The sequence below is a fragment of the Vigna umbellata genome, chromosome 1, assembly GCF_029865625.1.
Source record: "Vigna umbellata cultivar VRB3 chromosome 1, Vumbellata_1.0, whole genome shotgun sequence".
Taxonomy (NCBI): Eukaryota; Viridiplantae; Streptophyta; class Magnoliopsida; order Fabales; family Fabaceae; genus Vigna; species Vigna umbellata.
Genome location: NC_142165.1, coordinates 77,296,350 through 77,368,438, shown reverse-complemented (window position 1 = coordinate 77,368,438; position 72,089 = coordinate 77,296,350). Strand labels below are relative to the sequence as shown.

General features: G+C 33.9%; 2 protein-coding genes across 2 annotated transcripts; both read right to left on the bottom strand.

Moving 5' to 3' along the window:
- Window positions 1–33,860: 33,860 nt before the first annotated feature.
- On the bottom strand, window positions 33,861–35,914 carry LOC148206442 (uncharacterized). The gene is made up of 3 exons (XM_088107857.1): window positions 35,731–35,914; window positions 34,774–35,493; window positions 33,861–34,678 (listed from the first exon to the last, which is right to left on the bottom strand). Exons 1-3 carry the CDS (start codon window positions 35,912–35,914, stop codon window positions 33,861–33,863), a joined length of 1,722 nt encoding a protein of 573 aa, XP_087963983.1.
- A 6,246-nt stretch (window positions 35,915–42,160) lies between these two features.
- LOC148206441 (ABC transporter B family member 2-like) lies at window positions 42,161–49,754 on the bottom strand. Its single transcript, XM_088104301.1, has 12 exons — window positions 48,967–49,754; window positions 48,716–48,770; window positions 48,430–48,605; window positions 47,120–47,320; window positions 46,528–46,787; window positions 45,545–46,085; window positions 45,049–45,428; window positions 44,465–44,883; window positions 43,861–44,102; window positions 43,531–43,778; window positions 43,016–43,428; window positions 42,161–42,896 (listed from the first exon to the last, which is right to left on the bottom strand). The coding sequence occupies exons 1-12, from the start codon at window positions 49,216–49,218 to the stop codon at window positions 42,346–42,348; spliced, it is 3,738 nt and encodes a 1,245-aa protein (XP_087960427.1). The 5' UTR covers window positions 49,219–49,754; the 3' UTR covers window positions 42,161–42,345.
- Between the last annotated feature and the right edge of the window lie 22,335 nt (window positions 49,755–72,089).

Here is a 72,089-nt window from a genome sequence, read left to right as displayed (position 1 = left end):
GATTTTTCATACTGTTTTTGATGCACAAAGAAGTAGATGAGGATTGATCAGCTTGGTGTATGTAGTCTTTTAGATATTTAGGGGTTCTTTTAACTCTGTTGGACTTCCTTTGATTGTTTCTCTGTTCTTCAGTGAGAGTGGTGTTCTCGGCACTGCTATCATTGTTATCAGCATGTCTTTGGTCTCCCCTTCTATCCTCAACCAAAGCCTCTTCATAGCTGTAGGGTAAATTATCAAGAAAAGATGTGTTGCCTTCACTGTTACTGGAGTCATTCCTATTTCCTTGCTCATTCTTGTAAGGAAAGATGTCTTCATAAAAAATGACATTTCTGCTAATAGAGATTTCCCTGGTGTTGATGTCAAGAACAATGTAACCTTTTACACCACTTTTATATCCTAAAAATATACATTTTCTAGCTCTAGAGTCTAATTTATTTCTGTTACTTTCTAAAGTAGAAGCAAAACACAAGCACCCAAAAACTTTTTAAGTCAAGATAAGTGGGAGGATCATTATGCAGAACAACATAAGGGGTTTTATTATTAATAACAAGGGAAGGCAGTCTATTAATCAGGTATATAGCATGGGATAAAGCATAAGACCAGTAAGCATAAGGAACACTAGATTGAAAAATAAGACTACGGGTGACATTCAATATGTGTTGATGTTTGCGCTCCACAACAGAATTCTGTTGTGGAGTTTCAACACAGCTAGTTTGATGTTCAATTCCATAAGAATTGTACATGTTGGAACAATTGAAATCAGGACCGTTATCAGTCCTAATGGTTTTAATAATTTTATTGAACTGAGTTTTAATTTTCATGACAAAGGATTGTAGAAGCTCTGTAGTGTAACCCTTATTGTGCATAAGAAAAGCCCAGGTATGTCTACTGCAATCATCAATAATAGTAAGGAAGTATTTATGCCCATGTATAGAGGGAATAGAGATAGGACCCCATATGTCACAATGTATAATATCAAAACAATTTTCTGACAAAGAATTAGTTTTAGGAAAAGGTAATCTATGTTGCTTTGCATAATGGCAGATGTCACAAACACTATCAAAAATAGTTTGAATATAAGGAAAAGTCTTGCACATTCTTTCAACAACTTTATGTCTAGGATGGCCCAGCCTATAATGCCATAGATTTATATTTACATGCTTATAAGAAAAGACAAAATTAGGTGCCAGATCTCTTCCAACAGCCTGTAGGTAGTAAAGCCCTCTATACACCTTAGCACATCCAATCATCTTCAATGTAGAGTTGTCCTGGATCTGACACATCTTAGAGGAAAAGGTTAGTGTGCAGTCTATATCTATGGTTAAACTTTGAACAGATATAAGGTTGAAACTAAAATCTGGTATGTATAAAACATTGAAAATTGTGAAATCTTTTGAAAACTGTACAGTTCCTGCATAGTGGGCTGTAACAATGGAGTTATTAGGCAACTTAATAGATATGGGTTTGATTTTATTGAATGTCATGAACAAATTTTTGTCATGGGTCACATGATCTGTGGCCCCTATGTCTATAATCCATGAGAACATACCTTGTCTGTCCTCTACAGTGTTTTTGTGCATTTGACTGACAGTATGAGAAGGGTTGTCACTCTTTTCGAGCATCTGCAGTATTTTCTACATTATTTTTGGGGTGAAGAAGCTTTGAGCAATGTTAGTATTATTTTGCTGGTTGGTCTGTGATCTTTCAGCAGAAGTAGTGCAGGCACTTACAGACCCCACTTCACTCTGTCCCATACTGTTTTGGTTGTTGCTGTCACTTTTCTTGTACCACGGTGGGTATCCATGTTTAGAGTAGCATTCATCTACTGTGTGATTCATTTTATGGCAGTGAGAACATTGCTTCCCATAGTTAGGATTTCTTCCTTTCCCTCTTCCTTGTCCACGAGGTGTGAATCCACGTCCAATGACTCTTCCAACCTTGATCATTCTTCCAATGATTCTTATTGAGTTTTGTGTTTTAAAATGTTATTTTAATTCAGATGTATTTTTAAGATAATTAATTGAGTTTGAAATATAAAAATAAGTTTTTAGTTGTATAAATATTTATTCATTTAATTTTATCATAAAATGTAAACACTGTTAAATCTTCATTTGATTTATTTATTTGAGTTTATTTTAATTATTTTTATATTTAATTTTATTTGTTGCTTTTAAGATGCTTTCAAATGATATTGATAAGTCAATTTTATCCACAAGAATTAATTAGAATTCATATTAACTTTTAATTAATAATCTTTTATGTGAGTAAATAGACATCTAATTTGTATATGGTGGAATGAAACAGGTGTTAATTAAATTCTTTACATTTAACAATTGGTGGATAAAATCAAATGGAAGGCACAAAGCTAGAATTATCCGATTGTTGGTAGGGGTTTCATTATGTTGGACTTTAAGCCTAACTCTACTCTAAGAAAATGGTTTGTAAGGTAAGATCTGTACCCACTTTTATATTCTAAAGTGGTCTTATCTTTAGTCGGTGTGAGACTTTCAACACACTTCTCTCATACCAATGTATATACATATCGAGCGTGAAACTATAAACATTAATGAGTGGTCCAATAGCGATTCGATAGCAGATAGAACAATATGTCCAACAAACAACAAATATCGTTGGATATGTTTTAACCTGACTGTGATACCATATTAAGAAGTGAACTTTAAACTTAATTCAACCCACAAAACCGGCTTGGAAAGTGATGTTTGTACCCACTTCTATATTTTAAATTAATTTTATTTCTAATCGATTCAAATGTATCATTTAATGCTTCATGTGCTATCTCATCCTCCTCATCCAAATGGACACCATTTGGTCCTTAGACTTGCATGTTATATAATCTACTTCATTATAGTTGTTTGCTGAGTCATCATTTTCATAGTGCCATCCATATAAATGACCCACTAGACACATCAATTGGTCTACCCGCTCATTTTTTGATCTCTAATAAATACTTGTAAATAAAAAATAGTTTGTAAGTATTTTACAAGTGATATTATGGAAAAAATGAATAGGATATAGTAATTACCTATAGCAACACATATCGTTCTGCTTATCAGACAAATCGTGCCAGGAAATCACTTTATGTAATTTTGTTTTTTCTACTAAGCCCAGTACAAAGTAACAAAAGAAATTTATGAGAACAAATAAATTGGAGTTATGGTGAATATATGTCTAGGAACACTCAACCCAAGCGTGGACCCACGCAGTAATGTGGAACAGTAATAGAATTTGTTTAAAGAAGAATAAAAAATAACATAATTTTTAATAAATATATTTATGTATTACTCATTTTAACTTATAAATTATAATTTATTTAAAAATAGTTATGAAATATTTTTTAACAAAGGTTTGAAATTGTATTTTTACAAGACAGACGTATATTGGGCTTCAGGAGGAATATTTTGGGGTCAATGAAGTAAGAATTGAATGCATAAAATTCATAATAAAAATTTTAGGTTTAACCATTTTTGAGGTTCCTAATGTCGGAACAATCGGTACCGTTATAGAGTCGCGCAGTGGAATAAATTAATAAAGCAGAAAGTGGTTTGGTCAAACTCGTAATAAGATGGTCCATTTTAGAAATTTAATTTTCTTAGAGAAAATTTGTCAAACAATTGATGTGCATAAAACAGTAAAGAGTATAGAGAGTAGAAAAATTGACACAATGGATTTTTTATCCTGGTTCGATTCAAAAGAATCTACGTCCAGTTGATAATCACTATAAAAAGTGAATAACGTTTTCACTAAAATCAGTTTCACAAATTACAATAAGAGTGAATAAAAAATAGATAGATAAAACCTTCCTTTGACGAACGAACTGGAAGATGATAATCGATTATTCCAGAGACTTTGACAGTTCTCATCAGAACTAGTGATAATCGATTATTTGGAGTAATAATCGATTATTCCAGACCAACTAGGTTTTTCAGAAGGGCTCATGATAATCGATTATAGCTTCTAATAATCGATTAAATGCGTAATAGTTCTAGAAATACAAATTTTTCTAAGTATTACATGTTTAAGGCTTTTCCAAATACATTTATAATCTACAAAGTGCTTTTAAAACAATTATAACAGTCTATCGACTTTTAGCATCATCAAAATCATTTATCTTCAAATTTACCAATGCTCCTCATTGGTAACAATCTCCCCCTTTTTGATGATGATCAAAAATCACATTTTAAAAGAAACTTTGGGTTATCTGCAAAAGGTACAAACTGACAGACGACAATAAGAGTTAGTAGTAACTGCACATATTTCTCCCCCTTTTTTATCATAAGCAAAAAGAGTTATAATGCTCCCCCTTAATATGAGCTCCCCCTCAATTAAACAATGTATGTACTAAAACAATAGATCATTTCATTCATGAAAACATTAAAGATTACAAGGGCACATAAAGCAAGACATGAACATGATAAAACATCCTAGGAATTCAAAACAAACAAACATGAAAGCACACTAACATAAAATCCTAAATCTAAAATTCAGGACTTGATGGTCTCTCTGGAGGTTGGAGATTAAAGTGATTTTCAATGTTTCCAATGTGAGTATCAAGGTCATTGAACTGGTCAATCACAAATTCTTCATGATTTTGTTGTCACTCATATATTTGTTCAAAGTGAGTCTGTTGAAAGAGACGCATATCCTCTAGTTGTTTTGACAGGTTTGCAAAATGCTCCTCCATAGTCAGGGATGAAGAGGAAGGCATGTGAGAAGGACCAACATCACCAAGGGTAGCAGCTGGGACTGGATTAGCCATATAGGCGTCCATATCGTCATTGGCATCTTCGTGGTGATCATCATCCTTGTGAATGATCACACGGCCACGAGCAACAAAACCCATTTGGCGAAATGTTGTCTCACCAACTTCAGTGCCAATTGCTTGAATGGCGGTAGTGAGTTCGCCTTCCACACTTACACCTTTGTATTATAAAATTCGAGAGATGAGAAGTGCATATGGAAAATGATAAGAAGTATATTTCTTGGCCTTTACCATGGTGTCGGAGATGAGTGTTGGCCAATCAATGTGGATGTGATTTAAAAGCCCATATAGTAGTAGAAGATCTTGCTCCGAGCATTGAGCATGGTTAGTGGCACGAGGACATAGGATCCACACAATTAAGTAGTAGTGAATCATCCTTTCTTCAACCTTGAATCCATCCATAAGCAGCTGTCGACGATTGATTTGTTGTTCAGGATGGCACAAAAAGGATTGAAAGGCGAGGAGACGATTGAAGTCCGGAACTCCAAGATGGACTTTGACAGCATCATCCCATAGTGTGAGTTGTGCGACATTCGTCCATATGTCATCATCCAGAATTATAGGGACACCTTTCACTTTTGTTGTCATGATGCTGTCACGATAATGCATATTGAAGTAGAAGACACGGATGAGATCAGGGTAGATACACACCTTTTGCTCCACGAGATGAGTAAGTCCTTGAGCATGAAACAAATCTGGAAATTGAAAGCCATAAAAATGATAAAAGTCGAGGCGGATGAACTTTACCGCCATGATTCGTCGTTCTTGCTAGAAATGGACATAGTCACCATGCTTCTCCTCATCTAAAATCCAACCTTCGATGGAAGTAGGACGAACATTTCGGGAACGACAGGAAGAAGCACCAGCAGTCCTCCTTCGGGTTCTTCTTGAATCAGCCATGAGAGAAATGGGCAAAAAGAAACTTTGGAAGGAAAGAAGAAAAATGAAGAGATTGGATTCAGATTTGGGTGCAGCAGTTTTTTGGGTGCAAAAAAGTGAGCAATAATCGATTATAAGGGGCTATTTATAAGAAAAATGGAGAAACTAGCCGTTTATGACCGTTTCCAACCGTTAAAATTCATTGTAACGGCTATAATTTTGATACAGACCACGCAATAATCGATTATTGTAAGTGATAATCGATTATCTGCTCATAAGTCACTTTCCAGAAATTGTGTAATAATCGATTATGTATGAAGATAATCGATTATCTTCTCATGAATGTCCAGTTTTGGGTTTAAATATGAATAATCGATTCTTCTATGGTATAATCGATTATCTGCGTATAGAGGCTTTTGCCAAAGCCAAAAATAATCGATTATTATCCTATGATAATCGATTAAAAGCACTGATCTTACGAGAATTGAGAAAATTTCATAAATCTGGAGTTTATGACATATCTAACACCCCTAACTCTCTTCGAAGCTCATAGAATCTATCTTTAGGTAGTGCTTTGGTGAAGATATCAGCCAATTGATGTAAAGTGTCAATGTATTCAATTTGGCAATCTCCCTTTTGAATGTGGTCTCTCAAGAAATGATGTCTAATTTCAATGTGCTTAGTTCTTGAGTGCATTATGGGGTTCTTAGTTAGGTTGATAGCACTAGTATTATCACATTTCAGAAGAATGTGATCAAGGAAGATATCAAAATCCTCCAGTTGTTGTTTCATCCATAAAATTTGGGCACAACAATTTCCAGCAGCAATGTATTCAGCTTCAATGGTAGACAAGGCTACACAAGCTTGTTTCTTTGAATGCCAAGACACTAAAGAACAGCCCAGAAAATGACACGTTCCGCTAGTACTTTTCCTATCAATTTTACAGCCACCATAATCTGCATCAGAGTAACCTATCAAACTATGTAAAGCATCAGAAGGATACCAAAGTCCAAAAGATGTGGTTCCTTTAAGGTATTTCAAAATCCGTGTGACAACAATTATATGAGATTCTTTAGGATTAGCTTGGTACCTAGCACACACACATACACTTTGCATAATGTTTGATCTACTAGCAGTTAGATACAGTAAGGATCCTATCATTCCTCTAAACATGGTTTCATTGACTCCTTCACCAGATTCATCCTTATCTAACTAGCAAGACGTTGCCATAGGTGTGTTGGCTTCTTTAAAAGTATCCATACCAAACTTCTTAAGCACTTCTCTACAATATTTAGTTTGGGAGACAAAAGTTCCCCCATCTATTTGCTTTGTTTGCAGTCCTAAGAAGAAGTTAAGCTCACCCATCATAGACATTTCAAATTCACCTTCCATTAATTGTGCAAATCCATCACACAATGAATCATTTGTAGACCCAAAAATAATATCATCTACGTACACTTGAACAATCAAGATATGTTTTCCTACTTTCTTAATAAACAAGGTGGAATCAACCTTTCCTCTAGAGAAATCATTTTCAATCAAGAAGATACTAAGTCTTTCATACCAAGACCTAGGTGCCTATTTAAGACCATACAATGCCTTTTTCAACTTATAAACATGATGAGGATATTTAAAATCCTCAAAACCAGGAGGTTGACTAATGTATACCTCTTCTTTAATAAAACCATTCAAAAATGCACTTTTCACATCCATTTGGAACAGTTTAAACTTCATCAAAGAGGCATAAGCAAGTAACAATCTAATTGCTTCTAACCTGGCTACTGGGGCGTAAGTTTCATCATAGTCGATACCTTCTTCTTGATAGTAGCCCTTTGCAACTAACCTGGCTTTGTTCTTTGTGATGTTTCCATCTTCATCAAGCTTGTTTCTAAACACCCACTTTGTTCCAATGATTTGATAATCATCTTGTCTAGGAATGAGTTCCCAAACATCATTCCTTTCAAATTGATTCAGTTCTTCTTGCATAGTAACACATCATTTATCATCTTGAAGAGCTTCCTTTATGTTCTAAGGTTCTACCTGAGACACAAAAGCTACTGTTAAGCAGAAATTATTAAGATTGTGCCTAGTAGTTACCCCTTTTAATATATCTCCGATGATGTTGTCCAGAGAAAGTCCTCTTGGTTGTTGATAGCTTTTAGGATCAACAACTTGATGTTCATTTTGAGTTTCTGGAGGATAGTTTTCATTTAGATACATCTCTTCAAGAGCTTCCCTCAAATAATCTTCATCACCTGTAATTGGTTTATTTGACTCAAGAGGGTTCACTGATGGACCAATTTATGAACACCAAATTATGATGTCACAAACTTGTTTTCAATCGGCAAGTATGACCGAATCGTTCAAGTAATAAAACTTGGTAAGACCAAGTATCGTTCTTCCCAAAGGACTCACGGCCTAGTTTAGTTATGTGATTTCTTACAAAAAGTCAAGTCCAAGCCCATGAAAGTGCCGCTCAGCGGTAAACTACCGCTCAGCGGTGAGTGCGTGACTTGTTTTCTCCCCTCAGCGGCCATTTTGCCCCTCAGCGGACCTCCCGCAAGCTCCTGAGTGCCGCTCAGCGGTAAACTGCCGCTGAGCGGTGACTTCGGCTTCTCCTTTTGCACTTTTTATTGTCTTTTCTGATTTCATCTCTCTCCTTCTTCACTTCTTTCACCAAATTCACCTTAAAACCTGCACAAAAACACTAAAATCAAGCATAAACCTGTCCAGCTCTCTTATTTCTAAAAACATGAGGAAAAACATGATTTCAAGCTAGTTTCTAAGTGTAAAGGTTGCTTTTAGTGTCAATTTTAATCATGAAAATAACAGTTTTTCAACTATTATCACAACCCCAAACTTAAAACTTTGCTTGTCCTCAAGCAAATAAGATGTAACTCCATCTTTAAACCAATTCATATGATGATTCACTGCATTCAAAAATCTTCTTTTCAAGATAAGCAAAAACTTCACTCAAACTTATGACCAAGAGTTCAATCAAGATGTGCACATGCTTTAGTGTTCACAAAGTCATTTAAATTCCAACAAATGCTATTTTCATGAATGATCAATCAATTAAACATGGATGTTCATGTGTTCATGTGATATTTCCTCACTAAGTCAAGTGTTTCACTCACACTCAAGTGTATAAGAGATGATCACTCATTCACTCTATTATCACTATGTTACATGAATTAACTTTGCCTTTCATTTTACCACAATCAAAAACATTCACAAGCATGCATCATCACAAGGACTTTTCTATGGCTTATAATGTGGCTGGGCTAACAAGAAAATTGGTTTTTCTGGATCACAAAATCCTTGAGTTAAGAGAATCATAACAACACAATCATCTTATTCTTTCCCAACTTTCTTTTGCCTTTGCATTGAGCTTTGCTTCTTTTTCTTTTCTTTTCTTTTTCTATGCATATTCTTACTTTTTAGCTCTTAGCTCAATGCTTTTCATGTTTTCCCAACAACCCCAAACTTGAACATTTAACAATACCACACAAGATCTTCTACTTAACTCAAGGTAAAGATTTTTCAATCAAAGGTTTCAGTGTATGTTCAAGGCTAAGGGTTCAAAAGGATTGAACACAAAGTGTTCTCTTTTAGTGGGCTAATTTTTACAAATTTGGCCAATAAAAGGTTTCCAACAAACGGCCTTGATCATATGATGCAAAACAAGCAATTGATTCACTCATAGAAAACCTGGGCAAAATCATTCATGCTTTCACAGTAATAGTATTCAACAATAACAACTCTGGAGCTCAAAACCTCACATATAAGCTCATTCACATTCCACATATAACATCCTGCTTAGAATCATAATCACAATCATAACATCTTGCATTTGTTCACAAAGCTTGTGAATCACCTGTATAAGCATTTTAATGTGCACATCATCTCAACATCAGTTAATCATAAGCATGATTCAGTATTACTTATCACACAATCACAGTTAATAGCAAACCATCACAAGAAACCAGGTTTCAAATAAAGTACATCAAACTCTAATCTAAAAACAGAAAATACCTACAAAACACTGGGTTGCCTCCCAGTGAGCGCTTGTTTAACGTCACGAGCCTGACCCAAACTTTCAAGGATCAACCAACAACATCATTGTCGAAAATTGTTGCACCTCTCCCCCTAGATAAGGTTTGAGACGTTGACCATTCACCACCCAACTTCTTTGTGGATCAGCAGCAACTGGATTAAATATTTCAATTGCTCCATGCGGATGCACTTCTTTTATCACATATGGTCCTGACCATTTTGACTTCAGCTTCCCAGGAAATATCTTCAATCTCGAATTGAACAATAATACCTGTTGTCCTGGATTGAAAACTCTGTTTACCAACTTTCTGTCATGATAAAATTTAATTTTGTCTTTGTAAGCCTTGGATGAATCATATGCATGTAATCGCATTTCTTCAAGCTCCAAAATCTGCCGTCTGCGTGTGCATTTAGTTTCATAAGGATCGAAATTCAAGAATTTCAAAGCCCATAATGCTTTATGCTCCAATTCTACAGGCAAATGGCATGCTTTCCCATAGACTAATTGAAATGGTGATAATCCCATAGACGTCTTCATTGCTGTCCTATAAGCCCAAAGAGCATCATCCAATTTGAGAGACCAATCCTTTCTTGATGAAGTCACTGTTTTTTCCAGGATTTGTTTTATCTCCCTGTTAGATACCTCAGCTTGTCCATTGGTTTGTGGATGATAAGGTGCAGCTACTTTATGTTTTACTCCATAGTGTTTGAGTACTTTCTCTAGCTGATAATTGCAAAAATGAGAACCTCCATCACTGATCAACACTCTTGGAGTGCCAAAACGTGAGAATATCTGCCTCTTCAGGAATTTAATTACCGTGCTAGCATCATTTTTAGGACAAGCTAATGCTTCCACCCATTTACTCACATAATCCACTGCTACCAGAATATATTCATTGTTGAAAGATGGAGGAAAGGGTCCAACAAAGTCAATACCCCAACAATCAAAAACCTCAACCTCTAAAATACCTTGTAAAGGCATCTCATGACGTTTAGTGATTGTCCCTTAAAATTTTGCTTATGTATCATTCGTAAATTACAAAAAGTCAAGTCCAAGCCCATTAAAGTGCCGCTCAGCGGTAAACTACCGCTCAGCGGTGAGTGCGTGACTTGTTTTCTCCCCTCAGCGGCCATTTTGCCCCTCAGCGGATCTCCCGTGACTTCCAGAGTGCCGCTCAGCGGTAAACTACCGCTCAGCGGTGAGTACGTGACTTGTTTTCTCCCCTCAGCGGCCATTTTGCCCCTCAGCGGACCTCCCGCAAGCTCCTGAGTGCCGCTCAGCGGTAAACTGCCGCTGAGCGGTGACTTCGGCTTCTCCTTTTGCACTTTTTATTGTCTTTTCTGATTTCATCTCTCTCCTTCTTCACTTCTTTCACCAAATTCACCTTAAAACCTGCACAAAAACACTGAAATCAAGCATAAACCTGTCCAGCTCTCTTATTTCTAAAAACATGAGGAAAAACATGATTTCAAGCTAGTTTCTAAGTGTAAAGGTTGCTTTTAGTGTCAATTTTAATCATGAAAATAACAGTTTTTCAACTGTTATCACATGTGATAACAATTTCATCAAAGACAACATGTATTGATTCTTCAATTTTCAAGGTTCTTCTATTAAATACCATATATGCTTTGCTAGTTAAAGAATATTCTAAGAAGATTGCCTCATCAGATTTAGCATCAAATTTACCTAGATTATCTTTACCATTATTCAAAGCAAAACATTTACATCCAAAGATTTTCAAATGAGATACATTTGGTTTTCTACCGTTAAACAGTTCATAAGGAGTTAGCTTAAGAATAGGCCTAATTAGCATTATGTTCAACACGTAACAAGCAATACTAACTACATCAGCCCAAAAGTATTTTGGCACATTAGATTCATTTAAAAGAGTCCTAGCTAGTTCTTCTAATGATCTATTTTTCCTTTCAACAACACCATTTTGTTGGGGAGTTCTTGGAGCAGAAAAATTATGAGCAATTCCATGTTCTTCACAAAACTTTTCAAAAGATTCATTTTCAAATTCACCACCGTGATCACTTCTCAAAGTTTTGATTTTCAATTCCTTTTCATTTTGAACACGTTTTGCAAACGATTTGAATGCTTTAAAAACTTCACTTTTCAAGGTTAAGAAAAATGTCCAAGTAAATCTAGTGTAATCATCAACAATCACAAGAGCATAGTAGTTTTCACCAAAACTTTTAATTCTAGATGGACCAAACAAGTCCATATGCAAAAGTTCTGAAGGTTTTGATGTTGAAATCATGGTTTTAGACGAAAATGAGGATTTGGTTTGCTTTCCCTTTTGACATGCAAAGCAGATTTTGACTTTCTCAAATTTTAAATTTGGCAAACCAATCACAAGATCTTTTGAAATCAATTTATTCAAATGTTGCATATGAATATGTGTAGCTCTTTATGCCATAGCCAAGGATTTTCTTCTTTAGCAACTAAACATGTTATATTATGGCTACATGCACTTTCAATATCAATGAAGTAAATGTTATTATGCCTAACACCTTGCAAAGCAATCACAATAGAATTTTTAAAATATACAGTTGATAACAGTTGAAAAACTGTTATTTTCATGCTTAAAATTGGTACTAAAAGCAACCTTTAACACTTAGAAACTAGCTTGAAATCATGCTTTTGTTTATATTTTTGGAAATAAGAGAGTTGGACAGGTTTATGCTGGATTTCAGTGTTTTATGCAGGTTTTAAGGTGAATTTGATGAAAGAAGTGAAGAAGGATAGAGATGGAATCAGAAAAGAACTCAAAAAGTGCAAAAGAAGAGAAGCCGCAAGTACCGCTCAACGCTAGTTTACCGCTGAGCGGCACTAATGAACACCCGTTGGCTCCACTAAGGGGTGAAAGTTGATGGACAAATTTGTAAGCACCAAAATATGATGTCACAAACTTGTTTCACAATCGGCAAGTATGACCGAATCGTTTCAAGTAATAAACTTGGTAAGACCAAGTATCGTTCTCCCAAAGGACTCACGGCCTAGTTTAGTTATGTGATTTGTTGATTAGCTAAGACTTAAGAACACAATAATTGAAGTTTAATATGCAAAGACGAAAATTAAATATGTATGCATGAATTGATCAATGACAAAGACAAAAGATAAACACTTTCAAGGAAATATATGAATGAATATGTTGTTGGGGGTCAATTTCATCTCATCCACTCTCATATATTTTAGGAATTCAACATTCAAATCATCATTGTTAATGCCACTCTCTAATGTACCATTCTAGATGGCTTCTCCCTAATCAAATAGTTCATACAATTCCTAGCATTCCTAATGATTAGTTCATGAGTGCAGGAGCTTAAAGGCAACCAATATAATATTGTCAGTATAATATTGGGAGAAATTCCCCGGATCTAGATTTCCCCGTACGTGTCCGTATCAACAAAACCAATAATCATGCATTAGAATGAGTTAAACAATGCAAGCATTGAGCAAAGAGGAAAAACCCTAACTAATGATGAAAGAAAGCATATGTCTTAATTCAAAGATGTACTCAACAAATCCATATATGAGAGCTTCAAGAGATTACTTTGACTCCCCAACAAACATACAAGGTTTAGTTCACCATATTCATGGTGAACCTAGATGAATTACAATGAAAGTATGAAAGAATAAACCCAATAAAGGTGAAGAGGTAGCCTGAGCATCCAAGATCCTCCTTCAAAGGGGTGAAAGAGAGAGTGTTTGCCTCGTTTCTGCCAAAGATGCCTAACTATAGGACGTGCAAGCCCTTATATACTAATCTAGAGTTACAAAAGATTACAAAAGTCCAAGCCCAAAAAGTGCCGCTCAGCGGTATTTACCGCTCAGCGGTGATTGCGCGTCTTCTTTCTTCCCCTCAGCGGCCATTTTACCCCTCAGCGGTTCCAACGTCACCTCTTGAGTGCCGCTCAGCGGTAGTTTGCCGCTGAGCGGTGCCTTCGACTTCTCCTTTTTGCACTCTTTCTTGTCTTTTCTAATGTCCTCTCTCTTATTCTTCACTTCTTTCACCAAATTCACCTCAAAACCTGCACAAGAACACTTAAATCAAGCATAAACCTGTCCAGCTCTCTTATTTCTGAAAATATAAACAAAAGGCATGATTTCAAGCTAGTTTCTAAGTCTAAAGGTTGCTTTTAGTATCAACTTTAAGCATGAAAATAACAGTTTTTCAACTGTTATCACAACCCCAAACTTAGAACTTTGCTTGTCCTCAAGCAAATAAAATGTAACTCCATCTCCAACCAATTCATATGATGGTTCACTCATTCAAAATCCTCTTTTCAAGATAAGTAATAACTTCACTCAAACTTAAGACCAAGAGTTCAATCAAGATGTGCACATGCTTTAGTGTTCACAAAGTCATTTAAATTCCAACAAATGCTATTTTTCATGAATGATCAATCAATTAAGCATGGATGTTCATGTGCTTATGGAATATTTCCTCACTAGGTAAAGTGTTTCACTCAACACACAAGTGTATAAGAGGTAAAGTGTTTCACTCATTCACTCCACTATCACAATGTCACATGAATCAACTTTGCCTTTCATTTAACCACAATCAAATATATTCACAAGCATGCATCATCACAAGGACTTTTCAATGGCTTATAATGTGGCTGGGCTAACAAGAAAATTGGTTTTTCTGGATCACAAAATCCTTGAGTTAAGAGAATCATAACAACACAATCTTCTTATTCATTCCCAACTTTCTTTTGCCTTTGCTTTTGCATTTGCATTGAGCTTTGCTTCTTTTTCTTTTCTTTTCTTTGCATATTCTTACTTTTTAACTGTTAGCTCAATGTTTTTTTCTTTTTCATGTTTCCCCAATAACCCCAAACTTGAACATTTAACAATACCACACAAGATCTTCTACTTAACTCAAGGTAAAGATTTTCAATCAAGGGTGTTCAGTGTATATTTAAGGCTAAGGGTTCAAAGGATAGAACACAACGTGTTCTCTTTTAGAAGGCTAACTTTATGAATTTGGCCAATAAAAAGGGTTTCAAAAACATGGCCTTTGATCATATGATGCAAAACAAGCAATTGATTCAATCATAGAAAACCTGGGCAAAGTCATTCATGCTTTCAAAGTAACAGCACTCAACAATAACAACTCTGGAGCTCAAAACCTCACATATAAGCTCATTCACATTTGACATGCACATCCTGCTTAATTTCACAATCACAATCATGATATTATGCATTTGTTCACAAAGCTTGTGAATCACCTGTATAAGCATTTTAATGTGCACATCATCTCAACATCAATCAATCAATAAGCATCATCAAGCATTACTTATCACACAATCACAGTTAATAGCAAACCATCATAAGGAACCAGGTGTTCAATAGAGTACATCAAACCCTAATCTAAAAAAAAAAACAAATAAGTTCAGAAAACTTAAACCACAAAAGCATAATCATATGATAGCATTCATCAGTAAATGCTATCTCAGCTCCTCATCAGTCTGAGCTGTCCTCTGTATCTTCCTCTTCTTCCTCATCATCATCATCATCAAACGCATCCTCCTCCTCAGCTTCATCTTCTTCCATATCTCTAGCTGAAGCTTCAGCTGCTCCAGCTCCTTCTCCATGTACTGGTTCTTCTGGCCAAGCTACTACATTATGGAATTCATCCATAGTCCACCTGTGGGCTGGAGGTGTATCATACATCCCCACTATCATCTCAGCAGTGGCCACCTGCCCTCTGTGAATGGACTGCAACTGAGCCCCTATAAGAGACATATACATGTCCCTCATCTGGAATGGCTCTGCTTCATGTGTCTCAGCAGATGTCTGGCTCTGTGCTGGCCCTCTTTCTCTACGAGCACGGCGTGGTGGAACTGGCTGAGCTGCATCCTCACCTCCACAGTACTGTCTATAATAAGCCTCATCAATAGCTTTTCTTGGCCTCTCAAATGGTGGAACAGAAGTATCCACCCCAGCTAGCTTGCAAAGGTGAGTAATCAAGGAGGGATGTCCTAATGGTGCTTTGTTGTTTGAGGTGTTGGCGCACATACTAATTTCATCAGCTATCACCTGCCCAATATTAACATTTAAGCTTCTGATAACACAGTAGATGAATAGTGCCCTGCTGAGAGTAATATCTGACACATGTGAACATGGCTGAATGTTGGCATGAGAAAATGCCATCCAATACTTTGCAAGAGGAGTCAAATCTGTCCTCCTAATGTTAACCACTGAGCCAGATCTATTCCTTTGGAAGTGTCCTCCAGGTATACACAATACTCTCTCCACATCCTCATAATCAGCACCTTCCTCCATGCTAAGAGCAAACTGGCATTGCTCACCAGCCCACACAGTATCCAGAAAGTTATTGATGGAGTCAGGATCATACCTGATAGCATGGCCTCTGACATAGCCCAAATAATTCTCAGCTGGATAATCACCAATCTTCTTTGCATTGGTGTAGAATTCCTTCACCACAGCTATGTTGGCAGGTGCAGGATAGGTGGCTAACTTTCCCCAGTCATTCCCTAACACTTGCTCTCCAAATTGAGGAGCAAGGTTAGGTATCATTCCAACCTTTCTCTCCATCAGAAGTCTCCTGTCCTGAACCACCCTAAAGTGCTTCTCATGTTTCCTAGAGAGGAACCTGCTAGAGTGGGGTTGCTCTGGTTCCTTTTCCTTTCTCTTTGTTGCCATGGTTTTCAATCTCTTTCCTGAAGAGGATGCCATTCCTACATTCAAACACAAATACAAAACCACAGAACATGATGTTAGTCATTAGTAAAACATAGAACATAGTTCCTTTCGAAGCTAAACCACCGCTGAGGGCCAGAATTTCCCCTCAGCGCCACCAGCGCCACATTCCAACATGCAAAAATCAGAAAAAACCAAATCTGGCAGAGTGCCGCTCAGCGGTAATTTACCCCTCAGCGGTAACTCTGCAGATTTTTGAAAAATCAGTTTTAAAGCTTCCCTAACTCCACCCAAATGCAATTTTCAGTTTTCCAGTTCATAATCATGCAGTTTAATCGGTTCAAACATCAAATATATCATCAAATCATGCATAGAAATCAAAACCCCTAAATATTCATGCTTTGACAATCACATTCAAATTCAAGAACCCTAGAATGAACAAAATGCATTTTACTTACTTGGGTGGAGATACTAGATGCAATGAGAATGCCTTCAAACTAGAATGCTCTCTTCCAACCCCAAACTTTGATGGCACACTAGTGAAAAAGTGAATAGAAGAGAGATTTTCTTAAGAGGGAAGAGTGAAAAGATGTGGAAAACCTAGGAGAAGGTGTGTGGAAGTGTTTGTGCAGAGAGAAGTCTGGAAATAAACCCTAAAACGCAGCTTGGGGTATAAAAATACCCTAATGGGCTCGGGTCCCGCTAAGGGGAACTAAAGCCCAGTCTGCGAGAGTACCGCTCAGCGGTAAAATACCGCTCAGCGGCACTTTCGTGATGTGCTCCTCTCCTTCTTTTCTTGACCTACGTGCCTTCCTAGCATACCCCTCATAGGTTCCCTGCAATTCAATGTTAAAAATGCTTATGCAAATCCTAAAAATAAACAAACAAAAACAATCAATCAACTGGGTTGCCTCCCAGGTAGCGCTTGTTTAACGTCACGAGCCTGACCCAAATTCCACCAGCACCCATCAGTAGATGCAAAATTTTCTTACCAACACCCATCAGCAGGTGTTACAAACCTAGCATCCTTCAGTAGATGCTTAACCACCTAGCATCCTTCAGTAGATGCTGGATCCAACAAAAATAATTACAAAATAATATCCACAATTTAAAAGTTACAAAACCAAATCAAAAGTTTTTAAATCCACTGGGTTGCCTCCCAGCAAGCGCTCTTTTAACGTCATTAGCTTGACCCAGTAAAGTTCAAGTTCCATCTTCTGTATAGTTAATGATGTCTTTCCACCAACTTCTCAACTGCTTCCTTTGGACTGTTTTGGTTCTTCTAGAATAAGGAGACTCTATCTCTATCATCTCCTTCTCTTTAAAGCCCTTCACAACCCACAACTTGTTCTTTAGTCTCACATGTGTGCCAAGTTGGGGTCCTCTTTTCTTCCAGTCTCTAGAACTTGCTTCTCCTCTTCCAATATCTTCTTCCTTGGGTACCTGAAACAACAAACAATGGTTACCTGAAACCTCAAGATTTTCTTCTTTACGGCTAGTCATGGGTGCATCTCGAAATGCAGCTTTATAACTAGCTTCTTCCTCCTTTGCTTGCGTCTCATCTTTGAAGACATCTACCACCACTCTCTCCTCTCTGTCCTGGAGCACTACTATACCTTCATTTACATCTATAATAGCCCTGGCCGTTTTCATAAACGGTCTTCCAAGTATGATAGGTATCTTCTCGGTCTCCATCTTCATCACCACAAAGTCTGCCAAGAACTGAAGTTTGCCAACACAAACTATAATGTCCTCTACAATTCCACTTGACTCCTTTGAAGATCCATCGGCCATTACTATTCTAACCTTTGCAGGTTTCATTTTAACCTTGCCAATTTGCTCCAGTAAAGAATAAGGCATCAAGTTAACACTTGAACCTAAATCAAGGAGAGCTTTCTTTACCTTTTTCTTCCCTATAGTACAAGGGATAGAAGAGCTGCCTGGATCAGATGCTTTAGGAGGGAATGGCTCTTTTTTAACAGCTATACACTTCTTTGCTTCCTCATCTCTACGTCTTTTCTTTGTAGAGATGTTCTCATCAGATTTTGTGTAAACTGTGATTTTCTGTAGAATCTGCTCCCAAGGTGCTTCATTATCCAACATATTAAATAATTCTGTGAAATCCATTTGTTTCTCTTGATTTATTGGAAAAGGAAAATTATTTTCACTCTCTATTTCTCTTCTTTCTTCTGTTTCTTCTTCTTCCAACTCAATGATCTCTTCATTTACACTCTTGACCACTTTGCACTCTTCTCTGGGGTTAACCTCAGTATTAGCCCCAAAGTTTCTGTTGGGTCTTTCTTCCAATTGCTTGGTGATCTGACCCATCTGAATCTCCAAATTCTTTATAGCAGCTTCAGTGCTCTTTTGAGAAGATTCAGTTTTCTGGATGAATTGCTGAAGAGTTTCTTCCAACCTTGTTGATCTGTCATTAAGCATAGATAATTGTTGCCACAAGGTTGGTTGCTGCTGCTGCTTATTATACTGATTAGCCTGCCCAGTTTGTCCTTGGCCAATGCTTGGATGTGGTTTCCAACCCTGATTATAATTCCCTTGACGGTATGGAAATTGATTAGCCATGAAGTTAACATCCTCCACGGCCTCCACTGGAAAAGCACACTGGCCATTTATGTGATCACCTCCACATAGTTCGCACAACTGGGTTTGTATCTGGGCAGCAGACTTCAACTCTTTAGGTAATTGAGCCAAAGTTTTTGTCAGAGTCTCTAGCTGTTGAGTTAGAATTTTATTCTGTGCTAGCAGAGCATCATGCGTTTGTAATTGTAGAATCCCTTTCTGTGGCATAGGAGCTCCTCTTTCATTGTGCAGCTCATTATCACTTGTAGCCATATTTTCAATGATTTCAGTTGCTTCCTCTGGAGTCTTCCATTTGATATTGCCTCCAGCTGAGGCATCTAGCATCATCTTGGTTTGTGAACCAAGCCCTCCAAGGAAAGTTAAGACTACTTCTTGATCTTCAAAGCCATGCGTGGGAGTTTTACGTAACAAGCTTTTATACCTATCCCATGCATGTCCAAGTGATTCTTCCATGCCCTGCTTGAATGAAGATATCTCTTGCTTTCCCTTAGTCACTTTAGATTGTGGGAAGTATTTATTCAAAAACTTTGCAACCACTGCTTCCCACTCCGTGAAACTTTCTTCTGGAAAAGAGTTCAACCAAAGCTTAGCATTGCCTCCCAATGAGAAAGGAAACAAGCTAAGTTTGATAGCTTCGTCTGGCACCCCATTAATCTTGACCGTGTTACAGATCTCATTAAATGTTGTAAGGTGCTCATATGGGCTTTCATGTGATAACCCATTAAATTGATTACTCTTTACCAGTTGAATTAATGCTGGTTTGACCTCCATGTTGGCTGCATTGACTCTAGGTCGAGCTATGCTATTGAAGTGCTGAGGTCCAGCAAGATTAGTGTAATCTGCAAGAGTTCTTCTAGCATTATTATTGTTCTCCATATTCCCTGTGCTATGAACAGAACCTTGTGGTGATGATTGTAGGAGAGTTTCAGGAGAAGGGAAAAGTTCTCTGGACGTTCTGATTCTTCTCCTCCTTCTACTCTCGTCTAGCCCTTCAAGTAGTGGTTCTGTTGTTTTCTTACTTCTAGTTCGAATTGCCTCCTGCATGCACAAGAAAACAAAACCCTAGAAACGATTTGTTAGCACAAAAAGATATAGAAGAAAATAAAGATTGAAAAGATATAAGAAGATAAAAGATTTAGAAGATAGAATCAAATAAAATAGAATAAAACTAATCTAAAAAATAAAATCTAATCTAAAAGATAAAATCTAACCTAACCTAAAAGATAGAATAAGAATAAAATAAAATCTAACCTAAAAAGATAAAAAAGATAAAATCTAATAAAATAAAATAAAATCTAATCTAAAAAGATAAAATAAAATCAAATAAAAACCGAAAAATAAAAAACAGAAAATAAAAACAGAAAACAGAAAAACAGAAAACAAAAAATATAAAAATAAAATAAAATAAAATACAAACTGAAAAATATAAACAGAAAAATAAAATAAGATAAAATTCGAAATTTAAATTAAAAATAAAAAAAAATAAGTCAAAGATAATCAATAATCACACAAATTAACCAGTTAAACGAGAGTCCCCGGCAACGGCGCCAAAAACTTGATGGACAAATTTGTAAGCACCAAAATATGATGTCACAAACTTGTTTCACAATCGGCAAGTATGACCGAATCGTTTCAAGTAATAAACTTGGTAAGACCAAGTATCGTTCTTCCAAAGGACTCACGGCCTAGTTTAGTTATGTGATTTGTTGATTAGCTAAGACTTAAGAACACAATAATTGAAGTTTAATATGCAAAGACGAAAATTAAATATGTATGCATGAATTGATCAATGACAAAGACAAAAGATAAACACTTTCAAGGAAATATATGAATGAATATGTTGTTGGGGGTCAATTTCATCTCATCCACTCTCATATATTTTAGGAATTCAACATTCAAATCATCATTGTTAATGCCACTCTCTAATGTACCATTCTAGATGGCTTCTCCCTAATCAAATAGTTCATACAATTCCTAGCATTCCTAATGATTAGTTCATGAGTGCAGGAGCTTAAAGGCAACCAATATAATATTGTCAGTATAATATTGGGAGAAATTCCCCGGATCTAGATTTCCCCGTACGTGTCCGTATCAACAAAACCAATAATCATGCATTAGAATGAGTTAAACAATGCAAGCATTGAGCAAAGAGGAAAAACCCTAACTAATGATGAAAGAAAGCATATGTCTTAATTCAAAGATGTACTCAACAAATCCATATATGAGAGCTTCAAGAGATTACTTTGACTCCCCAACAAACATACAAGGTTTAGTTCACCATATTCATGGTGAACCTAGATGAATTACAATGAAAGTATGAAAGAATAAACCCAATAAAGGTGAAGAGGTAGCCTGAGCATCCAAGATCCTCCTTCAAAGGGGTGAAAGAGATAGTGTTTGCCTCGTTTCTGCCAAAGATGCCTAACTATAGGACGTGCAAGCCCTTATATACTAATCTAGAGTTACAAAAGATTACAAAAGTCCAAGCCCAAAAAGTGCCGCTCAGCGGTATTTACCGCTCAGCGGTGATTGCGCGTCTTCTTTCTTCCCCTCAGCGGCCATTTTACCCCTCAGCGGTTCCAACGTCACCTCTTGAGTGCCGCTCAGCGGTAGTTTGCCGCTGAGCGGTGCCTTCGACTTCTCCTTTTTGCACTCTTTCTTGTCTTTTCTAATGTCCTCTCTCTTATTCTTCACTTCTTTCACCAAATTCACCTCAAAACCTGCACAAGAACACTTAAATCAAGCATAAACCTGTCCAGCTCTCTTATTTCTGAAAATATAAACAAAAGGCATGATTTCAAGCTAGTTTCTAAGTCTAAAGGTTGCTTTTAGTATCAACTTTAAGCATGAAAATAACAGTTTTTCAACTGTTATCAAAAGTGCAGTTGAGGGGAAGAATCAACACACGCACTTACCGCTAAGCGGCATTATTTTGGGCTTAGGCCCACTTTTCTGTAATATTTCGAATAGTATATAAGCTTTAGGACTTCCTAGGGTTTGTATCTTTGGAGAGTACGAAGCAAACACACACCTTTCCACCCCTTGGAGGAAGATCTTGGATGCTAAGGCTACCTACTCAACTTTCTAGGGTTCTATCTTTCACTCTTTCATTGTATTTCATCTAGTTTCACCATGAATATGGTGAACTAAACTCTTCTTGTTGTTGGGGAATCAATGTAATCTTTTGAAGCTCTCATATATGGAATTTGTGTTTAAACATCTTATTTGAGATACATGATGTCTTTCATTAATAGTTAGGGTTTTTCCTCTTTTCTCAAAGCATGCATTGTTTAACTCATTCGATGTCATGATTATTGGTTTTGTCGATATGGACACATACGGGGAAATCTAGATCTGGGGAAATTCTCCCAATAGCATATTTCCTAGACATAGGGATATGAGGGTTGGTTGCCTTTAAGCTTGTGTGCTTCAGAATTAATTATTAGGGATGCTAGGAATTGTATGAACTCGTAATTACGGATAGGCTTTCTTCGCCGAGACATCGGGTTTAAGGTATTTTAGAAAGTGGCATTAACATTGATGAAAAGAATGATTAATTCCTAAAATATATGAGAGTGGATAAGATGTAATTGATTACCCCAACAACATACTCATCCATCTAATTCGTTCAGTGTTTGTGTTCTTCTTTCCCATTGATCATCACATGCATACATGTTTACTTTTTGTCTTTTGCATTTGAAACTTATAACAATTTGTTCACAAGTCTTAAATAATCAAGAAATCATATAACTAACTAGGTCATGAGTCCTTTGGGAGAACGATACTTCGTCTACCGAGTTTATTACTTAATACGATTCGGTCACACTTGCCGAGGGTTAAACAAGTTTTTGGCGCCGTTTTTCGGTGTTCATAAATTTGTCATCAACAGTGCATTTATCACTTTCAAAGGTTACCTTGAGACCCTTGTCGCATAGTTGGCTTATGCCTAGGAGATTGTGTTTGAGACCTTCAACACATAACACGTCCTTTATTATCAATGTGTTTCCTCCTCCAATGTCTCCAGTTCCAATGATTCTACCTTTGTTGTTATCCCCATAGGTCACAAATCCCTGCTTCTTCTTCTCAAAAGATATGAACTTTTTCTTGTCACCGGTCATGTGTCTTAAACAACCACTGTCAAGATACCACAATGACTTCTTTGACTTAGTAGGTTCCTACAAAACAAAATTGAGCAAGAATTTAGGTCCCCAATCTTATTATGGGTCCTTGGGGTTAGTTTATGCAGACGCACATCCTTTCACAATTTTAACCCATACATATTTACCATTTGGAACACCAAAATGTTTAATGTTGCACTTTTTTGAGGTGTGACCATATTTCATGCAGTAAAAACAACAAGCCTCACACACTTTAGTTTTCACAAAAGTCCCTTTTTTCTACCCAAACTCTATGAGTTCTTTTTACTTTAGACTTTTTGTGTTGATGCATGTTTCTATTTCCAGCATTGCTTCTTGTAAAGTTTGTTTTGACTTGTGAATTAGACTTGGTTGCCTTTGCAAGTAAATTCTCAAGAATTTCAATATCAAACATATGACTCTTACACGATAGACATTCAACAGGTTGTCTAACAGCATCAGATTTAGATAATTTAGTTTCTAGATTACTAAATTTGTTTCTCAAAACAACTTCGTCATCTAGTACTTTTTCATACCTCAATTTCAATTCATTATGCTCTTTCTTTAGCTTTTTATGAGAAACATCAAGTTTTTCAGATTCATTTAACAAATCAAGAAATGCCTTTTGTAAATCAAACTCATCACTTGACTCTAAGCTAGAATCACTTACTTGGCTTCCTGCATCTTCTAAGTCTGCCATTAAGCACAAATTTGCTTCTTCATCTGAATCGCTTGAGCTTGAAGAACTAGAAGCATTCTCTTCCCAAGCTATATAAGCTTTCTTCTTCTTTGGAAACTTTCTTTCTTTCTTTTCTTCACTTTTCCTATTTTTCGGACAGTCAGTCTTCACATGACCTCTTTCTCCACATCCATAACATTTAATGCTTGATGGAGGTCCTTGATTTTCTTTCCTTTCTCCACGGTATTTGTCTTTTCCCTTTGCTTTCATAAATTTAGCAAACTTCTTAATCATAAGACTCATGTTTTCCTCATCGTCATCAGAATCATCGTTCTCAATTCTCTTATAACTTTTTCCTTTTGAGATTTCAGACTTGAAGGCAAGCTTCTTTCTTTTGCCTTGATCCTCTTCTGTAGTTAATCTTCTCAACTCAAGCTCATGCTCACGAATCTTTCCAAAGAGAATCACCGTTGACATCTGAGTGAGGTTTTGAGACTCACATTCAATTCATCAGTGTCAAGAGTCTAATGATTTCAATATTTTCACATTCAATTCATCAGTGTCAAAAGTCTTACCCAAACCTGTTAGGTGGTTCACAATGTGAGTGAAACGCTTCTGGACATCAAATATTGTTTCTTCAAGTTGCATTCTGAACATCTCATACTCCTGGATGAGTGTGTTCTTCCTTGCACGTTTCACGTCGTCTGTACCCTCATGTGTGACTCTGAGGACCTCCCATATTTCCTGTGTTGTCTTACACACTGAAATTCTATAAAATTCATCAAGTACTACAGCAGATGAAATAATATTACGAGCCTTAATATCAAATTGGGCTCTTCTATTTTCCTCAGGAGTCCAGTTAAAGTATGGTTTTTCTACTTCTACACCATCAACAGTTCTTTTAGGAATATAGGGACCATTTAGCACAGCTTCCCAGATGCCTCTGTCAACAGACCCCATAAAAATTTCCATTCTGACTTTCCAGAAGGCATAGTTATCACCAGTAAAAAGAGGTGGTCTGTTGATGGATGCACCCTCAGCATATACTTGAGTTTGATGACCAGCCATTTTCACAAAAGTTTGAAAAAATATCAAATCAAGCTTTGATACCAATTGTCGGAACAATCAGTACCGTTATAGAGTCGCGTAGCGGAATAAATTAATAAAGCGGAAAGCGTGTTCGGTCAAACTCGTAATAAGATGGTCCGTTTTAGAAATTTAATTTTCTTAGAGAAAATTTATCAAACAGTTGATGTGCATAAAACAGTAAAGAGTATAGAGAGTAGAAAAATTGACACAATGGACTTTTATCCTGGTGCGATTCAAAAGAATCTACGTCCAGTTGTTAATCACTATAAAAAGTTATTAACGTTTTCACTAAAATAAGTTTCACAAATTACAATAAGAGTGAATAAAAAATAGATAGATAAAACCTTCCTTCGACGAACGAACCGGAAGATGACCACCTTGCCAACTCGAAGAGAACCGCTCCGACTATCGACACACGAAACGCGAGCTTCTCCTATTCACGAAACCAGGCAAAGCACTTGAACTAGCTTTTTAGAACTTCCTCAGACAAACTGTATTCTTAAAAAGTTCAGAGTTGTCTTCTAAGAGTTTTGGAACTACCTTATATAGCCAACTGGTCTAAGTTCGCAGAGATGAATTATAACTGCCACAGATAATCGATTATTGTTAGTGATAATCGATTATTTGAGTCCGTTACAGGGTTTTTCAAAAGAGATAATCGATTATCCTGAGGAATAATCGATTATTCCAGAGACTTTGGCAGTTCTCATCAGAACTAGTGATAATCGATTATTTGGAGTAATAATCGATTATTCCAGAGCAACTACGTTTTTCAGAAGGGCTCAGGATAATCGATTATACCTTCTAATAATCGATTAAATGCGTAACAGTTCTAGAAATACGAATTTTTCTAAGTATTACATGTTTAAAGTTTTTCCTAATACATTTATAATCTTCAAAGTGCTTTTAAAACAATTATAACAGTCTATCGTCTTTCAGCATCATCAAAATCATTTATCTTCAAATTTACCAATGCTCCTTATTGGTAAGACCTAATTTTGCTGAGAAGTCTTAATTAGGTTCTCAGTTTTACGAAAAATTAAAGCAATTAGATCCTTGAAGTTAGTTGTGCACTAACACCATTAAAGGAGGTGTCAGTTCCTCGTGTTTTTGAATTTTTTAATTATTTTTATTTTAATTTTTTATTTATTTTTAATTTTTTTATAATTAAAATAAAAAATGTCATGTCTCAAACTGATATTGTGCCATGTGGCAATAATAGTGTGACATGGCACTAATAGTGTCACGTGTCATTGTCAGGTCACATGTTGTTGCATTAGTCTCAGTTTGGTCCTTGTATTTTTATTTTGTCTCAATTTGGTCCTCTATTTTTATTTTGTCTCAATTTAGTCATAATTTTAAAAATTAAACAATTTTGTCCCTCTCCAATTTCAAACAAAATTTAAATTGTATATAAATCTTAACAGATATTTTTATTAAATATTTTGAACAAGATTAAGTTTGTTTATATTTTTATTTAATTAATTATATAAATGTTAATTATGTTATTTAAATATACCTATAAGAGTTAAAAGAAAACAATGACATAACATGGTGGTGTGAATTTTCGAAATGATTTATCTCATTGAACAAATTATTGATGTGAAATTTAACTTATTTTTTAACTAAAAAATTGGAGAAAGTTTTCATGAAAACGGTAATTAAAGGTAGTTTTTTCTTTCATGATCTTCCATGAAAACTTTTTCCACGAAAATTCACACCAGCATGTTATGTCATTCTTCTCTCATGATCTTCCATGGTATATTTAAATAACATAATTAACATTTATATAATTAAGTAAATATAAATATAATTAAACTTAATCTTGTTAAAAATATTTAATAAAAATATTTGTTAAGATTTATATACAATTTAAATTTTATTTGAATTTGAAGAGGGACAAAATTGTTTAATTTTTAAAATTAGGACTAAATTGAAACAAAATAAAAATAGAGGGACCAAATTAAGACAAAATAAAAATACAAGGACCAAACTAAGACTAATGCAATGACATGTGACTTGACAATGACACATGGCACTATCAGTTTGACACGTGGCATTTTTAAATTTTATTTTAAAAAAATAAAAAATAATTAAAAAATAATTAAAAATTCAAAAAAAGCATAAACTAACACGTGTCACTCCTTTAATGGTGTTAGTACAAAACTAACGGCAATGACCTAATTGTTTTAATTTTTTGAAAATAGAGTTTCAATTAAGAAAAAATTAGAATTTTTTGAAAATAGAGTTTCTACTAAGAACCTAATTGAAACTTCTGAGTAAAATTAGAGAACTTGAAAATGATTAAACCTTATAAAATTTTAAATAAAATTCAGAATACAATTTTTAAGTAAAAATCAGAATATTTATTTAAAACCAGATGAGATGATCCGATGCATTTAGAAGAAGAAAAATAGACCCCAGAAAATATGAAAAAATCTCGATGCAATGCAGATTCCCATTTAAAAAATGTATACATTGTCAATTCTTTTTTTAACTTTTTCTTAAAAATATTTGTAAATTTATTGTTATGAATAATAATTTGTAAGAAATTCCTATCAAATTTTTTTAAAAATATTTTGTATAAAAAATTCAGAATTTTTTTAGAAAAATATTTGTAAATTTTATAATTTTGTAGGAAATAATTATCCACGAAATAATTATCTATTAATTAAATTTTTTAAAAAATAGTAAAAAAAAAGATTTTTCTTATCAAGTTTTATAACAAATTTGCAAGAAAAATTGCATGAAATATGAAAATTTATAATAGTGCTTATAGCGTTATAGTAAATTTATGAGTTTTTTTCAAGTATATGTATATATATATATATATATATATATATATATATATATATATATATATATATATATATATATATATATATATATATATATATATTTATATATATATATATATATATATATATATATATATATATTTATATATTTATATATTTATATATATATATATATATATATATATATATATATATATATATTATTAAAGTGTGATGAACAATCTACTTATATTATAAATTAAAGTCACATAAATCTTTAAGTTACTGAATAATCTTTTAATATTGATTTCAATCAACAATTTGTGTATTTCCTTTTGATAATTATATTTTTGGTGTCTTTTTGTTATTTTTCAACAAGTTGAATGATGGATGAAGGAAAAAGATAAAAACTGAAAATGGAGATGAAGAGGAGAATGGAGACAAAAGATTTGCACAAATGTAAATTGCAAGCAAAACTTGTAAACTAAATAAATGAGAGTGATGATCCAAATTGTTGTTACAAACAAAACTGAATACATCATTTCTTCATATTTGCAAAGTTCTCAAACAGTTAAAATTATATCCATAATTTATCACCTTGATTATAATTATATCTATTTATATTTTCCATTTGATAGTTACTTAATATAATAAAATAAAAGAAAATATACATAAATTGAAGTAACTATCATAAACGTGTTAGATGTTATCTTTGATTCCACCATATGTAGCATTATTATTACATATAATCTCTCTTGAGTGTGCTTGAATCCCCATCTCGATTCCACTTCTCTCAATTTAACTTTTTTTTTATGCTTTTTTATTTGGGTCAAGTTTCTTTCTATACCTGATTCCTCTCGTAGATCTTCATTTGTCTTATCACATTTCTTTTTTACTATGATCATTTGTTTATTGATTTTTTCGATTTGATTATGTTCTTAATTATTCTCTCTAGAATTGAACATGTATAAAGATGATAATAAAGTTTGAAGTTAGAATTTCATACAAATTACCTCTATTAAGGGATTTGCCCCTGATTTAAAAATAAAAACCATAATAATAGGTAAATTATAATTTCTTTTAGATAAATAATGAGTGAATTATAAAATTAAAAATATAATTTCTTGTAATAAAAAATATAGATACAGAAAATATTGTAAAGAGAATTTTACATGTTTTATAAATACATAAATGAATAAGTTATAAATATATTAAATATACAATATATATTATAGTAAAGAAATGCATAGGATATGGACAGAATAATAAATATTGGAATATAATTTTCTCCACGGTTTTACACTTTTAAATATTGAATGCGTATTTTATCAAATGCTATTTTAATACAGAAGATTGTATCCTAAATAATTTTTTCACGCTTTAAATGCTGTGTTTTATGCATATTTGCTTTATTCCTTTTACTTTTTTCGTAAATCTTATTAAAATAAATCTCTTTTTCTTTCAATAAAAGCACTCCTTTTAGTCTTATTTTTCTTCCATAACGTAACATTCCAAAAATATAGTCTAAAACTATATAATAGAATAGTCACATTTGATAATATTACAGATCAGTCTTACATTAAAAGAGAAGTACGCTTGTGGCCGAACGGCTGATAACAGTTGAAAAACTGTTATTTTTATGCTTAAAATTGATACTAAAAACAATCTTTAACACTTAGAAACTAGCTTGGAATCATGCTTTTGTTTATATTTTTGGAAATAAGAGAGTTGGACAGGTTTATGCTTGATTTCAATGTTTTATACAGGTTTTAAGGTGAATTTGATGAAAGAAGTGAAGAAGGATAGAGATAAGTGCAAAAGAAGAGAAGTCGCAAGTACCGCTCAGCGCCAGTTTAACGGTGAGCGGCACTAATGAACACCCGTTGGCTCCGCTGAGGGGTGAAAGTGAAGCTGAGGGGAAGAATTCAACACACGCACTTAATTAGCGCTGAGTGGTAGTTTACCGCTAAGCGCCATTATTTTGGGCTTAGGCCCACTTTTCTGTAATATTTTGAATAGTATATAAGCTTTAGGACTTCCTAGGGTTTGTATCTTTGGCAGAGTACGAAGCAAACACACACCTTTCCACCCCTTGGAGGAAGATTTTGGATGCTAAGGCTACCTACTCAACTTTCTAGGGTTCTATCTTTCACTATTTCATTGTATTTCATCTAGTTTCACCATGAATATGGTGAACTAAACTCTTCTTGTTGTTGGGGAATCAATGTAATCTTTTGAAGCTCTCATATATGGAATTTTGTGTTTAAACATCATATTTATGATACATGCATTCTTTCATCATTAGTTAGGGTTTTTCTTCTTTGCTCATAGCATGCATTGTTTAACTCATTCGATGTCATGATTATTGATTTTGTCGATATGGACACATACGGGGAAATCTAGAACTGGGGAAATTCTCCCAAAAGCAGTATTGCCTAGACATAGGAATATGAGGGTTGGTTGCCTTTAAGCTTCTGTGCTTCAGAATTAATTATTAGGGATGCTAGGAATTGTATGAACTCATAATTAAGGATAGGCTTTCTTCGCCGACACATCGAGTTTAAGGTAATTTAGAGAGTGACATTAACATTGATGAAAAGAATGATTAATTCCTAAAATATATGAGAGTGGATAAGATGAAATTGATTACCCCAACAACATACTCATCCATATAATTTGTTCAGTGTTTGTGTTCTTCTTTCCCATTGATCATCACATGCATACATGTTTACTTTTTGTCTTTTGCATTTGAAACTTATAACAATTTGTTCTCAAGTCTTAAATAATCAAGAAATCATATAACTAACTAGGTCGTGAGTCCTTTGGGAGAACGATACTTGGTCTTACCGAGTTTATTACTTGATACTATTCGGTCACACTTGCCAAGGGTTAAACAAGTTTTTGGCGGCGTTTTTCGGTATTCATAAATTTGTCATCAACGACCTTACAGAAAGAACTAAAAACTTAAATTGTACAAGATAAGCAATTCTGACCGAACGGTTTACAAATGTCCACACCGGACGGTCATACAAAAGCAAAGGGAAAAGGTGATCGAATGATCACCTTACTATCAAACTAAACTACTGACCGAACGGTTCTACTGTTCGGTCTTAACTTCTACCTCGACTAAGTTTTCTTCTTCCAGCGCTTCTTCCAGCAGCTCGTCTCCTTCTGCTCACATCCACATGGATGATCATTGCAACAGAAAGACAACCGAACGTACAAAATAGACAAGACAGAAATACATAGGGTAAGCTTATGTAATTTAATTCAGGTACAAACATATATTTCACACAATCAAAACCAAACAAGATAATTCATCACTCGCTCATGCAAAGCCTAATACTAGACTGACTGTCCGGACTGTATGAATTCTGTGTAGCTACGACGTTCGTGCACCCGGGTGATGTAGTAACTGGGATACCCTCAACAGTTGCCACCCGAGGTTAGTCCTATCTGTCCAAATTAACCATAAGGACTAGGACCTCCTGTCGTTCCCGCACATGACTTACCCTTCTCTATGTGAGAACGAGTAATCACAGAACATCAGGATGAACCGCCAGCTTAGCATGCCCACATTCATACTTTACCAAATTCCAATATTCATTCATGAGATATTCCTCCCCGGAATACTCGTCAAAAATCAAATACATTTCATATACATCATATTCCATCATCTTCCATTTTCTAACTTCAAGTTTAACTAAGATCACTTATGATACAAAATACCGAACGTAAAACTTTAATCTTTAACGAGACCGAACACTTGGACTGAGACCGAGAGGTTTTCAGTTCCAGAATAGATCAAAACCGAGAGAGAATTACCATCGGGATTTGAAAGAGACCGAGTTCAATAATATTTCTCAAGATTTAAAAGGATCGAACGTTATTTACAAGGTGAATCAATTTGATGAATTGACCCATGAGCGTTTAAACTGAACAGCTTAAAGCCTAGACCGAGTACTAAGACTCTAGGCCGAAACTAATGGAGACAGACACTACAAGACATTCAAATAATAGTACTTAGAAGACTCATATGAAGAAATCGAACACTTATAAATACTTAGCTTACTTATAAATTTTTCCTCAAGAAAATCGAATATCAGTCAAAGATCGAGCACGGTAGATGGTGAACACCATTGAGTTTGGATGAACGCTATTTTCATCAAGGTAGATTATAGAAAAGAGAATGACCGCTTAGTGTAAGACCCAGCACTAAATAGTACGATCGCTTGGTGAATATAGAATATCATTTGACTAATGTTCAAGAACGAACGAACATACTACTACACATATATACTTAAATTTATAATAAAATACCAAGGAAAGGATATCCTTGGTGGAACGGTTGTACACAAATTGTACTAGACGAAGACACTCGTCCTCAACATAAATTCTTTCCAAATGAAAGAATTCCGTTCTAAACGAGTCCCCTATAAAAACCGAACGGTCAAAGACCATTTAGTAACGAACACACATCAACTTAGGTAAATTTCATACTTAGGAATTATTTATCTTCAAAATCTCATACATCCATATCATATTAAATTTCCATACTTCATACAATCAAAACATAGCAACATACAAATTAAATTAAATAAGCTTCCCTTACCTCTGATGTGATCGAACGTTCACAAATAGGACCACTGATTCACCTCTAAGAATCCGTCTACCCTCAACGCTCAACATTTTCCAAACTAAAACCAAGTAAAACCAATATACTATCAGAACCTCTTATTTCAGAAGAGTTATTAACACAGGAAACCATAACTTGGTTTGCATGTCCAAGAAAACGCACGGCTAAGTGAAAAGAAGAACTTATCAATTCAGAACCCAAAACCGATCGGTTCAAACTGAAGCTCTTGACACCGGAGGAGTAGAAACGATGCCTGAATGGTGATCGGAGGAAGTAAAGGTGAGAATTTCTTAGAGAGAAGATGAAGGAGATGTAATGAGAAGGAGGAGAAAATGAGATTTTTTAGAATCTGAGGAAGAAGGGTGCATGCAGTGAGTGGCGTGGATTTCTGAAAATCAAAGTTTTCCTTCCAACGTCAAAACGAGCGTCCGCTCATCTGCTAACACCTGTCTTCCACCAACTGAGTGTCGAGCCCCCTCTTGACACGTGAAATCCACTAAAGTGAATCCTGAGTGGATTTTTAATGGCTCTGACACACAACTAGATCACTTAATTAGCAAAACAAAGAAACCACCATGGAAATTCTAAAAATCAAGTTTCCATATTATATATAAAAAAGCAAGAATGGATTTTTTTTTAATTGTTAATTTGTAATCATCTTATATGTTTTTGCATGTGAAAAAAATATAATTAATATAATTATTTATATGTGAAAAGTAAGTTATTCTAATTTTTTAAAATTTATAATTATTTGTTGCATATCAAAATGAGTCATTAGATAATTTCTTGTGAATATACTCAGTTGCAACAAGATGAAAATGAACTTCTTTTACTAATTATACATTGAAAAAAAAAGTTGAAAATTTTAGTATAGATTTCATACTAGACTATTTATGTGATGTCTAAGCAAAACAGATTAAGTGTTTATATATTGCTAATGTAATTAACATTTTGAAACATCATATTATAAAGAAGTGTATATATACACACTTTTCTGGTCAACATAGTTGGCTTGACATTTGGGCTTTTTCACCAAAGTAGGCAAAAATGAGCAATTTATTACGGAACTAGGCAAAAATTGACCAAAAGTGAAGTCGTGGGGGGTAAAAACGACTTCAAAAGAAGAAGTCGTGCCCCCCCTGCATGACTTCACACTGTTCATAACTACAGTGTTGAAGTCGTGCACCCTAAAAACGACTTCTGGGGCTTGTAATCGATTACAATTTCATTGTAATCGATTACACAGTGTTGAAATGGAGACCCTGCAGATTTTGAAATGTGTAGACAGAAAACGTACTGGTAATTGATTACGGCATGTGAGTAATTGATTACCAGGTTGGTTTTGTAGGAAGAAGCACTCTGGTAATCGATTACAGGGTTTGTGTAATCGATTACCAATGGGTTTTTGTTTGGTTTATGAAAATGATTTTGTATTTGACATATGTTATGTATTGGTTATGTTATAGGAAAAGAGTAAATAAATATATCTAGGAAATATTTATAGTAATATATGAGTAATGGATTTGATTACAATTTGGTAACATTAAGAAAAAACTATTGGCGAAAAGGACAATTTCCCCTATGATGACCTTCGTTGCGGCAGTAAGAGCATTTTTTTGGCTTATCTGGATTGGATTGATCCATTTCATTATGAAGCCTATTTGTAGATGGTCTTCCGGATGCCTTGCGTCGCATTTTAGGATCTGGTATGAAGTTTGGACCTGTATACAGAGACCAATAGTCTTCATTTTGGATTGGGTGAAATTGTACTTCGTATGCCTTGAAAATGTTGTGAAGACTGTATACTGGATCGATTACTTGGGTTAGGGGGATATGCGAAAATGCACAAACAGCAATGACATGATGACATGGGAGACGAGTAGCTTGGAAGTGTCCACAATCACACCACCATTCATTTAGACTGACCTTGTACGAAAGTGGAACTGGGCGGTAGTGGTGAGGTGTTGAAATTTCTTGAACATCAAATTCAGAATTTTCACGATTGTAGCGATGAACATGACAATATGCGAATTGTTGTTGATTTTTCCTAATGATGTCGGCGATCTGTTCAGGATATTGGTGTCCTGCTTGTATCATAGAGTTGGCCTTTAATCCGCGTTCAACAAACCATGATTGTGTCCTCTCAAATGTTGTTCTGATGAGAGCACATATTGGTAATGAACGTGCTCCCTTTAAAATGGAGTTGGTGCACTCAGCAAGATTAGTCGTCATATGTCCATATCTTCTCCCTCCATCAAAAGCCTGAGACCACTTTTGTAATGGAATTTTATCTATCCATTGAACTTGTTGTGGGTATTGGTTTCTCAAAGCAGCAAGTTTTGCTGTGACAGTTGCTTGCTTCACCTCGTAAGCTGTAATAAGGTAATAAAAAAAATAAATTAAAGAATAATAATGTTAACAAAATTATAAAAGTATATAAGTGTTAGAAGAATTTTTGTATGAGTACCTAAATTGATGAATTGTTTTTTTAGGTCGTGATTTTTGAATTTGGTGTTGAAGTTGGATGCTAGATGACGTATGCAATAAACAGAGTTCAAACCATCTTGTTCCCAACCAACTTCATCTGATCTTAAGGCGGACAATATACCCTTTCCTCTGTCAGTGATGATGCAAATATTTTGTTGATGACAAATATGTTCTCGAAGTAGTTGAAAGAACCATATCATGGCCTCCTTTGTCTCACCTTCTACAATGGCAAAGGCCAGGGGAAAAATATTTCTATTGCCATCTTGACCTATGGCGGTTAGCAAAGTTCCATGATATTTACCCGTGAGAAATGTGCCATCAACTTGAAGAATGGGTTTACAGTACTTGAATCCTTCTATGCAAGGACCGAAAGACCAGAAAACTCTTTCCATAATATAGCAATTATCGTCGGTATCTCCATCAATATTGACAGGAGAACCAGTGCATTGTAAAATTGTACCTGGGTTTGCTTCCTTGACGGCATGCAACCACCTGGGCATGTGGTTATAAGAGTCCTCCCAGTCTCCAAACTCCATAGCAAGAGCCTTCTGTTTAGCGATCCAAGCTTTTCTGTACGACACAGAATATCCGAATCGACCCTTAATATCGGCAATCAAACTCTTGACATGAATGGATGGGTTTGTCCGGATTGAATTGGATATGATCGTGGCAATGTGAGTACTATCAAGATTCGTATGATCTTGAGATAGTATTGTTGAGAAACACGAATGTTGTCCGTCTATATTTTTGATTTCCCAATATTTACGGACTTTGCTATAAGCTGCCCTAAGACGCCATTGACAACCGTTGTGATATTCCAGACAACGAATAACATAAATGTTGGGTTTGGACTCAACGACGATGTATTAGTAACCGTTTGTTATGTGATAATGTTTGATTGCAAGAATAGTTTCCTCCTTTAAGTGGAACTGCATACCTTGAATCAACTCTGGAATTACTTGTGCAGATGATTGTGCTATGTGGCCGTCGTCGTTGTTGTCATCTTCGATTATGTTGTCTAATTCATCATCCGTGCTGAAGTCATCAACGTTGTCCAATATTAAAGGTTCTTCATCAATGAGCTGCGATGATGAAGATGATGGCAAGTTCCATGATGCCATTTTTTAGGAAATATTCGGAAGACTTTGGTTGGCAAGCTCTAGTGGAAGAGGTTTTGGGCATGGAGAGTGAATGTGAAGATAGACTTCTTATATAGCGTATAATACATTCACAAGCATCAGTGTGTGTTATGATGTAAAATTCAAAGTAGTCAACAATATTTGCTGGACTGTGAATATAGCACTGGTTTGATGGTGTTAGAAGGTACCAATAGTATAACATCTATTCGTTTCCTGTAAAGTGATATGAATCACCTCCATCCGTAAAGCACTGTCACTTTGATAGCTTCCCTACACCGTCATTCATAAAATACTTTATAAATACATTAAATTATTTGAATAAAATAGTTTGTAAATTAATTAAATTATAAATACACATAATGGATGTTTTTAAAAAAGGGAATCTAAAAAAATTAGAAAAAGGAATAAAAAAAATTACAAAAGGTTAAAAATCAAAAAAAAATTCAAAAAGGGGAAGTTGGGGGGGGGGGGGGGGGGGGGGGGGGTGGCACGACTTCAATAGGTGAAGTCGTGCACCCCCTACACGACTTCAATTGTTGAAGTCTTGTAGGGGGTACACGACTTCACCTATTGAAGTCGTGCCCACCCCCTCCAACTTCCCTTTTTTTTGTTTTTTTTATTTTTAAATCCCATTCCCATTGCTTTTACAGTTTGCAAAAATTATTTTTTGGGTTCCATATTGTTTTTCCAATTCATGAAAATTTATTATATGAATTTAGTAATTACTTTTCATTATAAATATGTAAATTATATTTATGGATGCATTGGGCTACGGGGGACAAGAAAGGGTACACATGCATGCTTCACATTTTTCTCTGAACACCAATAATAGTATTCAACTATGCTTACCAACTTTCCTATTCATTTGCATGCGTACATTTATAATTGTATTTGTACTTTTTCACATGCATGTCTTCTTTTTTTGCAGGTTGAAGAATCTCTGAGGGCACTTATTATCAATTATCATTTCTTTCCTTTCTCTATCTCCCGTGACTTTGAATATTGTTGGGAATCAATTCCTCTACTTAAATTGGTAGAGGGTGCATTTCATTTCTCCCAACGTCCTCTCAGTTTCAATACCCAAACCCCTTAAGCATGGTCTTTGCTTCCATATCCCTGTAGTCTACGAATACCAAATCTGAGTTCCAATACCAAATAGACTTCTCCTTTGTCAAAGCTTGAGTAACCTACTCTCACCCACAAAATTTAAATGGCTTCTGCTCGTCAACTTCCTGTTGATATGTCCCTTTTACGTCTACAAGATAAACACATCGTCAAGTCTATTTGGGAAAGCAATGAAAGAGTCATTTGCCCTCGAAGACATGCAATTTGGTTAGCAAAGCATGTCCACAAAATTGATGAAAGAATAAAGAATATTTTACATGGAGCAGGTTTTATCCATATTTTACAAGCTTCAAGTATGGAGATAAGTCACAACCTTGTTACTGCTTTGGTTGAAAGGTGGAGAGTGGAAACTCATACTTTCCACTTCCCTCATGGTGAAACTACAATTACATTGGAAGACGTTGCATTACAACTGGGGCTTACTATTGAAGGACAGGTGGTCACTGGCATAAGTTTTGGTCCCCTAACGGTATTTTGTCATCAACTACTAGGACATGTTCCACCTGAGAATTGTGTAAGGGGAAACAGAATGAAGTTGTCATGGTTGAATAACACTTTCCGCCAAGTGCCTCATCATGCAACGGAACAGGTTATTGAACAATACGCTAGGGCGTATATGTTGATAATAATTGGCAGTGTGATGATGCCAGATACATCTGCAAGCATGGTGCATTTGATGTATCTTCCCCTATTGGCCGACCTGCAAAACGTTTCACAGTATAGCTGGAGATCAGCCACGCTCTCCTGCTTGTATCGTGCCCTTGATCACGGGACTAGGGCTGACCAAGACAATATCGGAGGGTGCATGATCTTGTTACAGTGCTGGGCATGGGAAAGAATAACATGTCTTTCACCAGAATTACTTGAAGTCACAGAACACGAGATTTCTTCTGGTGCAGTTTTTCCACTTGCGAAAAGATGGTGTCGCACAACACAGTCTGCTTGCCAGGACATGACAACTGTTAAACAATTTCGCCAGAAAATAGACGACGTATCACCTCGACAGGTATTTTTGAAATACAAAACAAATTTTTATGATATAAATTTCTTGTACAATTGATGGCTTAATTAGTATACCCTAAACCAAGAACTTCTTATGATGCAGTTTCTATGGACACCGTACAGACGTGCTGAAATTTCACATCTCATTCAAGTAGAAGTGCCACCGACATGTCGGGCACTTGTGCCACTTATATGTTTCTCTGTGGTAGAATACCAACAATCCGACCGGGTCATGCGACAGTTTGGTTTTAGACAAAATGTTCCTCATCCACCAATGAATCTAGATGAGGAACATAAATTGGATATGAGAGGACGCGCTGATTGGAATTGGCATGAACACCATCACCAGTGGATTGGATTGTGGAATGACCGACATAATCGTGTCTTCAACGGGATACCTTTTCAGAAAAATGGTCACTTGCGAGATGAATCGGAGTATATGCAGTGGTATATAAGTCATACCATCCGGTACATTGGTTTAATAGAAGATTCAACGGACTCTGAGGTAGTACAATATTTCCTCCAAAAAATTTTATTATACTGTTCATATCTTGTGTTATTAACTAATAGAAATTGTGTTTCGCAGTATGACATGGACCACGAGGAACACTTCCAGCCGCCATCTCAACACCGTGCATCTTCTTCATATCATGATCCACAAAGGTCTGCCTCTGACCATGGCAACTATCAACATCCAGCTGTAAATTCAAGGTTTCAACAAAACATTCCACCGACACCAACATATCCTGCGGTTGAGAGTGGTTATTTCGCCTTTCCACCATCCACACCGTTCAGTGGAGGTCCATCCAATTATTTTGGAACCACCACAATGACTCCACCATCTTCATACGTACACCCTTCATCCTCACATAACGTCTATCGACCGACATTTGACTATCAAAGCCGTCAACAGTGCAATGAAAGTGATCCGACGGATGAAGACCAACCAACGCACGATCCCACACCGAAACAACGATCACAAAGGCGAGCCCAACGAATTTGACGACGACCACCGTGTGGAACTGGAGGACATAGATAGAATGGTTGCCTTCTTTATTTATAAATATGTAATTTGTTTACTTCTCTTAAAGTAATTAAAAAACAGTTTTATCATCATAAACTATTATCGTCATATTACCTTATTCAACTGAACTTTATATACAAACCAATTTTAATACATAATGCATTCAATAACTAATTTAACGTAACAGGTCAAAAATTATCTAAATCCACAGACAAGAATGACTGATAATCGATTACAGGTCTTTCGTAATAGATTACTAGTCCACCAGTGTCAGAAGTTGCAGGATTTTTTGAACTATGCATAACAAGCCACACTGGTAATCGATTACATTCTGTCCGTAATCGATTACCACATTTCCATGATAGGACTTCCAGGATTTTCCACAATGGGCCACACCAGACTGACTGGTAATCGATTACCTGGTTTTCGTAATCGATTACCAGAGGGCTCGTGTAATCGATTACATCAAACCTGTAATCGATTACGCGACTAACCCTACTCTATATATTCAACTTTTTCTCTCTCCTCACGCACAACCACCCTATACCACTCCAGCTGCAGCGCCACCAAGGGTTCTTCCACCCTCTCCAACCTCCAAAAATCACCTAATCTTCCACCTTTTTCACTCTAAAACACCATAACTCCACTCCCCTTTCAATTCTCTTCACTTTGCACCGATTGGATTTTCAAATGGCGGAATCTTCGAAAAGGCAAAGAGTAAGGGGATCATCTTCTACAGGTGGGGGACGTCGCCGCCGTCAACCTTCACCGCCACAAAACTCTCCGCCACCCTCACCACCGCCGTCACCCACCGCTGAACACTACAATGTTCAGTTTTCAACTCCTGCACAAGCCCAAAGGTATTTATCACTATACAAAGACCGCCCAATCATTGAGCCAAAATATCTAGATGAGCAGTATTTTGAGAGCCATGATTTTGAATTTTTTCGGATGCTTCAAAATTTGGGATTGGATGAATTTTGCTGCGATTTTAGTGCATATAATCCTCATTTGGTGCGTATATTTTATAGTAACCTAAAATTTGCTGAAAATGGCACAATGAAAAGTGAGGTCAACAATGTCCAAATTATTATCAAACCCAGCATTTTCGCTGCTATAGCCAATCTTCCCTCTGTTGGGTTGCCCTTTGAAGGGAAATTATGTGAGGATTGGGCCAATGATTTTAATATGAACGCAGCCAGACAATTATTTTGTTTGCCACACAATCGCCCCACCACTAGATTTCTAGCCGGGAATATGACAGCTGAGGCTAGAGTCTTACATTATACTATATGTCGTGTTTTGTTTCCTCGTGTTTCTAACTTTGCACAGGCAACCGAGGAAGATATTCTGATTATGTGGGTTATAATGACGGCAAAGCAGATCAACTGGACTCATCTAATCCGACATAGGATGAAGAAGGGTTTGAGGGACGGTGCTCCACTTCCATATCCAACATTGGTCACCCGCATCTTGGAACATTTTCAAGTTCCACTGGAGGATGAAATATCGGTGCCACCAACTAGGCATTGGATGATATCAGGAGTAGTCATACAATCATTTGGACTCATCCAGAATGCTGACAACAGATGGGTGCACAGAAATTCTCCTCCTCCACCTCAACGTCAGCGTGACCCACCTCCTGAACTATACATACCACCACCACCTCCCCGTAGTCGATTTGATGAAGTCATGACGGGGATAAACGATCTCCGAACATTTGTTGGCGACAGCTTCAATACACTTAATGAAACGATGAATGCAAGATTTGAACAATTGGAGCTGAATATGGGTGATCGGTTCGATACTATTGATGCTAGAGTTGAAAATGTGGAGCACGACATCCAGTATCTGCGTCGTCATTTTGGTCCACACGGTGGATCATCTTCCTAGATGTCTTTCAATTTCTACTGTCATTTTCTTTACATTTTAGGTTGTTCTTCTTTATGTAATGCACTTTTCATTCAATAAAATACTTTGTCTTTTCATATTATGATATTCTCTTATTTTTATTAAATCAAATGATATACTCTTCCTATACAAAACAATACATCACAATGTAATTAACAACGATGCGTGCTTACACAACTTCATATCAACACACTTAATAAACTTCAAAATATCCACCACAATTACAATACAAAATTTCATAAATCAACCAAAAACACACTGGTAATCGATTACCACGACCCTGTAATCGCTTACCAGTGTCAATCTTCCACAAAAAACAACCTGGTAATTAATTACACACCTGCCGTAATCGATTACCAGTGAATTTTTCCCATTCAAGTTGAAGTCGTGCTGGGTGACCACGATTTCAACACGTTGTAATCGATTACCAGCACATTGTAATCGATTACAGTCCTCTGAAGTCGTTTTTGGGGTGCACGACTTCAGCACTGTAGTAATCTACAGTGTGAAGTCGTGCAGGGGGGCACGACTTCTTCATTTGAAGTCGTTTGGGCCCCCCACGACTTCCCCATTTACGTAAATTTGTTTGACTTTGCCTATTTTGGTAATATAGTAGGCAAATTTGCCCATTCTCGTGCAAAAACCTGACATTTGGCTTTTCCTATATATGAAAAGAATTACGATATTGTCATACTTTGATAAACAATAGAAAAACTGATTTGCAGATACTTTTGTCATGGCAATATGCCTTTTTTTAATTTAGGAACTAAAAAAGAATATATTCATTAAGTATATCTATTATTTATTGAAACACGTAGATTACAAGAAAATTTACAGAAAAATGTCAACTCAACAGACTAGAGAATTTATCGATCCTTGAATTGATATTTCTGACATCCTGACACAATATATTACATAGTTCGCGTGAAAATCCAGTAACAGCAGTTCTACAGCACAAATCATGTAGTTTCACTAACTGTTTCATTTATGATATTTATATTTATTATTTTGATAATGTTTTGAACAGTGAAAGTGAATAAGCAATGTTAACACTGTTTTTTTGTTAGGTGATAAGCATGCTATAAGCAATGTGCAATCTTTTCTTTGTTTTATGTTATAAGCATGCTATCACCAGAGGTGATAATAAATCAGAATGAAGAACTAAATACATGAAGCCATTTTACATTTTATGGCACTTACATACACATATATTGTATGAAATTATTTGGATCCGACATCAGCTTCCCAATCCACATCATTCTCTATAAATGTGGGGGAAAAACTAAAAAAAAAATACAAAATTACAGTATAAAAAATCCATGTTTTTTTGTTATGTTCTTCTTCCATTATGCTATAATTGATGATGCTGTTGTTGTTGAAGGTTGACTAGTTTAAAGTATGCTCCATTTTTATTTTCTATGAGACTTGAATGAGTCCCTTGCTCAATTATCTTTCCATCCTGTAAAACTGAGATTTGGTCTGCATTTCTTATGGTGGATAGCCTATGTGCCACCATAACTGTTGTTCTGTTCTGCATTAATCTGTCCAATGCTTGCTGCACCACACGCTCTGACTCCACATCAAGTGCACTAGTGGCTTCATCAAGAAGCAAGATTTCAGGGTTCTTTAGAACTGCTCTTGCAATGGCTACCCTTTGTCTTTGCCCACCAGATAGTTGCACTCCTCGTTCTCCTACTTTGGTGGAGTAGCCCTCAGGAAGACCACTGATGAAGTTATGAGCATTGGCAAGCTTAGCTGCTTCAATCACTTCTGAATCAGAGGCACCTTCTTTTCCATAGAGTATGTTTTCATAAATTGATGTGGCAAAAAGAGCTGGCTCTTGTTGCACAAGACCAATGTGTCTCCTTAGAGATTTCAGATTAAGTTTTGTGATGTCTTTGCCTGTAAGAGTTTCATTTATTCTTGTTAAAAGAATGTTACAGGCAAATAGCTTATGCATGCAAATGGGTCAATGACAAATCCTTTGCATTTAATTGGATAAAGTTCTACGAAAAACTTACCATCAACTAACACCCTTCCGGATACTGGATCATAAAATCTGAGGATAAGGGAAATCACAGAGCTTTTACCAGAACCACTTTGCCCCACAAGAGCAACACTCTTGCCTGCGGGAACTCTTAGGTTGAAATCCTTGAAAATAATCACATCTGGCCTTGAAGGGTAGCTGAAATTGATTCTTTTGAGCTCAATTGTTCCCTCAACTGTTTTCAATTCTTCTCCAACATCTCCTGTTATTCCTGACTTTCTATCCATCACTTCGAAAACTGATGCAACCATTTGGTTCCCTTTCAAAAGGTCTGGGGCAAGGGCCAAAGTCTCCCCCATAGCCAGAGCTGTTACTATCAAAACCATAAATGACTTCATAATTGATTTAAAGCTTGCAAGCTCCTTTTCCATCAAAGTAGATCCATACCTGCAAAAGGTTTACACTCTAAGCACAAATGTAACCAGCATTTGGTAAGACATTAATCCTACAAGTAGCCTACTTAAGACAGAATAAAGTTAAAACATCTACCACAGGGCAAGACCATAAGATGAGAAAATAAAGAACTGGGAAACGCCATAGAATATGCCAGCAATTTGGCCTCGTTTAAATGAGCGTTTAGAGGGATCAAGAAGCTCATTAGCATAAAGGTCAAGGACCTTTTCTTCAGAACAAAATGCAGCCACAGTACGTATATTGCTCACAGCCTCCCCAGCAAGCATGTTGGCTTTTAGGTATGCTTTGCTCAAGTTGCCACCATATCCTTTCATAAAAAGTTTCTGAAATGATCCCGGGGAAATATTAAAACGCAGAAAGATATGCTAGTTCTATGATGTTGAAATGTTAAATAAGGAAAATCACCTCACTTATATGACCACTGATGACAAAAGGATATGTAGCTACGACAATAAGTGTTATTCTCCAGTTCAAGATGAAGGCAATAATAAATGAAGCAACAACCAAACCAATGTTCTGTAACAGAATTGTTGAACGATCAACGACTATAGTTCTTAACAATGTAGCATCAGTCTCTAACTGCGATGAAAGCATAGAACTTGTGTTGTTTGTATCATCAAACCATCCAATTTCGTTCTTCAAGATAGCTGCACCCAGATGAGCAAGGGAAGTTAATTGAGAAGCTCCGATAGCTATGTATTTAGTTTTCAGATTTTTTATATACATCAAAAGTAAAAAAGGCAATAATATATTGAATACTGAAAACTCAAATGCACCTTTAAAATATAATTCATCAGAAAATGAATTGATTAATTGTATTACTGATCATGATTCATGAACATACCGAATCCTCAAAATGTGTAACACAAACTACAAAATAATGGATTTTTGCTGATACATTCACATTCAGTGTGAATTGATTGAAGTAAGAAGCTTGAAAGGAAACAAATCATGGCAAGAAAAGTGTACAAGTGATGGGAGCAAGTAATAATCAATTGATAAATATTACCTGAAAACATCATTTCCCTCACACGAAGGGTAAGTCGCTCTCCCATGATTCCAAAAGACAGATGTTCAATGGCATGGACAGTGATTGTTATAACTGCTGCTCCACAGAAGAGAAAAGCTATTTTTTTAACTTCGCGACATGTTGTGTCCCAGTCCATATAGTATGATACAAGTGCATGAGAAATTCCGAGTGCAAAAAGTGGCATCTGTGCTCCAGCAATAAATGCGCATAAGGTCCCAAAAACCCCATAAAACCAGTCAGGACCGACCATAGAATACAGTCTTGCTGCTGAAACGTGCTTTTTCTTGCCTGAATTTTCTGTTTCTTCAGCACAAACCCGGCCAATAGATTCTTTATCTGATCGAAAACTACCACCAAGGCTGGTGGTTGTACGGGATAACTCTCTCGAGTAGGTTATGCTGCAACCAAAAGAAATATATAATCATAAACAGCACGTTAATGGAATTGTTATCCAAGAGGCAAACGTAAAAGACATACAGAAGCATTCAATTAACTTGTGTATTTTTAAAACTTTTATCAAAGCTTTACATTTAAGTGTCCCGATGAAAATGAGAATGAAGTACCTTGGTTGGCGTCCCATGCTAGGACCAACCGAAGGGAGGCGTTGCAGAGAAGTTGCCTCTTGGAGTTGAACAAGAGATGCATATACACTACTTGGGTTAGACATGAGCTCTTCATGGTTACCGGTTTCCACAATCTTCCCTCCCTGTACAACAGCAATCAAATCTGCATTCCTGATGGTTGAAAGTCTGTGTGCCACTACAACAGTTGTTCTCCCAACCATCACACGATCAAGAGCCTCCTGCACACTCTTCTCAGACTCAGCATCCAGAGCACTCGTTGCTTCATCCAACAAAAGAATTGATGGATTTTTCACGATTGCACGAGATATTGCAATCCTTTGTTTTTGCCCTCCTGACAGTTGTATCCCTCTCTCACCAACCTGAAAAGATAAAAAACTGATTTAGTGTCACCACTATCACCTCTCAAGGAAAAGAAAAAGTTCACCATATTTACTTTGTTATGGAAAACCTCTTGAAATACACATAAATATCTTACCTGAGTTTCTAGTCTATCAGGAAGATTGCTAATGAAAGACTGAGCATCTGAAAGCTTCACAGCACGCTTTAGTTCTTCGAGAGTGGCATCATCTTTTCCATAAAGTATATTCTCCTTGATGCTTGTAGCAAAAAGGGCAGGTTCTTGATTTACCAGCCCAATTTGCTGCCTAAGCCATTTGAGATCAAGTTCCCTGATATCATTTCTGTCTAACAGTATCTGTCCAGAAAGTGGTTCGTAAAAGCGTTCGATCAATGATATGACAGTGCTCTTTCCCGAACCACTTCCTCCCACAAGGGCTACAATTTTCCCTGAAGGAATGTCAAGACAAAGGTTGTTGAATATTACTACATCTGGACGAGATGGGTAACTGAAACAGACATTCTCAAACTGGATGTCACCCTCCAATTTGCCCAACTTGCGACCAGTTTTTGAGCTACTTTTGGTCACTGTGTCCCTCTCTATCATCTCAAAGATTGGATATGCTGCTGCCTTTGCTCGAATGAATGCAGTGATATCTGGTGCTGCCTGCCCAAGTGATCTGAGAAACAAAACACGACCTTCACACTTACCTTAATGAAGAAAAAAAATTTAACACAAGAAATACAACCTTAAACTAGATACAATCCATAATGCAATGTCAACTATAGTCTGGTTGTATTAATAATTGGCAAGGAAATGACATTAATAAATATATTGTAGAAGGAAGAAAATATGATTAAGATTAGAATAAATATGTAAGCTCACTGTAACATGTTTTTAATTAATACTATTATTCAACTATATGTAATTCACTCTAGTGAATAACAGCAAAATTTACTATCATTATCAGCCTTATCAGAAAAATGTACTTCACTACATGTGTGTGTATGTGCAAATTTCTGCATGAAAATTGAAACCAAAAATAAGATGCAACTTATTCCACGATACACAATTATTATGAACTGTTCTAGGATGTCATGTAGAAGATAGAAAGGGCTTACAGGCCAGAGATCACAACATTGAGCATGGTAGTGAAAGATTCGCCTCCATTTGCAATATTCTTGTGAACAACAATACTAGTAAACCAAACAAGCAAAGCCCACGATAGAAAAAGGACACAATGCATTGAGCCCAGGCCCAGGCCCTTTGCCAAACCTGCTTTTCTACCGTTTACATAAGTTTTCATGAGAGCAGCTTTATACGACTTTACTGCTCTTTCTTCTCCAGCAAATGCTTGAACCGTTCTAACATTACCTATCACCTGAAACTCACAAAGAGTACAACATTGAGCCATGTCTTAAAGAACTAGCCACACTACTGTTGCTATGATTGAAATTCATGCAAATACGACAGCTTTCACTCTTAATATAGTGACCTAATTCCTGCCAATCTAATGTTGTGCATGAATTTCCACTTAGTAGTTAAAAAACATTGTAAATAGCACGAATTTCACATGGTATCTAGCATTCTTTAATGAACATTGGTAAAACCCTAAATAATCCAAACCACATAGGTAGCAAGATTTTCTTTGATCGTACACAAGAAAGTAGAAAACAGTTGAATATTTTTATGAAAATTGAGTTAATTAATTACCTCTTCAGCGATTTCCCCAGCTCGCACATAGGCTTTTCGAACTTTTGCAATAAGACCAATTGTGACGTATGCATAAAGACCTCCAGCAAGGGCAATCAAAGGTACAATTGAAAGAGTCACAAGACTTATCTGCCACACTCTAACAAACCCAATAATAAACCCTGCTAAAAATCGGCTTATGTAGTGCATGAAGTTCCCCACCTGTAAATTCCAATCTTCAACTATTATCAATCTTTTTACCAAAAACATGCATTCGTTAAGTTTTAAAATACTTATTTAGAAGTAATTCTATCCATGTAACGAAATACACAGGAGAAAACCCATGAAAAAAGCTAATTAATTTAGAATGTGCAACAGCTTTTATTATTACATCATATAATGCCACAATAGATTAAGTTGACAAAGTTTAATGGTCTTCTGATAAACAATTAACGTTGAACTCTTCGAATGTTAAAACGTAAATGACCACAAAAATTGTTCCATTAATTCAAATGGATTAAAACCATAGAAATGGTTTAGTGTGGCATATGGTTGTGGCTACGTGTCTGGTGAATGGTCACAGGGATACTGTTGGTAGATGCCGAATCATAATTGCATGCATCCTAAAGTAAGTGTGCATTTTATTGGAGGCACATGCAGCTCAGGTTAAAAACTCAAAACCTTAAAAACAACGTAACCATATCGACCGGTCGCATAAATGCTATCGGATGCATTAAATCCACACTGTTCGATTTTCGTATATCAATGGTGTCAGAGACAAAACACAGGCGCGGAAGAAGGGAAGAACATAACCATAAGAAACGCCAAATGGTGAAGTTATTATTTTACCGCTTCAAGTGAAATTCCCCAACCCACCGCGCTGTTACCCAAATAAGAGCATTTATTATATCTTAATAGGTGTATTCAATGTTCTTTTTCAAAATATTTCTATTTTCAAATCTATATTCAAGGGAAACTTTCTTAATAACAATTAATTGTAGTCTTACCTGTTATTTAAATTACATGAAGAAAAATCTTCTTAAAAAAAATTATGTCTCTTACTGGTTTGGGGAAGAGAAGAATAGGGGAAGGCTCCATAAACTAAAAATTGTCCGAACAAAGTTGAAGCGGCAATTAATAATGATTAATGAAAACAATTTCACCAGATGGATTGAAGAAGCCAGAAAAAAACAAAAAAACTGAATGAGATTAAAATTGAAATTGACATGGGAATAAGTTTTTGTACAACTTCTTAGTTTATATGTAATGAGGATAGGAAAAACATTCAGAAATGCATGGAAGCAGTAAGAAATATGGGTTAAAATGCATACCTTCTCGGATAGTGCATCTTGAACGATGATAATGTCACTGGTGATGGCAGAAATAACCTCTCCTGTTGATGCCTCGGTGTCAAATAGACTTATATCTTGATTCAACATTGACTTCAAATAAGCCATTCTCATCTTTGCAGCTTGACGTTCCCCAGTATGCATCCAACAAGCGACCTCTATATGATCAATCCAACATCAATATTGATTATATTCTTTAGTTACTAAGATTTGATAAAATTAAATCAACTGAGATAACACATGATTTTTGACTTGGCTATTTTCATACCTATCCAAGATGAAAACAATATTGCTACACTTAGATACACAAAATCCATAGAGTACTGCAAAATCGAAAACAAGTATCACATTAAAACATGCAGCTAGTAAGATAGTTACATTTCTTGAATGCAATAGTTAAGTCCAAATTAGCCTTCAATTGACAGAAAGTGTTGTTTTTTTTCCAGCCAAACAGTTACTACCTTGGAAGGTTAATATGGAAGAGGACAGGAGAAAAGGTTGTTAGTTGTTGCTACAAACCTTGGCAACTCTGTGAGAGGCTTCCTTGGGGAAAAGATAGGCCAAGCCTATGACATTGATCAACTTGCCAAAGAAGATAAAGAAAACGGGAACAGAAGCACCATGTATACATGCCCCAACAGATCCAAAGGCCATTAAGACACAGTCATAGAAGTCAGCAAAAGAGAAGAGTTTCAGCAGAGAAACTTTATGTTCCTTTTTGCTCTTAGCATCCACGGCCGAGTCACCGGAGAAGGTACCCCGGTCTGACATTCTGGCCAGAAAAAAAGAGAGAAAAAAAGAAGAACAATCCTTTTTTTCTGAAAAGTAAGCAAAAACTAGTAGTAGCTAACACAAGAAGGTGCCCTGCAACTGCAAACTGCAATGTACGTTTGCAAAAAGGCAGAAAGTGAAGATGGGAATGGAAAAGAGGAGGTGGGCACGTAGTGATTTTGGTTGTGCTGCTGTATTGAAGAAAGTAGCTAACGTGGAGAGATTAGGAATGGGGTAGGAGGTGGTGGTGGATGTGTCATAATATACAATGTAGAAAAGAAGATGGAATATTTATTATCACCGAAGATTTGATACCATGCAAGGTTCAGATTCGACTTATTAAGCTAGTAATAACAGTAACCTTAACATAATTATAATATAATAATATAATATGAATGTTTATTCAATCTTCAGTGCTTGATTGTGTTGTTACAGTTATTGAGCTCTTTCTTTGGTCATTGCGTGAGTGGTTCATATAGTGATGATGAGCTGTGTGTGACTTTGCAGTATGCAACTGCACTCTCTTTCTTGCTCTCTGTCTGCATTAAATTACATTGAGAGTAGTTGTTGAAGTTTGCTATATATATATATATATATATATATATGTGTGTGTGTGTGTGTAGGCTCCAGATAAGTTCAAATGGGTTTGGATGAGTCCGTGACTGAGACTTACCATAAACTGTAATGAAAAGGAAGAGGGAACCATTCAAAATCTGGGTCTTGAATATTCGTAATTTCTAGCATATAAAAACATCAGATGCACCAACGGTGGTGGTTCATGCAAATAAGGATATAATTACTTCAACATTTCTGAAAAAATAAAAAGATTCAAAATATTTAAAGATGTGAGATCAAATAAGTATTATTATTATTATTTTACTTTTGTTGAGGTCCCATCTACGTGTACGTAATATATTAACTCAACTCATGACACTGCATCGAGGTACACCAAAAGAGTTGACAAGGTCAAATACCTAAATGTAAGGTCAAATACCGAATGTAATTATTCCTGATATACATCCATCCAGAAACAATATATCTTATTATATCTCCACGTTATAAAACAAAGTAATATTGTCTTTATAAAATTATAAAGACAATTTATTTAGTTCAACTAAAACATCAATAAACATAAAACGTGATTATAAAAGATAAAATATCTAGGCTTGATACTTTTTTGTCCATCGAAAGGGGAAACATATTCAAGTGCGTCCTACGTTTTTTAAAAAGTTAAATGTAGTTTCAACTTATGAAAAAAGTGTGTAATTAAATCATTTTTTGTCACGGCGTTAATTTTTTAACGGTTCAAGTGACAACGTAGTGAACTATGCAATGTGTCTGTTTAAAGTGAATACGTGGCTGTCTGAGAGTAAAAATTTGATTATTACAAATAACGTGACAGTGGTTAACGTTACTAAAGCACCAACACTTGCAGCCTGAAGAAAAATTAGTAAACATTTTATTTGCTTTATAAATAGAAAAGAAAATTGGTTTCTGAGATAAATAAATGCATTCATTCAACATGTTAGGTTATGTTTGAAGGAAGATTGGGCTTGCATAGGTGAGATTGTTGTCCTGAAGATGTGCGACGATGAGAGAATTGATGTTTCTATAGAGTTTGGCATCAAGCACGGCCTGTTCCGAGTTACTGCTATCCATTGCTGCATAGAGAAAATATCTTTGATTTGACGAAACCAAGAACCCTATAAATTGATCTTTTTGGTTAGTTCCCAAATCGGAGGAGGAATGGCTTAGCCATGCTTACTTTGCTGCCACCATTTTCAAAGGGTCTTCAAAATTAAAAGAACACCCCTGGGAAGAAGTCATTCCTATCTCGTCCCAAACACTTCCCTCACCTCAGAGACCAAGTGTTAGGAACCGAAACCCTAACCCCTTAGATTTTTTAACCACTGCCACATTATCTGACACGTTGCACAGTTCAGTTCACGTTGTCAGCTCGACCGTTAAAAAATTAACGCCATGACCAAAAAAGATTTAATTGCACACTTTTTTCACAAGTTGGGATCACATTTAACTTTTTAAAAAACGTAGGACGCACTTGAACATTTCCTCCCTTTCGAGGGACCAAAAGAGGTATTAAGCCAAATATCTATTACATATTATTTAGTATAAGCATGTACTTGATCCTAAGTTTATAATATGAAAAATGTGTTTGAAATCTAAGTGTGAGTCTAAGTCCCACGTTTCATATAAATAAGAAAATAAATAAGAAAGTAAAACATATAAAGATAAAAGACTTATTAACTCATTGTCTTCAAGTTTTGGGTAGAGAGTAGTATCAATTCCTTATATAGTTAGTCTCATATCTCATTATTGATGTTTGTGTCTTTTCAATAAATTTCCTCTTTGATAGACTCAACAAATTAATTCATAAAAATTTAAATAATAATAATAACAATACGCACAAGTTACTATAATAAAACTAAATAAAAATGATATTAGTATTATGATTATTAAGAAATTAACTTTTAAATAAACTAAATGTGTTTCATGACTGAAAAGTTTTAATAAACCATTTTAAGTAAGAAGAAAATTTAGTAGGAATAGGTCAAAAATTGTTAATTTTAAATCCTTCAAAATAAATACTTTTAAAAAAGTTAATAAATTTTAATGTTTTTTAATGTAAGAGAATTAATTAATGATAATTTTTTTTCTAGAATATGAAATTTAAAATATAAAATGATTTTTGTGAATGAAATTATAAATTTATTATTATTTATCTATATTTTTCTTTAGTTTTTTTTATAATGAATACGTGTTATGTGTACTGTGTAATTTTATCATAAATTTAGTGTTTTTTTTTTATGTTTTTGAGATGTTATTATTATGACTAATAATGATAACACACAATTTATTAGTATAAGTTGATGTTAATCATAAGAAGAATGTGGTTTGAAAAACTAAATCTTGCGCATCCCTGATTTATTACGTTCACGTATCATATGTAAACCATCATGTCCATGTGGTTTGGTGGCCGAGGAGAGGGATTTGAAAGGTATACTATATCTCGAACAAATACTAACCAAAAATAAATATTTCCTTTTTCCCTTTTATTATTGAATTTTGAAAAACATGTTGATAATTAACATTTTTCTGATGGAATCACTAGCTAATGCACTTTTTTCCTATCCAATCAAATCAAAGTCCCTTCAAATTTCTCTAATAGAACTTTGGATTCAATTCAAAACACTCAAAGTAAGAAAAAAGGGAAAAAAAGATTATATGTGTAATATGCATAAACATTAACTGACATTGCTGTAATTTTATTCTTAAAAAATATTTTTAATTAGAGATAAGAGGAAATATATATATATATATAGGTATAATCTTTATTATAGATATTAATTTTATAAGATTGATTTAAATTTATAATATATTTATATGAAGGTCATAAGGATTAAAATATATTTTAACGAAATTGTTAACGAGTTGAACTAAAATATATAAATATTAGAAATGGTGTCATATTTGAATAAGGCACAACATTTTCATAATTATTAGAAATCTGTTTGTTTCCGTGTAAATGTTGTCCCGTGTGTCTTTGTTGCTCCTGGCTGTCTGGAACGCTTGTTCTTCTCCAATTGTTGTTGTTCATACTCGCCAAAGGAGGGGGAGGTACCTGCAAAGATACTCCGACGCTCAAGTCAGATGTGAGTTATGGAGCCTCAGCTCTCAAGAGAGTGATTATGATACTGCTCTGAAATATTATTTAGGGTCTCTAGAGCATAGAGAGAACGTCCCGGACCTTTGCCCTGTTACTCTGTTACTGTATTTATAAGCAAAATAAAAATAACCACCTTACCTAAAAATGTGATTAGTTACTTAACTGTTTAAAATATCTAAGATATTTTTATGTAATAAATAAAATATCTAAGATATTTTATGTAATAAATATCTTACTACATAACACTGTTTAACTGTGAAGTGTTTAGTTAGTTAATCAACACTTTGTTTAAGAAGCTTTAATCTATCACTCAAGTCTATCCTAAAACGGAAATCATTTCCTTACGCACAAGAATTCCTCGTTTGGCGGAGGGAATCAAATTCTCTTTACGTAATTAAACGACATAAACACTTTTTTTTTGTTTGGAAATCGTCATTTTAAGAAGAACTTTGCTTAATTAATCCCAAGTCTAATTCAAACTAATATATATTGAATTAAAAAAAGGCCTCAGATATTTAGAGAAGACGCGACACGTAGACAGAGAAACAAAAGTGCCAGATTTATTTTATCGAAACATGTTAGAGGCATACAGCAGAAACTGTCACGCCATACCATAAAAGTGTAAAGTCACCGAATATTTGGATGTTCATAACATCTTTTACATGTACTTTCACATACGCTGCCCCATACCAACAACTTATTTTCTTCTTCACCATTTGACTACCATAATCAACATCCTCAAAAACCCATTTTATAATTCGTTGTTTCATTAGCCATTCCGAAGAGGAAATTTTCACACCATTTGGTTCCCAGACTTTCAATAGTCTAAAAGCAACTTTAATTGCCTCCACCCAACCGGTTACCTATATTTTTTAATGCATTAATAATTGGTTTACTTTGCTCCTCTTTTCCACCACTCCATCTAGTACTTGTGACACCACTGTCTTTCTTTCTGGTTCACATAAAATATTTTTTTTATATATTTTTTAAGATCAAGCAATAAATAAATTAAGCAAAGTGAACAATCTCTCATCCTATCTTTGTAACAATGACACCTTCTCCTCCAATGGGGTAAGAAGAAAAGAGAGTTAAAAACGCATGCGTCACGTACAACCTATAAAATTAATTGTGACACATACAAATGGGGCACCACTAAGTACTATCAACAACGAAAATATCAAGTAATATAGAGTTTGAGAAAGTTATGAAGAAATATGATTTGCTGTAAGGTGTGATAGTGGTACAATTTGTGGGGCTTAAATGGTGAAAATGGAATTTAATTGAAAGATGGACATGACACGTTAGAAAGAAGAATATTGGTGATGATATTGGAGAGTGGAAACTGATTGCATGAAGGGTATATGTTGATGATATTGAAGAACGAACAAAAAGTGATGATAATTGCAGAAGTAATGAATATACATAAATAGTTGAGGGATTGAAGTTGGGTTGCAATAGTGGTTGAGAAGCTTTAATAACAAAGACCCAACCGAAAAATTGATGCTAATTAATGCAGTTATGGAAACTGATTGGGACATACCTGTCACGCTTTCTATATACTACTAACTCTTCCATTATTAATTATCCACTATATTTACCTCATTAATTCACTGCTTAACTAACTATTTAATTCCTTTCCATTAGTAACTTAAACATCTTCCTTCGTTTCGTCATCGTGATTATGTATGTTTTCTTTCGTATACATCTGATGCATTTCATAATTAATTCCGATACAAAAGTTTGCATTCCTTTGAGAAAAATCCATCTCCTAATGTTTTGAAAATATGCATATTTAATGTTTATAAGAAAATATTTACAGTTTTGTTTCTCTAACTTTTTTAAAGTTTAAGTATTTTGAATTAATTGTGGATACATTATTCAATTTTCAACTACTTTTAACAGACAAAAGCTGATGTTTTTATAATAGTTTTTTGTTACTTTGTTGCATAAGATATTGGATCATTTGTCTTTATTTTTTTTAAGTTATTTTTTAATAAAAAAATTTGTGTTGTTTACTTATTTTAAAAGTAAATAGTTTATATATATATATATATATATATATATATATATATATATATATATATATATATATATATATATATATATATATATATATATATAAACAAAACTTCTTTCCTTTAATTTCAAAGTTTAGGACAATATTAATGATAAAATTTACTCATAACGAAAACTCATTAATATGTTTTCACAATTAGATTATATCTATAATACCACATTAAAATATCTTAATTATGAAAAATTTGCATGATTTAAATATATATAAGAATTAGATTACAGGAATTAACAGTAGATTTAAACTTCTTTATTTCAATTTTTTTTACATATAAACAAAACTTCTTTCGTTTCATTTCGAATTTAAGCAAAGTTTATAACAATATTTAATAATGAAATTTACTCATAACGAAAACTAACGAAAACTTAGTAATATGTTTTAACGGTAAAACTCTAGCCAATGATATTTTAGAAGTTGTGGTAGTTTAAAAATAATAAGATTCGATTATTTTAATATTAAATGATTTATTTATAAATAGTTTTGTTATAAACGAGTTTCATTATTTTAAAACATATCATCTCTCTAGAAATCATTTTTCTAGAGTTTTCTACTTTCTCTTTAGGAGTTGTAACTTCTCAGTCATCTATTGGAGAATCAGGAGGTGTCTAATCGACCACGGCGACGAAGTCTATATTTCTATCTGATCAGTTTCTGCAATAGAGCAAGTACGTTTCGACTTTTTTTCCTCTCCCGTTCCTAATTTGTTTTTAGAAGAATCTTGTACTGTTGCATCTGTGATCATGCTTCTCCTAGTCATTCTTGGTTCATCTAGAATTCTAAAGACTCTGTCAGTTTCCAATTTGATGTTTTGCAGGTTCGTCTAGAGATTCCTTGCATTTCAAGAAATCGACCGAACGTTTTTTGAGTCGGACAGTTTATTGTGAGGTAAGGGAACCTAGACCTATGCTTAAAATTTTGTTTATGTTTTTAAAAGTTAACTTTTCTGTGTATGACAACATGAATTAAGTGAAATTGTATGTTTGCATTAATATGTTTGGTGTATGAATGACGATAAAGTATTATATGACATGTTTGAATGTTTGACAATGTGTAATTGTATTGTTTTTTATGTTATAATTGTGTATGATGAAGTGGTATGATGGTTTAAAACTAGATTCAAGTGGTTGGAGTGAGGATTGGTAAAAATCTTGAGTTTTAAGTCTAAAATGAGGGGATTTGGATGAGTGAGTTTGAGAAAGAGAGGTTGAGGTAAGAAAGTAATTGTCTAGGTGTTGTCATGAGATAATTTAAGTCTTGTTAAATGTGTTATTTGATTAAAATCTATTAGGAAAAAAATGGTGGTTCTTCGGTGAGTTTTGTAGTGTTTTTAGTGTAAAAGTGAGGTTTTGAGTAATGCAATTGTGAGGTAAGGGTTGTAAACTAGTTTGGGGCATTGGGGGTCTAGTATTAGTTGTATTATGACTTGCTTAAGCATTGAAATTATAAAAATCTGGTATGTAACAGTTGGTGTCATCTTAGGGTGAGTTATTGGGTGTTTTTGGTCTAAATTGAGGATTTACAAGTGAGATTCTAAATTAAAAGTTTTGGGCTATAGGTGATGATTTACAAACTGTTTTAAAGTCTATCAGGACTTGTGAGAGTGGTTAATCTAGTAAAATTTGGTGTATAATGCATTAGAGAGTTAGTGAGGTTGTGTTGCATGATTTTAAGTACAATTAAAGGGGTTTTGAGTGGTGAATTTCTAAAGGAGTGAGTCTGTGTTGAATTTGATGGTTTAGGCTAGGTTATTAAGTACATTAGAATTTGTTCCAGGTATTAGTTGTAGAAAATAGGTGTTCAAAGTAGTAGATTTGAGTTTGGGTAGCTTATAGGAGTGAATTTGGATTTTCATAGGTCATTTTGGGTTTTGAGTGGTCAATTCAAGTTAGAGGTATTATTTTAGATGTTTCTCAGCGCCTACGAGTGTTTAGGAATAATTTAAACTTGTATAGAGGGTCACCAAAATCAAAATAGGTGAATTTTAGAAGCTGGTGCAGCGTTGGGCGCCCTCCAAGGGGCCTTTGGGCGTCATTTTTGTGAGAAGAATTCACTTGGCCGCCTCCTGAGCGCCCTTTGGCGCCAGATCGCCCCTTTTTGCGACGTTGGGCGCAACTCAGCAGATTTTGGTTTTTTTTAGTTTTCGAGATTTCAAATTTGGGGTTCCAGTTATCAATTTTTTACGTTCTTTAGGTTTCTTTGGGGGGTTTTGGACCCTTCCAGAGCTATTGGTGAGGGTTTTAAAGTTGTTTTCCTTACTGAAATGTGAGTACCAAGATGCCATGAAGAAATTGTGTTATTGTGTGATTTTTAATGACTTGTATGGGTGTTTCTATTTCTTTAATGTATGATCGGTAGTCTCATGTATTGGTGTCCTATATGAATGTGAAGTGATCTTAATGGTTTCAAAGGTATGGAAGAGAGTTCCAAGGAGGAACTTCTTAGTGGTGGTTTCAAGTATTGTAAGTTGAATATGGGAAGCTTAGTCTTGGAGTTCATCCTGACATTCTAATGGTCACTCATTCTCAAGTAGAAGGGTGATGCATGTCATGAGAATAACATGAGGTCCTGGTCTAGGGACTTTACCTTAGCCTAAGGCGAGTGATAACGGACTAACCTTGTGTGGTAGCTTGGGGTAGGTTAGTTGTTTCGCCACAATAAGTGCACGAACTATCATAGCTTGATATTCATACTAATCGGGATGGTCAAGTCAAAGGGTTGTCATGCATAAAGTGTTTGTTTGGTTTGTTGTTCTATGTGAATGTTAACTTATGTTAATATATCATTAATTGTTGTAATCTAGTTTACCCTTACTTTTTGTGTATGTTTTCTTTTGCGATGATCACCTTAATGAGTGTGAGTTTAGGAAGAGCATTTCTCTAGTTGTTTCAGCGTGGAAGTGAGGGAGAAGCTATAGATAGCTTCTGTAATTCTTCAAATGTAGATATTTCTTCTCTAAGAAATCTCAAGTTTTTTGATAAATCATCATCTTTGTAGCTCTTATTTTAGTGGTTTTATATTACTAAGTTAAATGTTTACTTCGTCCCCATGTTAAGAGGTGAATTTCTGTTTAGTATCCAGTTTTAAAAATGAAGACATTGGGTCCCTATGTTATGAAAAATATATGAATAAGGTCCACAAAGAAAGAACAAGTTCAACAAATCATCAAAGAAAAAGCTGAACAAGAGAGAGAAAAAGCTGGACAACAGAAGAGAAGAGAAAAGGTACGACCACATCAACATGGACTTAACGCCGTTGCTGTCAACTTAACGGACAAGACCTTATTCATACACTTTTCATAACATAGGGACTCAAAGTCTTCATTTTTAAAACCGGATACTAAACAGAAATTCACCTTAACATGAGGACGAACTAAGCATTTAAGCCTATTACTAAATTGGAATGTTACATTAACAATTAAATCATATATATAATATTACATTAAAGTATCTTAATTATGAAAATTTTTACATGATTTAAATTTATATAAGAATTAAATTACAGGAATTAACAGTGGATTTAAACTTTTTATTCTAAAAAAATCTTTATATTATATAAGTGGTCGGGAAAATTTAAAAGAAAAAATCATTAATATAAATATCCGTGAAGAAATTTGGTAGATGTTACAAATTGGTTTTCGACAAAATTTATGATAAGTAAACAATAATTTTTTATTCTGATTTTCATCAACCTTCACAGTTCTCTTGTTCTTTTTTACTTTAAAGATTGAACCATGGTAGCATAGTAACAAGTTGCTTCATACGTGGGTTATCTTGTACTTTATAAACATTGCATGAAATTATTAAAAATATTTATAATACTATACTCTCAGGAAATTTACATTTATTTTCTTTCCATGGATACCAACTAACCTGTGTTTTTATTTAGTCCATTAAAAAAAAGAAAAAAATGCAAAAAGTTTTTCTTTTTCTTTTTTGTACAATAATATAAATATTTAAAACGAATAAATTATGAAAAACATTGTAAAAAACTCGAATAAATAATAGTGGGAAAAAAAGTTCCATAAATCCAGAGAATGTTAGTATTTTGGTTTGTCTCCTTATAACTAGGTAATTATTACATCTCGAAATTGTAAAACTTTTAAATAAACTGTTGAAATTTTTAAATTTTTCATCTAAACTTTTAGAACCACATACTATATTTTAGTTTCTGAACATGCATTAATATTATCACTAATTTTCATTTTAATTTAAATTTTAGACTAATATATTTGAAAATTTACACTTTTAAATTTATTAATCTATTTTTCTTGATTGTATAAATTAATTTAACAATATTATTCACTTCTAAAAACTAAGTGTGGTTTACTATGACAATGTACATTTTGTACTTGACAAATCCATTCCTAAATATAGTTAGAATGAATTTAATATTTTGCTTTGATTTTCCTCTTTTCTTTCATTTGCAAGGGGATGTGGAAAGTAGGAAACTTGTTTATGATATCGTTATATATTTCATTTATAAATTTATTAAGTTTTTTGCAACCATAAAATATTTTATTAGTATTCTTTTAAAAGTATCAAACAAGTTATAATAAAAAAAATGTTTAAAGAATTTATATAATAGTTTTTTTAAAATATGTATAAAAATAAAGAAATATATTTTTCTTATTTAAAAATTATAAAATAAAATAATTCTTCATTTCTAAAAGTATATTAGCCTCTTCAAAAAATAATAACCTCTGTATACGAGTTCAAACAATTTAATTATCTTATGTATATATATTCCTTTTTGCTAAAACAAATTGGGTATATTTTTTTTTACAAAGTCACATAAATAACTTCTCTACTTGTTCATATATATATATATATATATATATATATATATATATATATATATATATATATATATATATATAGATATGCATTATATAAAAACAACATATATAAAAAATTAATATATTGTTGTCATACAGGTTTCTTCTCTTAATCTCTCAAGTCTTTCTCAAATTTAATATTTCAATCAATTGTAAACATTGTAGCTAATATTGAAATTCAAATTATAAGATGGTAAGATTTTATAATTTTATTTTGTAATTTAGATTTCAAATATAATTGTAATATAGTAAAATTAGTAAGATCATTAAACAAAATCGTAAAATCGATAAATTATTTTTTATTATACAATTTATTTACATTCTTAAATGAATGTATTTAACTCAAATAAAACTTGAACGTAATTTAAATTTAATAAAATTAAAAATTTATTGTTTGTATATTATCTGGGCAACATTACTCAATTAAATTTGTCTTATGATATTAGTATTTATGATTTTACTAACCCGTACAATTTTAACTATCATCTTGATTTTAATTAGAAATAATGATATTCTTAAAATATGTCTGGAGCCAATTCACTGACAGGAGCCAATTCATTGACAGATATACTCTTCAATGCAGATGTCAATATATTTCTATAACAATGGAAATAATAATGATATTACAATACACTGATGGCGATATTTTATCACTTCTTGTACTTTGTTATGTTTGCTTAACTAATAATTTTGTTGTCATCTTTCACTAGATATTTCAAAGTTTTAGAACATTCTGGCAAAACAAAGCCATAACTTTTTTTTTCTCTCAAAACCAGATAAGAAGAAATTTCAACAGTGAAACATATTGCTAATCAACATTAATAGCCATGTGCAACTTTCTTTCACAGAATGTGCAACGTTTTGCTTTGGTATCACCGTCATTTATTTGCATGGTCCTCTCTCAATCATGTGGTGAAGATGAAGATGAAGATGATTTATGTGACTATGGTGTAACTTCAAATCACTTTTCACCTGATGAAGTCACCATATTTTAGGCCAAAAGATTATTACTCTTGCCATAGCTATAGCTCATATTATATATATATATATATTATGTATGTATATGTGTATTATGCATGTATATGTGTATTATGCATGTATACATAAGTATTAACTCTGGTACCTTTGATAGTATTTAGTATTTGTCCTGTACTTTACTGTTCAGCCGTCAAAACCTACTTATAGATACAAGCCAACTACTTGAGTAGACTTTATCAGAATTAATTTATGTTAAGTAGGTCAGATCACATGTTTAGGTTCCATCTTTTAAGTCCAAAAGAGAATAATGTGCATAAACTTTTATTCAAAATTTCATTCAATATAAGGATGAATAGACCTAAATTATGTCTATGAAGTTAACAGATGTAAAGTTATGTGTTATCTAAAATTTAAATATGACAGAGATAAAGTTTAACAATTTAATTATAAAAATTTTATCTTATATTTTTTGCATCTGATATATATATATATATATATATATATATATATATATATATATATATATATATATATATATATATATATATATATATATATATATATATATATATATATATATATATATATATATATATATATATATATATATATATATATATATATGGGTTTGTTAACGTACGTACGCCTGTTTTTCAGTTGATACATTTTATCAATGTGTACCAGGTTTTAGTAGATAAAAATATCCCTATATATCATGGATTCTAAGTTTTAAAGTTAAGGGTATTTAATAATTTTCATTCTCAAAACTAAAATGAAAAAAAGAAACCCCAAACCCTTACTCACCTTTCTCTTTCATCTCTCTCACTCCAACCTTTTCTCTGTCATCACTGTAGCCCCAATTGAAAAAATCAGAAACACTTGTCGTTAAACAATCTTACAAAAAATGATTTTATAATGAGTTTTCATTTTATAATTTTTGTCTTATCTAATTTTATCCAATTTTCACAAGCATAAAAGAATTGGTAATTGACCTGGAAAAAATTAAAAATACTCGCTGTTAAACAATTTCTTACAAAAAATGATTTTATAATGAGTTTTCATTTTATAATTTTTGTCTTATCTAATTTTATCTAATTTTCACAAGCATAATGACATGAAAGGAATTGGTAATGGGCCTGGAAAAAAAATCAGAAACACTCAGTTAAACAATTTCTTACAAAAAATGATTTTATAATGAGTTTTCATTTTATAATTTTTGTCGTATATAATTTTATCTAATTTTCACAAGCATAATAAGATCCGAAGGAATTGGTAATTGGCCTGGAGGGCTTTTTTTAGAGATGATGATTCAACATATGCAGATGATGAAATTAGAGAGGTTAATTAGTGAAGATATTGAAATTGAAGAGATCTTGAATGAACCTTTGCCTGAAGGCGAATATGTCGATGACTCAACTCTTTATAAAGGCAAATTGTTTAACGGCAAGTGTTTCTGATTTTTTCAATTGGAACTACAATAGGGATGACAGAGAAAAGGTTAAAGGGTTGAAAGGAATGAGAGAGGTGAGTAAGGGTTCTTTTTTTTTTTAGTTTTGAGAATGAAAATTATTAAAATATCCTTAATCTTAAAACTTAGAATCCATGATATATAAGAGTATTTTTGTCTACTAAAACCCGGTACACATTGCTAAAATGTACCAACTGAAAAACAGACGTACGCGCGTTAGCAAACTCATATATATATATATATATATATATATAAGACGTAAACATTTTTTTTTCAATAGTAAGTAAAAGTGCTGATTTTCCAAATAGAGACCTAGAGAGTCATCCGTGTGTATGTGGAGGATTACAGTGTTATTTTATTCAAAACTTTTACTATAAAAGGTTGTGAAGATGCATACATTTATGTACACAATATTGCGTTTGGTCAAATAAATTTTTTAAGGAAAATATATAATTAAAAAAATTAAATAAAGGTTTTATCATAGTTTTTTATTTCTGACCAAATTAATTCGTAATTTTCTATTCTATAGGGTTGTGTAATAGAGGACTATAAGTTAATTTATTGTTTTTGACATTTATGATGATGTTATTATATTAAGATTCCTCGGAATTGGTAGCTTTTGAGGTTCTTATTTGATAAACTGACGAAGTTTGGAGGTCTCTTTCTCTCTTCTTCTCCTAACAATAATGGACAAATACTTTGTTTTCATGATAGTATGATTGTGTTCTAGTTGTATAAGATAAGGATGTTAAAACTAAATGTACGAGAGGTCGTTCACGTTGTATTTAAGGAGTCTATTTAAGTCTTCATTCCTCTATGTACCGAACGACAGACTCTAGGAGTTCTCTTTGGAACTTTTTTCTGTGCAAGATATTTTCATTCACAAAAATATGTGTTAAACAAAATAAAATAAATGTTTCAATATTTTATAATTTATTTTTATAATGAAAACCCTTGGGAACCTGACAAGGCTGAACGTAGGTGGTCGGGAAACTTTAGTTCTCTTTGGAATCACCGAGCGACATGTTGTGGGAGTTTGCTTTTGAAGCTCCTTCCGCCTTGGGTTGAGGTGTTCGTTTTAGAATCATCGAGGAGATTTCTGCTCGTCCTTGGTTGAGGTAGATTCATTTTATAGAATCGTCGAGGAGCTTTCGGCTCGTCCGAGGTAGATTCGTTTTATAGAATCACCGAGGAGCTTTTCGTTTGTCCTTGGTCGAGGTAGATTCGTTTTATAAAATCATCAAGGAGCTTTCCGTTCGTTCATGGTCGAGGTAGATTTGTTTTATAGAATCACCGAGGTGTTTTTCGTTCGTTCGTGGTCGAGGTAGATTCGTTTTATAGAATCACCAAGGAGCTTTCCGTTCATTCGTGATCAAGATGGATTCGTTTTATATAATCACCGAGCGTCGAGACTGAGGAGATTTTTATCACTCCTTCTGCCCGTGCTCGAGGTAGAGTCGTTTTATAGAATCACCAAGCGGTTGGTTGAGGTGGATTGTGCTAGGATTCTGTCATTTGCAATAAAGAGAAAATAACAATTCGAATTTGAATGGTCAAAAAAATGTAGCCAATCAAAATAGTTTAGGTTATGAAGCCGGATGGCCGGGCAGGCAAGACAATTCGATCTCCGGTCCTCGGTTGAACATTTGTAGGGCAACAATAAGGAATCTGTATTAGGATGTGTTACAGATGAGCTATACGTGCTTACTACCTTATGACCTGCAAAATAGAAGAGGACATTGACTTATGATAATATAAATAGGCACTGCTCGGGATACCCTGAACGAGGATAGAGGTGCCCAATTGATGCTCGAATGAGAGCCAAACCCTTTAAATCTGACAAGGTTGAGCGTATGTGGTCCAACTGACCAAGCGCGAAGAGACTGAATCTTCCCGTGCAGGATATTTTTACTCAAAAAAATGAGTTAAACAAAATAAAGTAAACAATTCAATATATTATAATTTATAAATTATAATGAAAAGTCATTGGAACCTAACAAAGTTGAAAGTAGGACTGAACCTTCCTGTGCAAGATATTTTTACTCACAAAAATATGAGTTAAACAAAATAAAGTAAACGCTTCAATATATTATAATTTATAAATTATAATGAAAAGTCATTGGAACCTGACAATGTTCAAAGTAGGACTGAACCTCCTGTGCAGGATATTTTTACTCACAAAAGTATAAGTTAAACAAAATAAAGTAAAACGCTTCAATATTTTATAATTTATAAATTATAATAAAAAGCCATTGGAACCTAACAAGGTTAAACGTAGGTCTGAACCTTCCTGATAAGGTTGAACGTAGGACTAAACCTTCGTGATAAGGTTGAACGTATGACTAAACCTTCCTATGCAGAATATTTTTACTCACAAAAATATGAATTAAACAAAATAAAGTAAACGCTTCAATATATTATAATTTATAAATTATAATGAAAAGTCATTGGAACCTAAAAATGTTGGACGTAGGATTGAACCTTCTTGTGCAGATATTCTTATATGCACAAAAATATGAGTTAAACAAAATAAAGTAAACGCTTCAATATATTATAATTTATAAATTATAAGGAAAAGTCATTAGAACCTATATATTATAATTTATAAATTATAAGGAAATGTCATTAGTTAGAACCTTCCTGTGTGGATATTTTCACTCACAAATATGAGTTAAACAAAATAAAGTAAACACTTTAATATATTATAATTTATAAATTATAATAAGAAGCCATTGGAACCTGATAAGGTTAATGAAGGTGTAAACCTTCCTGAAAGTTCTCAAAACAAAAGACATGCCTTTACAAATTATTATGGAATTTTTTACTCTTAGTTGCAAAACCTAGTATTGATCCGAAGTAGCGATATTGAGACCAGACGCGCATCTGGTTCCTCATGGCTTCATGGGGGTGTTGCTCGGCCCCACAGTGGGCGCCAAAATATTTCGGTTGAATTGGTCGAGGGTCGGTCATCCTTCCTTGCTCTGCTCTCTTTCATTCGTCCAATCCTCTCCGAGAATGCAATCCACCCAATGGGTTGTTGACCTATAGAAGACACTTTGACGCTCAAGTCAGATATGTTGACCTTATTAGGATATATTAAGGTCGTTTTACCTGCACATCAATCGTATATTTATAGAACTTCTGATAGCCAAACACATTGATTAACCGGTAACGTAATATATTTTTAGGCAATCAAACTCAGTAATCAATTATTAATACTTTCTAGCTACCCATAAATGACCATTAACTCATATCAGTATATTTTATATAGTTCACTCGTTCTTTCATTTTTATAACTTGAAACTTTGTGAATACTTTGTTTCTTCATTCTCATACAGTGTTCTTTTGTTGATGTAATTTCACTAAAACTAAATATATTTTTCGTTCTTAAATTATTTGCAAAAGTGATTTTTTTAAAAATTGAATTATATATTTATTTCATTTTTTAACTTTATAAAAGTGAAACATCATCCATAAATTATGTGTGAAAGTTAAATTAGTCCACTGTATAAAATCCTTGTTCTCATTCAGAAAATAGTTCTGTTTGCTATAAAAATATATTTCATTATTTTCATAAATTACAAAAATGAAATAGATATATAATTTAATTTAGATACGAAATATAATTTTTGAAAATAATTTAGAAATTAAAAAAACATTTAACCCAGTATTTTCTAAATTAAAAACGTAAATAATTTAAAATAAATTATGAAATATATAAATAGTATCTTAAAGAATAATTTCGTAAAAACCCTGAAATTTAAAATATTACTTTGTTTATTATAAAAAAATTATATCTAAGATTACGACTTTTAATTTTGTAATTGAAGTCGTGATTATAAACAACTCCGTTTAGAAAAATAATAATGTTAAATTACTTGATAAAAAGGTTAAATGTCATTTGGTTGTTATAGTTGAACAATTTCATCTTTTTAGTTCTTACATTTACAATAGTATAAAAATAGCATTTAACGACACACATATAATGTCTAACAAAAAAAATTCAATATAAAAAATGATCGGTGACAATTTTAAAAATAAAACGTCACTATAGAAGTAGGTTAATAGGAGATCTACTTACAGAACTGAAAAATTATTATTTTATTGTCTTTAGATGTCGACTACAGTCCTCCCAACGTCTAATCTGGATTAGATGTCCGAAAATATCTCATTTTAAGTGCCAATATTAATTTTTTTTATGACATAGACGTCGGTTCCACCCAGACCAGACGTCAAATCCTTTGCAAAATTAGATTTGAAAGGACACTTTTTCAGACATTAAACGTCACACATAGAAGGGACTGACGTCTAATACACATTAAATGTTGGATCTCCTTCTCCGGACGTCAATAAGCTGCGAAAATAGATAAAAGTAGTGCAAAAATGGATTATTTTAGTAATTAGACGTTGGTGGTGGAGGTGGCTGACGTCAAATGCGCTTTTAAACCCCAAAAGCTCGTAATAGGAGCCTCACTTTCTTTCGCATTTTTGTTTGAGTTTTTGTTTCGTTTGCGTTCGTCATTGCTGCTACAAGGTATGTTTGATTGATTTTCTTCGAGTTAGTTTATTTTGCATCGATTAACTTTAGTTTTCACCGATTAACATTAGTTTTCACCGATTAAATTTACTTGCACCCATTAAATTTTGTTTGCACCGATTAATTTTGGTTTATGATGCAGTTTTTTGTACGAGTTGACGGATCTCAACGGCAACATTAAGTGGTCATTCTCCATTACTTGAAACTTATAGTATATACAAATTTATGATGTGGTGGAATCGTTTTTCTGTATTTCAGGTGTGGTAATATTGTAAACAATTTTTTTTTTTAAAAAAAAGAAATGAACGTCAGTTTAAGGGGCTCCGACGTCACAATTGACGTCCGAGAAGGGAATCCGGCTCAAAATTGATGTTTCCCAATAAGACGTCGGATCTAGATTGGACGTGGAATGTCGACAATAACAAATGTCAAAAGCCTTTATTGCAGTAGTGTTAAAAAGCATTTCTTTTAGTCCCATACATAGCATTTTAAATTTTCTTAATTATGTGACTTTAAATAGTAAAAGTATATATATATATATATATATATATATATATATATATATATATATATATATATATATATATATATATATATAGGGGTTTGCTAACGCGCGTACGCCTGTTTTTCAGTTGGTACATTTTAGCAATGTGTACCGGATTTTAGTAGACAAAAATACCGTGTATATATGGATTCTAAGTTTCAAGGTTAAGGGTATTTTAATAATTTTCATTCTCAAACCTTAAAAAAAAAAAAAAGAAACCCCCAAACCCTTACTCACCTCTCTCTCATTCCTCTCAATCCTTTCTCTTTCATCTTTCTCACTCCAATCTTTTCTCTGTCATTCCTACTGTAGCTCCAATTGAAAAAATGAGAAACACTTGTCGTTAAACAATCTTACAAAAAAAATGATTTTATAATGAGTTTTCATCTTATAATTTTTGTCTTATCCATTTTTATCCAATTTTCAGAAGCATAAAGGAATTGGTAATTGACCTGGAAAAAATCAGAAATACTCGCAGTTAAACAATTTCTTACAAAAAATGATTTTAATGAGTTTTCATCTTATAATTTTTGTCTTATCCATTTTTATCTAATTTTCAGAAGCATAAAGGAATTGGTAATTGACTTGGAAAAAAACAGAAATACTCGCGGTTAAACAATTTCTTACAAAAAATGATTTTATAATGAGTTTTTATTTTATAATTTTTATCTTATCTAATTTTTACAAGCATAATGACATCAAAGGAAATTGTAATTGGCCTGGAAAAAATCAGAAACACTCGTTGTTAAATAATTTCTTACAAAAAATGACTTTATAAGGAGTTTTCATTTTATAATTTTTGTCGTATATAATTTTATCTAATTTTCACAAGCATAATGACATCCGAAAGAATTGGTAATTGGCCTAGAGGGTTTTTTTAGAGATGATGATTCAATATAGTCAGATGATGAAATTAGAGAGGTTAGTGAAGATGGTGAAAATGAAGAGATCTTGAATGAATCTTTGCGTGAAGGTGAATATGTCAATGACTTAACTCTTTACAAAGGAAAATTGTTTAAAGACAAGTGTTTCTGATTTTTTCAATTGGGGCTACAGTACGGATGACAGAGAAAATGTTGGAGTGAGAGAGATGAAAGAGAAAGGATTGAGAGGAATGAGAGAGGTGAGTAAGGGTTTGGGGGTTTCTTTTTTTTTTTTTTAAGTTTTGAGAATGAAAATTATTAAAATACCCTTAACCTTGAAACTTAGAATTCATATATACAGGGTATTTTTGTCTACTAAAATCCGGTACACATTGCTAAAATGTACCAACTGAAAAACAGGCGTACGCGCGTTAGCAAACCCCATATATATATATATATATATATATATATGTATATATATATATATATATATATATATATATATATATATATATATACATATATATATACACATATATATACACATATATATACACATATATATACACATATATATACACATATATATACACATATATATACACATATATATATACATATATATACATATATATATACATATATATATACATATATATATATATACATATATATGGGGTTTGCTAACTTACGTATGGGTCTTTCAGTTGGGGTTTGCTAACTTATATATGGGGTTTGCTAACTTATATATGGGGTTTGCTAACTTATATATGGGTCTTCCAGTTGGTACATTTTAGCAATGTGTACCGGGATTTAGTAGATAAAATTGCTCTAATATATCATGGATTCTAAGTTATAAGGTTAAGGGTATTTTAATAATTTGCATTCTCAAAACTATAACAAAAAAAAGAAACCCCCAAACCCTTGCTCACCTCCCTCATTCCTCTCAACCCTTTCTCTTTCATCTCTCTCACTCCAACATTTTATTTGTCATCCCTACACTAGTCCCAATTGAAAAAATCAGAAACACTCGCCTAACCCTAATCTACCTTCCTCACTTATCTAATTTGTTTCTCTCTCATCTCCATACTTTTCCTCACCCACACACAACAATCCGCGACACCGCAATTTGTTGCTCTTGCTCTGTTCGTTCATTTGTTTTCTAGTTTAATAACAAAATAATTGATGATGTTGATGTTGATTTTTGATTGGAGAGCTGTGTTATATATTTTTCCTTCTGATTATTATTAAATTTCGTTTTTAAATTTTAGAATTTTGTTGTGTTACAAACTCTCCCTCTATAGGGACACCATCATCAATAAACCAAGATCAAAATCAAACCAAGTTTAGCCAATTAAAAATTAAGTTACAAGAATGTAATGGTAAATAAAACCTTTAGCTTCACAAATCATAGAAACAAATTGGATAAGTGAGAAAGACAGATTAAGGTTAGGCGAGTGTTTCTGATTTTTTTCAATTGGTTCTAGCATAGGAATGATAGAGAAAATGTTGGAATGAGAGAGATGAAAGAGAAAGGGTTGAGAGGAAAGAGGAAGGTGAGAAAGGGTTTGGGTTTTTTTTTTTAGTTTTGAGAATGAAAATTATTAAAATACCCTTAACCTTATAACTTAGAATCCATGATATATTAGGGTATTTTTGTCTACTAAAACCCGATACACAACATGCGTACGCAAGTTAGTAAACCCCTATATATATATATATATATATATATATATATATATATATATATATATATATATATATATGAAAACTAAAACAAATTTCAAATAACATACGTAGAAATAAAAATGAATAATTTTTAAATATTCAAATAAAAAGTAAAATTCAAACAAGTAACATCCCAAATATAGTATAAAACTATATAAGATCCATCACATAATCAATAAAACGAGAACAATCTACAAAGGCTGGAAAATAAAGTTATTTATAGTCATATACATAACTATAAATTTAAAACTTTATTTACAACATCACTAACCAAAACTATATACAATACGACTAACTAATTTTACTAAGCATCAGTTGTTCCTTCATCTAGTTCCTGCTCCAGAGAAGTCTCATAACCCTCTGCTCACACTCACCGGATGATCATAGCAAAGAAAGAAGCATAGGAAACAAATCACAAAAACACAAGCAAAAGGGTAAGCTAGAGTAAACAAAAACATCCTAAAACAATTATTAAATCAATCATGAAATACAATTTCAATACAGGAAATCACACATACTACACATTTAACCATCGACAAACTTGACTCATCCGAATATACTATGAATGTCAAACTAAGGTAGTTTATGCACTTGTAATGGTAATACAGTTGGCTCACTCCAAGCTACCATATAAGGTTAGTCCGAAAATGTCTTTGGTCAAGGCAAAGCCCCTAGACTGGACCTCCTCCTACTCTTCACAACATAACCAACCGCCTCTACTTGAGTTAGGGTTATTGAGAACGTCAAGATAAACTCCCAGTACAAAGCTCCATACATTCATACAACAATAACACAGGGCACCACCATGTAACCTCTCCACAAGGGTCATGGAATTACGTCCATCAATACCATTCACATAATCAACCACATATTCATCATCATAATATCCTTCTCATAATCATATATATATATATATATATATATATATATATATATACTTTACACAAACATTGCATACTATCACATGAAACATCTAATTATATATTAAAAAACCAGAAACACCATTACAAGTCATCAGAGGTCACAAAATAACACAATTTCTTTAAGGCATCTTATTACCCACATTTAGATGTTAGCAAAATGATGAAGATGAAGTTTTGATGATGTCCAAATCAAGTCAAGAGAAATCAAGATTCAAGGAGATGTTATGAAGACTTGTATTGCTATGGAAAGCTTTTGTAATAATTGTAGGTCAATGTTTAGGACTTAGATTTTAAGTGGTTTTGATTCCATGTACTTTCACATTTCAAATTTGATGTTCAAAGTCAAAATTGCACTGTTTTAATCGATTAAAACTAGTATTAATTGATTAAATAGAGTAAAAGATGAAAACTCAAATGGTCTCTAATTTAATAGATTAAAATACCTTTTAATTGATTAAAACTTGAATTAATTGATTAAAAGTGACCGTTGGAGTTTCCTAGCTGTTGAACTAGCCAGTGTACTCATTTTAATCGATTAACAAGAATATTAATCGATTAAAAGCGTTAAATGGCTGGAAATGAAGAACGGAAGAATATTTGCTTGAGTCTATAAATAAGCTCTCATTTTCCTTCAACAACAACTCTTCCCTTGTGCTCTAGAACTCAGAAATCATTGAGAATTGTGTGATCTTGTTCAGCTAAAGAAACTCTTGTCTGTGGAACTTGTGAAGAGCTACTGCGGTGACAAAGGAATAACTAGTTCATCCTTGGTGCATCTAAGGAAGTGTTCGGAAGAGAAAGACATCCTTCGTGAAGTATTCAAAGGAGATGTTTCATCCTTTGTGAAGACTCAAAGGAGGTGCAGGTTCATCTCTTGTGGTATCAAGAGAGGTGGTTTCTAAACTTTTACAAATTGTTTCTTTGTGATTGTAATTTGTAATTGTTTTGTGAGTAGTGAACTGTTTATCTTGATTTGAGATAAGCGACTGGATGTAGGATTGGTAAGATCCGAACCAGGATAAAATATCTGCGCAAATTTCTCTCAACCTTACTCTTTTTATTTATCGTTATTATTTGCTCAGTAAGTTAAATTGAGAAGAAATTTTTAAAGGCACACATTATTATTAAAAACCATTTCACCCCGCTCTTGGTTTGTTATCCCACGTTAACCATTCTGTTGCAGCCGCTTTGACAATTGACATCAAAGCTTGATTTGATAGTTATTCAAATGGCAGGA

Bases quoted from the DNA above. Each gene is read 5' to 3' on its own strand.
- LOC148206442 (XM_088107857.1), bottom strand. From the start codon at position 35,914: ATGGCATCATGGAACTTGCCATCATCTTCATCATCGCAGCTCATTGAT. The intron at 35,494-35,730 runs GTATGCAGTTCC...TACTATCTCAAG, and splicing joins AATTCCAGAGTTGATTCAAG to ATCATACGAATCTTGATAGT. The intron at 34,679-34,773 runs GTACTCATACAA...ACCTTATTACAG, and splicing joins AAAACAATTCATCAATTTAG to CTTACGAGGTGAAGCAAGCA.
- LOC148206441 (XM_088104301.1), bottom strand. From the start codon at position 49,218: ATGTCAGACCGGGGTACCTTCTCCGGTGACTCGGCCGTGGATGCTAAG. The intron at 46,788-47,119 runs GTAATTAATTAA...TGTGAGTTTCAG, and splicing joins CTGGGGAAATCGCTGAAGAG to GTGATAGGTAATGTTAGAAC. The intron at 42,897-43,015 runs GTAAGTTTTTCG...AAACTCTTACAG, and splicing joins CGGAAGGGTGTTAGTTGATG to GCAAAGACATCACAAAACTT.